Source organism: Phyllobates terribilis, unplaced genomic scaffold (assembly GCF_046119375.1).
Source record: "Phyllobates terribilis strain yellow unplaced genomic scaffold, ASM4611937v1 Scaffold_185__1_contigs__length_3729836, whole genome shotgun sequence".
Classification (NCBI taxonomy): domain Eukaryota; kingdom Metazoa; phylum Chordata; class Amphibia; order Anura; family Dendrobatidae; genus Phyllobates; species Phyllobates terribilis.
Genome location: NW_027362945.1, coordinates 1,451,854 through 1,523,942, shown reverse-complemented (window position 1 = coordinate 1,523,942; position 72,089 = coordinate 1,451,854). Strand labels below are relative to the sequence as shown.

Genomic DNA, 72,089 nt, shown 5'->3' with positions numbered 1-72,089 from the left:
TGATTGGTATATATGTAGCTTACCACGGGCCTAGGTGGTCTGGAGTTGGGACCCGGTCCTATTTGTCTACCCTTTTATATGCATTACTTCAACTTTGATATACAGTAAGGTTTTTAATATAGGCAGTATAGGTACCGTCCCAATTTAGGGTCACCTTGCCGCTGGTGGGACGGCTTGTATACTTTTTTTGATCAAAAATAGTTCACTAAGTACCCTATATTTATTATGCAACTTTGCTTTACATTTATATATAATTATGGTAGGGTATGAGATATATTTTTGTCTTGCTTCTTTTTTTCTTTTTTGCAACTGATGTATGACAACCTGACGAACACTACGTCAGCTGTGCAGTGTTCGTCAGGTTGTCATACTTCAGAAATTAATTCAATAGTCCATCGAAGTATGGTACCTTTTGAAGCAGTCTTTCATACACAGGCCAGGTTTGTCAGGGCAGGTGTCACATTGATAAATGGTGTCCTTGCGTATTCCACTTTTATAACACACTCGGCACCTCTTTTGTGACTTTCCTTTTTTTCCGCTGTGAGGGATCTGCCCTGGGAAATGCTGGCCTGGTACAATTCTTGGTCCTTCAATTCCAGAAGTACTGGGGCCCTCTCTGTCACTGCTGCCAAATATCAGGGCCTTGATAACTGTTTCCTGAAACTGAAGGTACGACGCAGAAGTCTGGCCTGCACATTGTGACAGAAGGAAAGCATTGTGCATTGCCATCTGTACAATGTGCATGGCCAGCTTCTTGTACCACACTCTGGACTTTCTCAAAGCACTGTATGGCTGGAGGACTTGATCAGAGAGATCAACTCCCCCCATGTACTTGTTGTACCCCACTACACAGTCTAGTTTGACGACCTGTGTAGTGGAACCTCGTACAGTGCTGAGTGTGCTGCCATCACCATGTATGGTGGTCAAGAAAAGGACATCCCTTTTGTCCTTGTACTTGACCATCAACAGGTGGTCGCTACATTGGGCTCTGCTCTCACCCCTTTTGAGCAGCTGCCCAATTAGCGTCTTTGGGAGGCCTTTCTGAATTTTGCGGACAGTACCACAGGCTGCGGTACGTCGCGCAGAGAGGGACTGGAAGGATACTTGTATAAAAGTTATCCACGTAGAAGTGATAACCTTTATCAAGCAGTGGGTGCACCAAGTCCCACACAATTTTCCCACTCACTCCCAGAACAGGGGGGCATTCAGGGGGTTCAATCCGGGAGTCCTTCCCTTCATAAACTCTAAACTTGTGAGTGTATCCTGAGGTACTCTCACAAAGTTTATACAGCTTGATCCCATACCTTGCCCTCTTACTGGGCAGGTACTGCCAGAATCCAAGCCGCCCCTTAAAAGAAATTAAGGACTCATCCACACAAATGTCCCTTTGGGGCACGTACACTTCACCAAACTTGTTGTTGAAGTGTTCGATGACCGGCCGAACTTTGAAAAGACGATCAAAGTTCGGGTCATCGCATGCAGGACACCTTGCATTATCTTGGTAATGCAAGAACTTGTAGATGGCCTGAAAACGTGTCTGGGGCATGACCATTCGGAACACTGGAGTGTTATACAAAACGTCAACACTCCAGTATTGCCGAAGCTCGGGCTTCTTCAAGTTCCCCATAAGAAGGATCAGGCCCCAAAACTTCATCATTTCTACTGCGTCTACAGGAGACCAGTTAGAAAATGATGAAGAGGGGTTTTGTTCTAAAAATTGATGAGCGTATAAATTAGTTTGGCCCACCATGAGGTTTATAAAATCCTCAGAGAAAAAGACTTTGAAAAAGTCTATTTCTGTGAGGCCGGTGGTGTCAAACTTGATTCCTGATTCCGCTACGAAATCAGGAATCAGCGGCTCATAATTTTCGGGGGGCGAAGTCCATATAGGTTCAGTAGTGGGGGGCGCTGGAACATCTCTCCTGCGACGACGGCGGGGCGGGCCAGCAGAACCTGAGGAAGAGGAGGAAGAAGAGAAGGAGGAAGACGACGAGGAGTCGGAAAAAGAAAGAAATGTGGGATCCTCACCCTCACTGTCAGTGTCGGAGGCAAGAATAGCGTAAGCCTCCTCCGCTGAATAATGAGTTTGGGATGAGCAGGACATTGTTTGTTATGTATGTGGTGCGTGTGTGTCAATTCTTTGAGAGTGTGTGTGTGTCAGTACTTTATTTAGAGTGTGTGGAAAAAGGAAATACTGTATGTGGTGCAAACAGCGAGCACGAGTGTGGATTGGTGAACTATGCCACCGATCAATACTCGGCGGCTGCTGGATGTGCGCACAAATGTGTGGGGAGTGGGAAGAGGGGAATTGGGTTGGATGAGGGGAGATCAGATTACTTACCAAAGTCCTCTCTGTTCTTTCAGGACCGGGAGCCCGTAGCAGGAGCCCGGCGCTGGTGACCGGGAGCCCGGCGCTGGTGACCGGGAGCCCGGAGCAGGAGACCGGGAGCCCGGAGCAGGAGACCGGGAGCCCGGAGCAGGAGACCGGGGGCCCGGAGCAGGAGACCGGGAGCCCGGAGCAGGAGACCGGGGGCCCGGAGCAGAAGACCGGGGGCCCGGAGCAGGAGACCGGGAGCCCGGAGCAGGAAGACGGGAGCCCGGAGCAGGAAGACGGGAGCCCGGAGCAGGAGACCGGGAGCAGGAGACCGGGGGCCCGGAGCAGGAGACCGGGGGCCCGGAGCAGGAGACCGGGAGCCCGGAGCAGGAAGACGGGAGCCCGGAGCAGGAGACCGGGAGCCCGGAGCAGGAGACCGGGAGCCCGGAGCAGGAAGACGGGAGCCCGGAGCAGGAGACCGGGAGCCCGGAGCAGGAAGACGGGAGCCCGGAGCAGGAGACCAGGAGCACGGAGCAGGAGACTGGTACTGGAGCTGGAGATCAGAAGCAAAAGAATTAAAGAATTAACAGGGACACTGGGGTGAGGCGGATTGGGATGGGAAGGGGGGTAAAAAGACAGGGGAGTGGGAAGAGGGGTAAAAAGACAGGAGAGTGGGAAGAGGGGGATTGGGGTGGATGAGGGGAGATCAGAGATGGACTTACCAAAGGGTCAGCAGGACTGGAACAGAAGACCCAGAGCAGGAGCCCGGGAGCCCGGAGCAGGAGACCAGGAACCCGGAGCAGGAGACCAGGAGCCCGGTGCAGGAGACCAGGAGCCCGGTGCAGGAGACCAGGAGCCCGGCGCTGTTGACCGGGAGCCCGAAGCTGGTGACCGGGAGCCCGGCGCAGGAGCCCGGGAGCAGTAGACCAGGAGCCCGGAGCAGGAGACCAGGAGCCCGGAGCAGGAGACCAGTACTGGAGCTGGAGATCAGAAGCAAAAGAATTAACAGGGACACTGGGGTGAGGCGGATTGGGGTGGGAAGGGGGGTAAAAAGACAGGGGAGTGGGAAGAGGGGTAAGAAAACAGGGGAGTGGGAAGAGGGGGATTGGGGTGGATGAGGGGAGATCAGAGATGGACTTACCAAAGGGTCAGCAGGACTGGAACAGAAGACCCAGAGCAGGAGACCAGGAGCCCGGTGCAGGAGACCAGGAGCCCGGTGCAGGAGACCAGGAGCCTGGTGTAGGAGACCGGTACTGGAGCTGGAGATCAGAAGCAAAAGAATTAACAGGGACACTGGGGTGAGGCGGATTGGGATGGGAAGGGGGGTAAAAAGACAGGGGAGTGGGAAGAGGGGTAAAAAGACAGGAGAGTGGGAAGAGGGGGATCGGGGTGGATGAGGGGAGATCAGAGATGGACTTACCAAAGGGTCAGCAGGACTGGAACAGAAGACCCAGAGCAGGAGACCAGGAGCCCGGTGCAGGAGACCAGGAGCCCGATGCAGGAGACCGGTACTGGAGCTGGAGATCAGAAGCAAAAGAATTAACAGGGACACTGGGGTGGGAAGGGGGGTTAAAAGACAGGGGAGTGGGAAGAGGGGTAAAAAGACAGGGGAGTGGGAAGAGGGGGAAGAGGGGGATTGGGGTGGATGAGGGGAGATCAGAGATGGACTTACCAAAGGGTCAGCAGGACTGGAACAGAAGACCCAGAGCAGGAGACCGGGAGCCCGGCGCTGGTGACCAGGAGCCCGGCGCTGGTGACCGGGAGTGGAGCTGGAGACTCGGACCAGAGCTGGAGACCGCTGCAGGACGCAGAAAAAAAAGGTAAGGGGGGGGGGTAAAAAGAGGGGGGAGGGGGGATTGGGGTGGATGAGGGGAGAACAGACTTACCAAAGTCTTCTCTGCAGGATCAGCAGCAGGCTCTGGAGCAGGAACCACAGCAGGTCAGGAGCAGAAGATCCAGGAGCTGGAGCAGAAGATCCAGGACGCTGGAACAGAAGATCCAGGAGCAGCGGCAGCAGCAGCGACTGGAACAGTGAGAAGATGGTCTTGTGGTGTCACAGAATATTCTGTGGCACTACAAGGCCCAGCACAGACACATCAGATGTGATCGCTCTGTAGAAATCCTCACCAAATGTGAGGGTCTGCAGGGCGGTCACAGGGTGATGATGGGGTGGTGACAGGTGGAGGTAATCTGATTGGAGCAATCATTGATGACATTGATCGCTCCAATCAGAGTACCTGAATACAGGTGACCAGGCGGTCACAGTGAGGTGTCACCCCTCTGTGACCCCCTGTGGTGCATGTTGTGCCCCAGCCATTTGATTGGTGACACTGATTGCACCAATCAGACATGGCTGGAGCAGAGCACGCACCACAGGGGGTCACAGAGGGGTGACACCTCCCTGTGACCGCCTGGTCACCTGTATTCAGGTACTCTGATTGGAGCGATCGATGTCATCATCGATCGCTCCAATCACAGCAGTCTGGGGGATTGAATCACATTACAGGGGGTCATGGGGCGGTGACAGGCAGGTCACAAGCCGGTCACCGCACCATGACCGCCCTGTCACCGCGCATTCGCGCTACGATCGGTGCGATCGATGTGATCGGCGATCGCACCGATCATAGCAGTCCGGGGCCAGGGCTGGGGTGTCCTAGCAACAGTCTAGGATCGGTGCTCATAGGAGCACCGATCCTAGGCTGCAGATCACTGTTTCCGGCAATCACATTGCCGGAAACAGTGAGAAATGCTGTGATTGGCTGTTCAGATTTGAACAGCCAATCACAGCGATCGCTGGTGCGGTTGGGCGGCGACAGCCCCCGGGATGATGACGCCATCTACCAGGAGGTAAGATGGCACCGTAACTTTAATGCTGTCACCGCGACTTAAGTCGCGGTGCCGCATTAAAGATATGACGTACTAATACGGGTCTGGCTCTTAAGTCCCAGGGCACAGACGCGTATTAGTACGTCAGATGTTATTAAGGGGTTAAAGTGGCCACTTGCAAGTTGTTCTCCTGTTTGAATCTCCTCTGAAGAGTGGCATAATGGGCTCCTCAAAACAACTGTCAAATGATCTGAAAACAAAGATTATTCAACATAGTTGTTCAGGGTAAGGATACAAAAAGGTGTCTCAGAGATTTAACCTGTCAGTTTCCACTGTGAGGAACATAGGAAGGAAATGGAAGAACACAGGGACAGTTCTTGTTAAGGCCAGAAGTGGCAGGCCAAGAAAAACATCAGAAAGGCAGAGAAGAAGAATGGTGAGATCAGTCAAGGACAATCCTCAGACCACCTCCAGAGAGCTGCAGCATCAACTTGCTGGAGAGGGTGTCACTGTGCATCGGTCAACTATACAACACACTTTGCACAAGGAGAAGCTGTATGGGAGAGTGATGCGAAAGAAGCCGTTTCTGCAAGCACGCTACAAACAGAGTCGGCTGAGGTATGCAAAAGCACATTTGGAGAAGCCAATTTCTTTTTGGAAGAAGGTCCTGTGGACTGGTGAACCCAAGATTGAGTTGTTTGGTCATACAAAAAGGCGTTATGCATGGCGGCAAAAAACACAGCATTCCAAGAAAAACACTTGCTACCCACATTAAAGTTTGGTGGAGGCTCCATCATGCTTTGTGGCTGAGTGGCCAATGCCGGCACCGGGAATCTTGTTAAAGTTGAGGGACGCATGGATTCCACTCAGTATCAGCAGATTCTTGACAATAATGTTCAAGAATCAGTGATAAAGTTGAAGTTACGCAGGGGATGGATCTTTCAGCAAGACAATGATCCAAAACACCGCTTCAAATCTACTCAGGCATTCATGCAGAGGAACAATTACAATGTTCGGGAATGGCCATCCCAGTCCCCAGACCTGAATATCATTGAACATCTGTGGGATCATTTGAAGAGGGCTGTCCATGCTCGGCGACCATCAAACTTAACTGAACTGGAATTGTTTTGTAAAGAGGAATGGTCAAAAATACCTTCATCCAGGATCCAGGAACTCATTAAAAGCTACAGGAAGCGACTAGAGGCTGTTATTTTTGCAAAAGGAGGATCTACTAAATATTAATATCACTTTTCTGGTGAGGTGCCCATGCTTATGCACCTGTCAAATTTTGTTTGAATGCAGATTGCACATTTTCTGTTAGTACAATAAACCTCATTTCAAGGCAGAAACATTACTGTGTCCAACAGTTATTACATATATCAAACTGAAATAGCTGTTGCAAAAACACCAATTTTTCGAAAACATTAAGCTTAAGATTAATAGGGGTGCCCAAACTTTTTCATATAACTATGTACGAGCTCAAAAAAAAAAACAATATGAGAACTCAACATAACAACGGCCCGAAACGGGCAACAGGGTGGGAGCTGTGTCCCCCAATTAGAGGCTAAGAGAAAGAGATTTTAGGGTGAGCACACAAAAATCTCCTTTACTCTGTCGCCTCATTGGGGGACACAGGACCATGGGACGTCCCAAAGCATTCCCTGGGTGGAAAGCAATGGACAAATATTGTGTAGACAGGCCCCTATAATTGGGGCACCGCCGCCTGCAGGATACACCTACCCAGGCTCGCATCTGCCGAGGATTGGGTATGAACCCTGTAGTGTTTGGTAAACGTGTGTAGGCTAGTCCAGGTGGCTGCCTTACACAATTGTTGTGCCGAAGCCTGGTGCCGAATGGCCCAGGAGGTCCAACCGCACGTGTAGAGTGTGCCGTAATACCTGCTGGAAGAGGAGAATTTGAGGCGGAAGGCCTCTTGTATGGTGGATTTGATCCACCTGGCAAGGGTAGCGTTGGAAGCTGGCAGACCCTTGCGACCGTCTTCCAGAAGAAGGAAAAAAGAATAAGATTTCAGTAAGGGCGCAGTCCTAAACACATAGATACGCAATGCCCTGACAAGGTCAAGCGTATGCAGAGCATTCTCCACTCTATCAACCGGGACCGGACAGTGGGATGGCAGTGAAATTTCCTCATTGAGGTGGAGGTTGGACACAACCTTCGGAAGGAAGGATGGGACCGTATGGAGAACTACCTTGTCCTGGTAAAAAGCCAGGAAGGGCCATCTGTAGGTGAGTGCTGTTAGTTCAGACACCCTGCGTAGCGAGGTGATTGCCACCAGGAAAACCACTTTCTGGGATAGAAGTGACGCGCCCCTGGGCCTGTGTCGCGCTGCGTTGCGCACGCGGGAGCTTACCCGGAGCCGGATCTGTTGAGGGTTGTAGTCTCGTGGCGGTGATCCGGTCCGTGCCCAGGGGGTCAAACTAAGTGGCGATGTTTTAGCAGTAGATGTTAGATGACTACGCCACCCGTTGAGTGCAGCCAGGGAGCTGCTGCTGCAGGGCAGACCGCTGAGGCCGGTGGTAGGATTGTGCAGCGTGATAGTATAACCCCCAACGGGAGGGGTATGGCCTCAGGGCAGCCGACGTGGATGATGGGGGTAGCAGGAACCACTCGGAGACGGTACTGTGTAGTTCAGGGTCTTTACTGGTGACAAAGATAGACCCTCCCGGAGTACTGGCTAGCGATTGGGGCCTGGTCAGTCCTTGAGCAGATGGGATCTCCCCTGGCCAGGCGGAGTTGTAGGCCTCCCAAACTAACTGTACTCTTCTGGCTACCTTGCTAGAGGCGGGTAAAAGTAGCCCACGTCCCTGAGTGTGCCGTGTGGTGCTCACCCGTATGGCCGGTGACTCGGGGCCTTCTAGTAGCTTCCGCTCCACGATGGCGGTGCTGGTCCCATGCGTGTGACCGTGCCTTCAGGTTTCTTGGCCAGAGGACCTGGAATCCCCTGCCTGACGGATTCTGCTGCTGGGTAGGAGTTAGTCCCCACAGCCTCGGACTCCGGGTCCGGTAAGAAATCTTCTCAGTCAGGGCGAGCTCTGCAGCTGCCAGCCCCTGACTCCTTGTAACACTGCTCCCACAGAGCTCCTGTTGTTTCTTCCTATATTTGCTTCTTTTCTCTGCTTCTTCTCTACTCACTAACCCTGCCTCAGCCCCAGGTTTATATAGGGGAAGTTCTTCCCCTCCCAGGACTGGGCAGGAGGTGTGGCATGCATCGGATCCCTGACCAAGAGACCTCCCACCTGCTCTCAGACGTAATATCTCTATCACTGTGGCAACCAGACCCCTGGGGTGTCACATTCCCCCCTAGTGAAATTTAGTACTCCGGGACTAAACATATTTTTTAGAAAAACATAACAAGGTATAAACAATAATAATACAATAAGAAAAACACATAAAGATGGTTACGGCGTGTCCGCAACCGGGTGCAGTTTTGAAGAAAACAAAGGTGTCCATTTCACCAAAACAGGGAGACGTAACCAGGTAGGGGTCTGTCCTGCCCCGAGTCCTTAACAGTCTTTAGTCCGTCCTGGGTTACGCTCCAACTATGTGCAAAGGATTCCCGGTAAATCCACCAAGGACTCCTAAAAATAACTAGAAACACATAATTATACACAAGCAACAATAAACAGGTAACCACAAATAAAACAATTTATACACTTCAAATCCTCCAACGTGCGGGTAACTGGCCCCTAGTGGCCCTAGTGGACCTACGGAGCTGACTGTCTAGCCCTGAACTACAGGGTGTAGGAGCTGTCAAGGGTAAACTGGGCAGCTGTCTACCGGCTCTTTGGCTCACTAGGGGTACGGCAGGCTCACTATAAGCAGAGGGTTGATCCTCCTGTTCTGCTTGTGTGGAGTCTTCTGCCTCCTGGACCGGCTGTTCTTCCAGCTCTACCTGTTGTTCCGTAGGTACTTGGGATGCTGGTTGGAGGAAGGTGAGTACGGGTACCACAACTGCGCCATTGACTTGAGTCCAAGACCGAGGGAAGTCTCCGAGCACAGTACTAACCATGTCTTCCCTTTCCTCTACGGGTCGAGGGTCTTCTTGTTCCTCTTCAGGGTTCCGTAGCTGTTCGGGACACTTCTTCAGGTGATCCCGGGATACAATGGTTGTGGTTTCCCCCCCGTCTTTACTGATGGTACAGACCTTTGGGTTGTCGTGGCTTGAGGGCAGTACGGTGTACGGGTCCTTCTCCCACTGGTCGTCCAACTTGTGGAGCCGTCTTTTTCTCTTCAAGACCTGCTCTCCGGGTACCAGGGGAACAGCGGGAGCATACTGGTTGTAAGTTTTCTCTTGTCTTTCCCTAGCCTGACAGAGACTTCGCTCCACGCTCTCCTGTACTCTCCGGTACTGCTGCTGCCTCTCTGTGTCCCAGTCTGCTTCTGGTGAAGTGTCCTCGGATGTCAGGACTCCCATTTCCAGGTCAACAGGTAACTTACCAGGTCTCGCCCTCATTAGGTAATCCGGGGTACAGTTGGTGGAACCTACCGGGATGTGGTTGTATAGGTCCACCAGATCGGGCAGCTTCTCAGGCCACAGACCGCGTTCTTCCAGGGGCAACGTTTTCAGAAGATCCATTACCACCTGGTTCATTTTCTCACAAAGTCCATTAGTTTGCGGATGATAGGGTGTCGTCCTTATCTTCCGGCAGCCATACAGAGTGCAGAATTCTTGGAAGACCTCCGCTTCAAAGGCAGGTCCCTGGTCTGTCAACACTTGGTCCGGGTACCCGTGTGGACGGCAGAAATGCTGCTGGAAGGCTCTCGCTGCTGTTCGAGCTGTTAAGTCCTTGACGGGGACGACAACCAAGAACCGGGAGTAGTGATCCACGATGGTTAGTGCGTAGACGTAGCCACTTCTGCTTGGGGTCAGTTTTACATGATCCAAGGCTACCAGTTCCAACGGCTGCCGGGTGACGATGGACTGCAGGGGAGTCTTCTGGCTGGCACGGTCCTTCCTTCTTAGGTTGCACGGGCCACAGTCTCTGCACCACCTCTCGATGGTTCCCCTCATGCCTACCCAGTGGAACCGCTCGCGCAGCAGGAACTCCAGCTTCTTCCATCCGAAGTGTCCAGCCCCGTCGTGGTATGCCTCCATCACCATGGCTGCGTCTCTTCGTGGCACCACTACTTGCCAGATTAGTTCATGCGTCCGGGAGTTAACCATTCTGCGGCACAACTTCCCCTTGTAAAGGAACAGTCGACTCTTCTCAGCCCACAGTTGCTTGGCTTCCTCCGGAGCGTCTGGGTCAAGGCGAGCCTCTGGCCGAGTCAGCATCTCCTTCACCAGCCGGACGGCAGGGTCACTGTCTTGCGTTTCCGCCCAGTTGTAGTGAGGTAAGGGGTTAAGCGTAGCGCCTTGCTTACTCCTTACCCGATGGGAATACTGGATAGTCCCATGACGGTGAAACGCGGGGAGTTCGACTTCTTCCAGTCCCTCTGGATCTTCTCCTACGTCCGGTAGGTTTGGCATCCTGGACAGGGCGTCCGCGTTGGTATTGGAGCGTCCTGCCCGGTATTTGATGGTGAACTCGTAGTTGGACAGGCGGGCCATCCATCTCTGCTCTAGGGCACCGAGTCTTGCCGTGTCCAGGTGTGTCAACGGGTTGTTATCCGTGTACACGACGAACCGGGAAGAAGCGAGGTAGTGCTTAAAGCGTTCGGTGACTGCCCACACCACTGCCTGGAACTCTAGCTTAAATGAGCTGTAATTCTCAGGGTTTCTCTCGGTGGGTCGCAGTTTTCGGCTGGTGTAAGCGATTACTCGTTCTTTCCCCTGCTGGATCTGGGACAGCACGGCTCCTAGCCCGATGTTACTTGCGTCAGTGTAGAGGATAAAGGGCTGGTTGTAATCCGGGTACGCCAGGATTTCATCCCCCGTGAGGGCCATCTTCAGCTGGCGGAAGGACTCTTCTTCCAACTTCTCCCATCTGAAGGGCGGCTTCTGGTTCTTGGCCTTCCGGGACTGGCCTATCAGGAGGTCCTGCATAGGAGCTGCCTTTTTGGTGAAACCGGGGATGAACCTGCGGTAGTAGCCTACCAACCCGAGGAACTGCCGCACTTCCTTTACACTGGAGGGACTTGGCCATTCCTTAATTGCGGTGATCTTATCAGGGTCGGGAGCCACTCCGTCAGCGCTCACCACGTGTCCCAGGTACTGCACCTTTGGTTTCAGGAGGTGACACTTGGAGGGTTTCACCTTTAGGCCGTAGCTTGCCAGAGCTTCGAACACTTCCGCCAGGTGTTTCAGGTGGTCCTCATAAGTCTTGGAATATACGATGACATCGTCCAGGTACAACAGGACCGTCTCGAAGTTTCTGTGGCCCAGACAGCACTCCATTAATCGTTGGAAGGTTCCTGGTGCGTTGCAGAGTCCGAACGGCATGCAGGTAAACTCGCTAAGTCCCATCGGGGTGGTGAATGCGGTCTTCTCCCGGTCCGCCTCTGCTACAGGAACCTGCCAGTACCCACTAGTGAGATCCAAGGTAGAGAAGAAGTTAGCAGATCTTAAAGCAGCCAAAGACTCCTCTATCCTTGGTAAGGGGTACGCATCCTTGTGTGTGATACGGTTGATTTTCCGGTAATCTACACACATCCTCATGGTGTTGTCTTTCTTTTTGACTAAGACTAGTGGAGCTGCCCAGGGGCTACAGCTATCCCTGATCACCCCAGCCTCCTTCATGTCTCTAAGCATCCCTTTGGCGTGTTGGTAGTGTGCAGGGGGTACGGGTCGATACCTCTCTTTTATGGGAGGATGGTCTCCCGTGGGGATGTGGTGTTCTACCCCCTTGACTCGCCCGAAGTCTAACGGGTGTTTACTAAACACTCTCTCGTACTCTTGAACCACCCGATAGACTCCCTGTTTCTGGTGTGAGGGAGTGGAGTCAGTACCCAAATGTAGTTGCTGACACCAGTCCTCCATTGTTTTCTTAGAGCCGTTACCTTCCTCCGGGTGAGATGGAGGCAATGGTTCCACAGATTGTATAGCATTTTGGTTAATGGTATATAATTTGGCTAGCGTGGCATACCGGGGCAGGTACACTTCCCTCTTCCCGATATTGATTATGCGAACGGGCACCCTCCCATGGCGTACATTAACCACCCCCCGTGCTGTCAAGATGGTGGGCCTACTGTCTGAGTAAACTGGTTCTACCATTGCCTGGTAATCTCTACCCCTCAGACCAATAGCTGCCCGGCACCAAATCATCATTTCACTTTTTGGGGGCATGGCAATAGGGAAAGGGTCACACATTCTCACGCTACCAATCTCACCGCCGGAGAGTTCCACCTGTTGCCGTCGCATCAGTGCCCGGATCTCTTTTTGGAGCACTCGCTGCTCGCCGGAGCTGGCGTTCTTGGCAACCTGCTGTAAAAGGAAAATCACCTCTGCAAGACAATTTTCAATTACATTAGTTCCTAGAGTTATCTTTGGGTGACTCTCGTGTTTGTCAATGTCTACAATGATCAGTCCCTGTGCTGCCAGTTCAACTCTACCAATTTTAATGGTCACCTCTTTAAATCCGATCTGAGGCACGGGCTGACCATTGCTGGCGATGATACTCAAGTCGTCGTCAGGGTAGCGGGTAATATCCGAGTCATTCCAGTACTGCTTGAAGAGCACGTACGGGATGGTGGTGACCTGTGACCCGGTGTCCAGTAGGGCACTCATAGGAATGCCATCCAGTACCACTGGTAAGACTGGACGTCCTCCCACATATTTGTCGCGCCAGTTCGATGGGCCTGATGATCTTTTTCCTAGGGGTTGGCCCTCTACCCTAGGTTGTGCCAGTTTAAAGGACAGTACCTTGCCATATGTCCGGGTTGATTGCAGCGGCGGCAGATGGGTTGTCCGTCCTCGTTGTATCGGTCGCTGGGTCTTCCTCTGGCCGGTGGGGTCCTCCTTGGTCGACGCCACGGGATGTCCTCCGGTCCGGATGCCAGCTGGATCTTCCCTGGAGTGGAAACCTGTAAAGACTGCACAGTTCGGGTTAGCGCAGCAACGCTTTTAGCTAGCTCTTGGACCTGATGGTGCAGGCATGGAGCCGAGTCATTGTTCAAAGCCTGCGCATCAGCTCCCACAGGCCCTGCCGACAAGGGCGCCGCCTCCGGGTGGTAGGTGGTAGTGGGGCGTCTGTGGGTCACAACGCCACCTGGTGCCGGTTCTCGGAGCACCCGGATGGCTCTGTCCTTGAACTGTGCAAATCCCAGATGAGGGTCCTGTAAGGCCATTGCCCGCAACTGGGTTCGGTGGGCATTGCAATATAAACCCTCTATAAATTGTTCAGTTAACAGCCTGTCCTCGTCTCCCACGCCGTCAGGGTCGGTCTGCTTAATGGCTCTCAGGGCCTCTTGTAGGTTCAGGGCATAGTCCCTTATACTCTCATGTGCCCGCTGTTTGCACCCGTAGAATCTAAGCTTGATCTCGGCTGAGGTGCGGGTATCAAAGGTGTCCCTCAGCCGGGTTAGTATCCCTGCGACAGTCCTACCCCCAGGTGGCCAGGACTTTACCTCCCTTTGGGCTGCCCCGGTTAATTGGGCCACCAGGATGCTTACTTTTTGCTCTTCTGTGAGGGGGTACACCTGGAAGAGGCTATCCAGTTTTTCTCTAAAGTCCTGCAGGGTATGTGACTCCCCTGAGTACTGGGGTAGCCAGGCTGCCCCCGGGATATAGGGCATGGTGAAAGGCATGACCGCGACAGCGGTGGCGCTGGCGGGGGTTGGAGCGGTGAAGCTCTCCTCCGTATCCGACATCCTTCTCCCCCCTAGTGAACCGTGGCCTACCTTGCGATGATCCTCTTCCGTAGGCCGCGGCTCCGCAGTGGATCGTCAGGGTTGAGGACCTTCCGTCGCGCTCCTGTGACGTCGGCGTCTGCTGGGCTCCTTCCAGGACCTTACGCGACGTCCGGACGTGAGGCGGGGCTTCAGTTCTCGCGCGTTTTCGGAGTCCACGCCCCTCTTCTTCCCGCGCGGCGTCCACAAGATGGCGTCCAACGGCGGGAAAACTCCACGGATGGCGGGAAGAAGGCTGAAGATGGCGCCGGATGGCGGGAAAACTTCACGGATGGCGGGAAGAAGGCTGAAGATGGCGGGAATCTTCACCGATGGCGGGGAGAAGGCTGAAGATGGCGCCGGATGGCGGGAATCTTCACCACAGGTAAGTTTTAAAAGTCTCTTTTTCAGGCACGCAGTACCCGGTGGTTGCGGGCACGAAATCCTGCCGACTACGCCAAAAGTTGACGCGCCCCTGGGCCTGTGTCGCGCTGCGTTGCGCACGCGGGAGCTTACCCGGAGCCGGATCTGTTGAGGGTTGTAGTCTCGTGGCGGTGATCCGGTCCGTGCCCAGGGGGTCAGACTAAGTGGCGATGTTTTAGCAGTAGATGTTAGATGACTACGCCACCCATTGAGTGCAGCCAGGGAGCTGCTGCTGCAGGGCAGACCGCTGAGGCCGGTGGTAGGATTGTGCAGCGTGATAGTATAACCCCCAACGGGAGGGGTATGGCCTCAGGGCAGCCGACGTGGATGATGGGGGTAGCAGGAACCACTCGGAGACGGTACTGTGTAGTTCAGGGTCTTTACTGGTGACAAAGATAGACCCTCCCGGAGTACTGGCTAGCGATTGGGGCCTGGTCAGTCCTTGAGCAGATGGGATCTCCCCTGGCCAGGCGGAGTTGTAGGCCTCCCAAACTAACTGTACTCTTCTGGCTACCTTGCTAGAGGCGGGTAAAAGTAGCCCACGTCCCTGAGTGTGCCGTGTGGTGCTCACCCGTATGGCCGGTGACTCGGGGCCTTCTAGTAGCTTCCGCTCCACGATGGCGGTGCTGGTCCCATGCGTGTGACCGTGCCTTCAGGTTTCTTGGCCAGAGGACCTGGAATCCCCTGCCTGACGGATTCTGCTGCTGGGTAGGAGTTAGTCCCCACAGCCTCGGACTCCGGGTCCGGTAAGAAATCTTCTCAGTCAGGGCGAGCTCTGCAGCTGCCAGCCCCTGACTCCTTGTAACACTGCTCCCACAGAGCTCCTGTTGTTTCTTCCTATATTTGCTTCTTTTCTCTGCTTCTTCTCTACTCACTAACCCTGCCTCAGCCCCAGGTTTATATAGGGGAAGTTCTTCCCCTCCCAGGACTGGGCAGGAGGTGTGGCATGCATCGGATCCCTGACCAAGAGACCTCCCACCTGCTCTCAGACGTAATATCTCTATCACTGTGGCAACCAGACCCCTGGGGTGTCACAGAAGCAGAGTGGGACTTCCCTAAGGGGTTCAAAGGGTTTTTCATGCAATGCTGTCAGCACCAGGTTGAGGTCCCACGCTTCTAGTGGTCGTCTGTAGGGGGGAACCAATCGTGAAACCCCCTGAAGAAATGTCCTTACTTGTGGCTTGTTAGCAATGCACCTTTGAAAAAGCACTGAGAGAGCTGATACCTGGCTCTTAAGGGAGGCCAGGGACAGTCTGGCCTCCAGACCCGATTGTAGAAACCCAAGTACCCTGGGGAGGGAATAAGGGAATGGGGTCTGGCCACGAGATTCACACCAGGTAAAGAAGGCTTTCCAGGTACGGTAATAAATCTTAGCAGAGGTTGGCTTCCGTGCCCTGATCATGGTTCCAATGACGTCCGGCGAGAACCCTGACTGGGTTAGAACCCAGGTCTCAATGGCCACGCCGTCAATTTGAGGGCCCCTAAGTTCTGGTGGTAGAACGGGCCTTATGACAGAAGATCCAGGCGGTCGGGGAGATGCCAGGGGACGTCTGCTGTGAGCTGTACGATGTCGGCATACCATGTACGTCTGGGCCAGTCCGGTGCGATTAGGATGGTTGGAACTCCCTCTTGCTTGATCTTCCTCACGACTCTGGATATCAGGGGGAGAGGTGGAAAAATGTACAGGAGCTGGAACTGGGTCCAGTCCTGAACCAGGGCATCCGCTCCTAGCGCCCACGGGTCGTGTGTTCTGGCCATGAAGTTGGAGACCTTGGCATTGAAGTGGGATGCCATTAGGTCCACGTCCGGAGTCCCCCAGCGATGGCAGATCTGTCGAAAAACTTCGGGATGGAGAGACCACTCTTCCGAGTCCATTCCTTGCCGGCTGAGGAAGTCTGCTTCCCAGTTGTCCACCCCCGGAATGTGGACCGCAGAGAGAATCGAACCTGTGTCTTCCGCCCAGTGGAGAATGTGTGTCACTTCTCGCATCGACTGGGCACTGCGGGTCCCCCTTTGGTGATTCACATATGCCACAGCCGTGGCATTGTCCGACTGTACTCTAATGTGAGAGGCTGCCAGTAAGAAATGGAAGGCTCTCAACGCCAGAAGGATGGCACGAATTTCCAAGATGTTGATGGGCATGGTCGCTTCCGCTGGGGACCACTTGCCCTGTGCTCTGTGGTGTAGGTGCACCGCACCCCAACCCGTCAGGCTCGCGTCGGTGGTCAGAACCTTCCATTGACCCGTGAGAAAGGATTTCCCCTTTGTTAGTGAGGTTGGCTTGAGCCACCAGTGCAGGGACCTCCTGGTTGACGACGTCAGCTGGAACTCCCTGTCGAGAGAAAAAGGGTTCCTGTCCCATGACTTGAGGATGGCTAGTTGGAGAGGCTGGGGAAATGGGACCGCTTCTATTGCCGCCACCATCCTGCCAAGGACTCTCATGGCAAACCGGAGAGATCGAGGGGGTTTGCTGAGGAGAGTGCGAACTTCTAGATGGAGAGGCAGTGCCTTGTCCTTGGGAAGGAGCACTAGACCCCTGAAGGTGTTGAGTAGCATTCCCAGGAAGGTCAGAGACTGACTCGGGGTTGGTGATGACTTTTGTAGGTTGACTAACCAGCCCAGGCGACTCAGAGTGTCGATTGTGATTGAGACGCTGAGCTCGCAGTCCTTGAAGGTGGGAGCCTTGATAAGGAGATCGTCCAGGTATGGAACGACTACTATGCCTCTGGAGTGCAGGACGTCCATGGTGGCTGCCATGACTTTGGTAAACACTCTGGGAGCCGTGGCGAGTCCGAACGGGAGAGCCACGAACTGGTAGTGGTCCTGGTCGATTGCGAACCTGAGAAATCTCTGATGGGGAGGTGCAATTGGTATATGCAGGTATGCGTCTTGTATGTCTATGGAGGCGAGAAATTCTCCCTTTTCCATGGACGCAATGATTGACCGAAGGGACTCCATGCGTTAGTGACGTACCCGTACATATTTGTTGAGCTGTTTTAGGTCCAGTATGGGCCGTATGCCTCCTCCTTTCTTGGGGACTACGAATAAATTGGAGTAGAACCCTCGGCCGCGGGGACCGGTAATATGACTCATGCTTGAAGAAGCGAGAAGACCGCTTGGCGGAAGGCACGAGCCTTGGCTGGCGGTTTTGGGGGAACAGAAAGAAAGAGTCTGTTTGGTGGGTTGGAAGTGAACTCTATTTTGCATCCCGAAGACACTAGTTCCCTGACCCACCTGTCTTCTGTAATAGGCAGCCAGACTTGATGAAAAAGCAAAAGTCGGCCACCTATAGGTGGGGTGTCTTCCGGAGTCCATGAGTCATGATGAGGAGGAAGTCTGAGATTTTCCTCCTTTGGACTTTGACTAGCCTGCTTTTGACTGCCAGGTCTTGTCTGACTTTTGAGTCGACCGTGAGTTGTCCCTGTGTGGGGAGTGGTTGCTATTTTGTGCTGGCCTCGAGACGGACCAGCACGAAGAGTTCCGAAAGGATCGGAATCGAGTTTGGCTACTCTTCTTGTAAGTGCGTTTGGGTTGCAGTTGGGGGAGAGAGGTACTCTTACCCCCGGTGGCGTTGGATATCATCGTGTCCAACTATTCACCAAAAAGTCGACCACTGAGGTACGGGAGGTGCGTGAGGGACCTCTTAGAGGCTGCATCTGCTTTCCATTCCCGCAGCCAGAGGATACACCGAATATTGATGGCGTTTGATGCTATCCCCGCTGCACCCCTTGCAGAATCCAGAGCTGCATGAAGCGTGCAATCTGCTACAACTGCTATTTGAACCGCTTGGTCCAACAGCTCAGGAGCAGATACTTGGAGGCCAGCTTGTAAAGGAGTGACTGTGCTGCTAGCCTAGAGACTGGGGGATCCACTTCGGGTGGATCTGTCCATTCCTTGGTGGCCTCCTGTGAGAAGGGGTACCGCGCCTCCAGATATTTGCGATTAGTAAACTTCTACTCAGGCTGTGAGAACTGCTTTTTAAGGATCGACTTAAACTCTGGGTGGTCAAAGAAGACCTTAGGCGGCTTCAGAACTCCTTCAAAAGGAAATCTTGTGTTGTGGTGCCTCCGGGGGCGGATCAGAAATGTCCAGCACCCGATGGATGGACGAGGTTACGTCCTCAACTAGCGCTGTATTGCTAGGGGGAATTGGGATCAGGGACCCTTCAGTTTCCTTGTCTGAGTCGGAATTACAGATGCCTTCCGAATCCTGTGTATCGCTAAGGCATCTCCTGCTGGGTGAACCGGGGTGGAGGTCTGGTCGGGGATCGCTGTGGAAAACTGCATTGTCTGTCCCTGGTAGGGGACGGTCTAGATGACCTGGAACTACGGTGTCTCTCTCTAGAAGGGGATGACCGTGTGCTATAGGATGACGCAGATGAACGTGACCTGTGGGTCCGCTTGCGTCGTGACCTAGACGTGGATGTGCCCGGGTCGTCATGTCCCTGAGTCGAGCCTTCCCTTTGCTGGGTAGCGTTCATAGCCGAGGCATGACTCTGCAGAGCCTGAAGCAATGTGGAGGTTAGGTTATCTATAGACTGCGTCATAGATTGCGACATCTGAGTGACCCATTTCGGCATGGAATTAGACACCGAAGCATTGACAGGGGTTTCTTGGGGCTCTGGCACAGTAGTCTGGATGCAGTCCTGGCAGCACGGGTACGTGCTGCCACTGGGGAGAGTATTGCTGCAGGCTGTACAGAGTGCATAATAACAGTCCTGCCTGGTTCTCTTGGACCTTGAGCCAGGCATAGTGCACTGGGGTGGCTATGCAGAGGGCCCTACAGGGTTGGCTATGCAGAGGAGCCTATAAGGAATAATGGATTCACAGCCGAGGAAGAACTCAAGCTGTGATCTTATCCCACCAGTGTGTCCGTAGTTCCAGCGCCGAAGATCCACAGTCCTGTGCCCCCCGGAGACTGGCTGGTCTTCCCTTATCCTGCAGCAGATAATGGCCGCCGGAGTAAAGTTAAGAAAGAAGTGGGGTTGAGAGCTGAAAAGGGCGGCAGAACTGTGTGAAATCACGCCCTTTCAGTCTCGATCTGCCCCCTCTATGACACTGTAGAGTGTCATATTTGTCATCCGGGGGGGCGGGCCGGGGAGAGGAGGTGGTGGCTTTGGCTAGGCCGAAGCCGCGGCCTAAATTAGATGCCTGATGCCCAAAGGGACTCCAGGCTGGCGCGGAAGTCCAGGAGGGGGACGGATCTGAACCGGACCCCCCCGGATTTAAAGGCAGGATAGCGGTGGGGTATGAGCGGAAGGGGGGGCCCTGTGAAGAGTCCCCCTGAGGCACCATAGAGCTGGTGCTGCCGCAGAAACAGGGCGCAGGGAGGCATGTGCCTCTGTTGTGTCATGCCTGCCTGCACACCCCCTGGCCCCAACAGGAGCCCGCAGCAGGACTGGGGTCCCTGGATTGAGCCGTAGTGTGCTGGCTGCTGGGAGCTGCTGCCTGTACAGGCCCTACCTGAGGCGTTTCAACCTAATACCCCCAGGGTGGGGATTAGGGAGGTGCTGCTGTCACCGTCAGGGGGCTATATCCTCGCCTCGACCTCAACCCAGAAACCAAAAGGAATTGGGGAAGGAGGGGGGTCTCGACTTCGAACCAGCACCCGAGGGGCTGGGGAAGGAGCGACATGGGGAATAGCCATCTCGACTTCAACCGTGCACCTCGTAATAAGAGGCCGAGGAAGGAGCCATGCCGGGAGTCTCGCAGTAGACCCACTTTTCTTCATCTGTAATCCCGTCGGAGAAAACGGAGTAAAAGTTTTAGGTGTGCCTCCTATGCGACACTAAGCAAAAACTGGAGAAGGCTGATGCCGTCCAGGGGTGTATACTGCAGAGGAGGAGCCACGGTTAATCTTTTTTCAGATTATGCATAGTGTTCCCTTAGTGGACAGCAGCATAACACCCAAGGTCCTGTGTCCCCCAAAGAGGCGACAGAGTAAAAGGCATGCGGATTTACATGCGCTTTTTTAAGTGTTTTTGTACATCAATGAATGCTTTTTGGAGCTAAATAAAGGTGGTGGGACATTGCTTAAGCTCTTGGATTACCATAATGTATTTCAGATAAAGTGTTTACACTGTGTCTATGCTTTTTTAAATTAAAGTTTGGTCATGAAAAGGTCTAATTGACACCTTGACATCACTAAACAAAAGAGCTGGGTGTCAGCTAGTCCCATTCAATCAATCTTCATTAGCATTTCTATTCATGTAATTTATGCGACTTGTGTGAGATGCTAATTTTAGCCTGGGAAGGTGCCATTAGGCAAACATGGTCCCTGGCCATTAAATAACATCTCACAGCTGGTTTGTTAGCCGCTACATCCCCCAATCAGCACTCAGCAGCGCTTTGGACACAACGTATTTATGTTGCATCCAAAACGTGATGTTCTAACGCCGCACTTTTGTTGTCGGTACATGTGAATCCACCACATATAATGACACTTCAGGTCGGTCAAAATCTGCAGCAGAGACTAGCGTGTGAGTTTGGGTTCGTGGCCACGATCAGGAGCCGCTGCAGGTTTGATGCGGCGTGTTTATACAGCGTCAAACCCGCAGCGTCCAGATGTTACAGCATAGTGGATGGGATCTCTAGAAATCCCACGTCCACTATGCGTGCATCAGAGGCTGCGAATCACCCGTGGACACTGACATGCGGTGCGTCTTTCAGGACCGCAGCATGTCAAGTTCTCTTGCGGAGTCGCTAGTCTCTGCAACAGAAAATTGATCACCAGAATGTATTGAATGCGGTAAATCAGCATGGTTCAGTGAACACATGTGGATTTACCTGTGTTCAATAGAATGCAGCATTTTGGACGCAGGAAAACTTTGCTTCCAAAGCGCTGCTACGTCTGAATTATGGGCACAGAGCCTAAGAAAAAAAAAATGGTGTGGGCTCCCGCATCATTTTTATAACCAGCAGAGGGAAAGCCGACCGCTGGGGGCTGATATTAATAATACAGAAAAAAGCCACACAATAGCTACAAAAAGGTGGGCGGATAGCCAGCCAAATGGCGAGCATCCGTCCAAAAGCACGCTGAAAACATCATATCAAAAAAAGGAGGAAAGCTCAGCATATCATTGCAAAAAAGTATCTTTATTTAAACATATATAGAAAAATAGGTATTTAGACCAGACAAATTGTAGGTAAAAGATGACTGAGTAGGAACATACTAATACTCAAATATATGCACTAATAAGACAATGGTTTTAGCCCTTTGATATAGATAGGATTGCACACTAGCCCAAGGCAAAACATGAATCATAAATAGTGGAAGCAATGAATGTGCTATATATAATAAAAGCATTCCACTTGTCACTTGTGTCGGGTAAAGGAGTATTCTTAATGTAACAGAGAAAAGCATTGCCATATGTCAAGGGGGCGCACTAACATCTACCTAATACCAGGGCAAAATATATAATGAGAAGTATGTTACTTGTAGAAAGCTCTCACAGTCAGAGAGGGGAGGAGGGGGAGAGAAGAGAGTGTGGTGGTAGCATGGAGCCTGACGCGCGTTTCGCGGTAAAACCGCTTTATCAAGGGCGGGTGATAGATGTATGGCGCCCCCAAGGCATATATATATATGTCCATATCCCTTTGATACTAGCGAAAATACATGCAGCTGTGATGCGGGGCGCGCACCCGGAAGTAGCCAGCTAAACCGGGGGCGTGTCCCACAAATCACATGACATGAAGTAAAGCTGTAACGGCGCATGCGCGCGGGCGAGAGGGGCGCACCGCGCACGACCCGGCCGTCAAGCCGCTACTGCGCAAGCGCGAACCAAAAAGGTTCGCGCAGGCGCAGAGAGGCATGGAGACAGCCAGGCAAGCGCGCGACGCAATCTCCCCCATCATACACGCACGCGCACATCACGTCAGTGAATGGCACTGCCAATTGTAGATATAAGAAAGGAGAAGAACGGGGACAACGACTAGGAGCAGCCACAAGAGAGTATAACAGTATAACAATACAGGGATGAAACAGTAATAATACAAATGCCACTACAGAGTAATAGAGATTAGCCATATTCAGCAGCATCATCCCGGCATAGGTGTGTATTCTAATTTGTAATGCTCTCATCAGGACATATATCCCATAATGGATGTGATCACAGAATTCGCCAAATCAAATTGGGTTAGGGAAGCAGCCAAATCTATACACTCCTGAAACCAAAAAGAAAACACAAATAGAAAGGCCACAGATAAAAACCAGAATGAAAAATAAAATGAAAAAATAAAATATAAATAATGAACAACCACCCAATATATGCATGTGTAAGGGGATTATATAGCTCCAAATAAGAAATGCATAGATTGTGGCTATAAGAATGGAGAGAAGCACAGAGATTCGTTCAAGCCATAAGGTGTCACAGTGTTTAATCGTACAATCCATTGTGACTCTTTCTGAGCCAATAGCTTTTTGGCATTACCACCCCGTATCCCCATGTGTATTGCATCAATACCACGCACCATGAAAGAGCGGGGATTACAGTTATGTTTCAATTTAAAGTGCCGTGGTATTGTTTTTAGCTGAGCTAGATCGCTCGCCGAGGTAGCTGCTGCAATGTCACAAATATGCTCACGTGTGCGAACCCGTAGTTCCCTTGTGGTTAAACCAACATAGATCATGGGGCAGCTACACGTGGCATAGTAATGATGTTGGATGTACCGCAGGAAATATGGTGTCTGATATCGAATGTTCTGTGGCCATCAGCTGAACAAAAGCTGGTGTACCGCAAAACATTTGGACAGGCCACACAGTGTCCACATTTATAATTGCCTTTAATAGGGCCCCCAGAGCCAAAGGGTCGCGTTACCGGTGCAACGTAGTGACTCTTGGTCAATATGTCGCCAAGATTCCGACATCTCATTGGTGTCATTGATGGAAGAGACCCCGGGTGTCCCCTCAGGGAGGGCTCCACCATCAAGATACTCCAATGTTTTTGAAGGATGGCTCTCATGCTATCCCATTCGTGGTTATAGGTGGAGATGAAACGTATGGTTTCTTCCCTATCCGAAGATCGTATTTTCGGATGCAGGAGGACAGTACGAGGAGTCTTACATGCTCTATCATACCCCCTCCTAATACATCTCCGACTATAACCACGTTGCAGGAAGCGCTGTTTAAGGTCCTGTGCCTGACGCTGAAAGCTCTGTTCAGTAGAGCAGATGCGCCTCATCCTCAGGAACTGTCCGACCGGGACAGCTCCAATTGTGGCTGGACTGTGGGCAGATCCCGCATGAATCAAAGCATTGACCGAGGTGGGCTTTCTGAACACGTCCGTCTGCAGGCCCCCATGGATGTCGACACACAGGGATATGTCCAGAAAGTCCACCCTCTTAGTGTCATGTATATAGGTCAGCTTGATGTTATATTGATTCATGTTAAGACTAGTGTTGAGCCACCCCCGTAGTGTTCGGGTTCGGTTCGGTTCCTCGAACACCGGGATGTTCGAGGAACTGTTCGTCGAACTGTTCGTCGAACACCTTCGAACACCGTTAAAACCAATGGCAGGCAAACAAAAACACATAGAAACACATAGAAAACACCTTCAAAGGTGTCCAAAAGCTGACAAACTGCTCAGAAGACGCTTTCTTTAAAAAAGCCAGCCGGCAATTCAGCAGCGGCATACACCGGTACCCGACAATTTAGACAAGAAGGAATAGAGCCTCACACATAGATTAGATAGATAGAAACATGTCAGTCACATATATATGAAGTACAGTGACAGTGTTGCTTACTGTACTTGTCATTTAGTGTAAAGGATTTATTAAAAAATATAATAGTGTTTTCATGCACTGTCTCTTTAAAAAAGCCGGCCGGCAATTCAGCATCTGTACCCGACAATTTATAACAGACAGAATAGAGCTTCACACATAGATTAGATAGATAGAAACATGTCAGTCACATATATATGAAGTACAGTGACAATGTTGCTTACTGTACTTGTCATTTAGTGTAAAGGATTTATTAAAAAAAATAATAGTGTTTTCATGCACCGTCTCTTTAAAAAAGCCGGCCGGCAATTCAGCATCTGTACCCGACAATTTATAACAGACAGAATAGAGCTTCACACATAGATTAGATAGATAGAAACATGTCAGTCACATATATATGAAGTACAGTGATAGTGTTGGTTACTGTACTTGTCATTTTGTATTAAAATAAAGGATTTATTATTAAAAAAAATTGGCGTGGGGTTCCCCTTAATTTTAGTCTCTAGCGGAGGTTAAGCAGACAGCTGGGGCAGATGTTTGAAGCCTGGGAAGGGGGTAATACCCACGGAGCTTCCCAGGCTACTAATATGAACCCCCAGCTGAATACATAGCCTTTACTAGCTATTAAAATGGGGGACCCCCCCAAAAAAATGACGTGGGGTCCCCCCTAATTTAATAGCTAGCAAAGGCTAGGCAGACAGCTGGGGGCTGATATTAATAGCCCAGGAAGGGAGCCATGAATATTGGCCCCCTCCCAGGCTAGAAACACCAGCCGTCAGCCGCCCCAGAAATGGCGCATTCATAGGATGCGCCAATTCTGGCACTTAGCCTCGCTCTTCCACGCTGCCCTGTAGCGGTGGCAGGGGGTAATAGGGTTGGGGTTGATGTCAGCTTATAATGCCAGCTGACATCAAGCCCAGGTTAGTAATGGAGAGGCGTCTATAAGACACCCCCATTACTAACCCCATAGTCAAAGTTAAAAGAAAACACAAACACCCAGAATAAAGTCCTTTAATTGAAATAAAGACACAATCCTTTATTGTTCTAAATTAAACCATACTTACCATCACGCCCATTCCAGCTGAAGCCAACGATCTCCTGCAATAAAAGAAAAATAATAAAGCAACCTCATCCTTACCTTTCCATGGTTCCCACGACAGCTTCAGCTCTGCTACATCAAGATGACAGGCTGGACCGCAGCAGAACGCTGCCATCCAGCCTGTCATCCCGCAGACACTGAGAAGCGCAGGCATGCTTGCGCTATGCAGTGTCTGGCTGTGACGGCATAAAGATGAGACGAGTTCATGTCCAATGAACTCGGCGCACCTCATGCACGTCACTGACAGCGTGGGAAAATTCTCACGCTGAAGCGCTGAGTGCAGGAGAATTCTCCCACGCTGTCAGTGACGTGCATAAGGTGAGCTCATGTCCAATGAACTCAGCTCACCTCCTGCACGTCACTGACAGCGTGGGAGAATTCTCCTGCACTCAGCGCTTCAGCGTGAGAATTCTCCCACGCTGAAGCGCTGAGTGCAGGAGAATTTTCCCACGCTGTCAGTGACGTGCATAAGGTGAGCTCATGTCCAATGAACTCAGCTCACCTCCTGCACGTCACTGACAGCGTGGGAGAATTCTCCTGCACTCAGCGCTTCAGTGTGAGAATTCTCCCACGCTGAAGCGCTGAGTGCAGGAGAATTTTCCCACGCTGTCAGTGACGTGCATGAGGTGAGCCGAGTTCATTGGACATTAACTCAGCTCATCTGGATGCCCTCACAGAGAGACACTGTGGAGCGCAAGCAAGCCTGCGCTTCTCAGTGTCTGCGGGATGACAGGCTGGATGGCAGCGTTCTGCTGCGGTCCAGCCTGTCATCTCGATGTAGCAGAGCTGAAGCTGTCGTGGGAACCATGGAAAGGTAAGGATGATGTTGCTTTATTATTTTTCTTTTATTGCAGGAGATCGTTGGCTTCAGCTGGAATGGGCGTGATGGTAAGTATGGTTTAATTTAGAACAATAAAGAATTGTGTGTTTATTTCAATTAAAGGACTTTTTTCTGGGTGTTGTGTTTTTTTTAAATACTTTACTAGAAATTCATGGTGGTCATGTCTAATATTGGTGTGACCCCATGAATTTTGGGCTTAGGGCCAGCTGATAATGCCAAGCTGGCCCTAACCCCTTTATTACCCAGTGAGCCACCGCATCAGGGCCCTGGATGAGTTGGGTACAGCGCCAGAAGATGGCGCTTCTATGAACGCGCCATTTTCCGGGGTGGCTGCGGACTGCAATTTGCAGCGGGGGTGGCCCAGAAAGCTTGGGCCTCCCTGCGCTGCAGATTCCAGCCCCCAGCTGCCTAGTTGTACCTGGCTGGACACAAAAACAGGGCGAAGCCCCACGTCAATTTTCTTTAAATTATTTCATGAAATAATTAAGAAAAAAAGGGCTTCCCTATATTGTTGTGTCCGGCCAGGTACAAATAGGCAGCTGGTGGTTGGGGGCAGCCCGTTCCTGCCTGCTGCACCTGACTGGACACAAATATAGTGCGAAGCCCCACGTCAATTTTTTTTTAATTATTTCATGAATTTCATGAAATAATTAAAAAAAAAATACGTTTGGCTTCGCCCTATTTTTGTGTCCAGCCAGGTACAACTAGGCAGCTGGGGGCTGGAATCTGCAGCGCAGGGAGGCCCAAGCTTTCTGGGCCCCCCCCGCTGCAAATTGCAGTCCGCAGCCACCCCGGAAAATGGCGCGTTCATAGAAGCGCCATCTTCTGGCGCTGTACCCAACTCATCCAGGGCCCTGGTGCGGTGGCTCACTGGGTAATAAAGGGGTTAAGGCCAGCTTGGCATTATCAGCTGGCCCTAAGCCCGAAATTCATGGGGTCACGCCAATATTAGACATGACCACCATGAATTTCTAGTAAAGTATTTAAAAAAAACACAACACCCAGAATAAAGTCCTTTAATTGAAATAAACACACAATTCTTTATTGTTCTAAATTAAACCATACTTACCGTCACGCCCATTCCAGCTGAAGCCAACGATCTCCTGTAATAAAAGAAAAATAATAAACCAACCTCATCCTTACCTTTCCATGGTTCCCACGACAGCTTCAGCTCTGCTACATCGAGATGACAGGCTGGACCGCAGCAGAACGCTGCCATCCAGCCTGTCATCCCGCAGACACTGAGAAGAGCAGGCATGCTTGCGCTCTGCAGTGTCTGGCTGTGACGGCATAAAGATGAGACGAGTTCATGTCCAATGAACTCAGCTCACCTCCTGCACGTCACTGACAGCGTGGGAGAATTCTCCTGCACTCAGCGCTTCAGTGTGAGAATTCTCCCACGCTGAAGCGCTGAGTGCAGGAGAATTTTCCCACGCTGTCAGTGACGTGCATGAGGTGCGCCGAGTTCATTGGACATTACAGTGAGTGGCAGACAATCCCTGCATGATTGGTTCTCAAAATAGCACCAGACATGCAGGACACGCTTTTGGTGCACGAACAGTTATCGAACATAACCTCGAACAGCCGAATTTTTCTCAAATCGTTCGAGTTCGTCGAACAACTGAAGGCATCAAAACTATTAATTAACACATGTGGAATTATATACTTAACAAAAAAGTGTGAAACAGCTGAAAATATGTCTTATATTCTAGGTTCTTCAAAGTAGCCACCTTTTCCTTTGATGACTGCTTTGCACACTCTTGGCATTCTCTTGATGAGCTTCAAGAGGTAGTCACCGGAAATGGTTTTCCAACAATCTTGAAAGAGTTCCCAGAGATGCTTAGCACTTGTTGGCCCTTTTGCCTACACTCTGCGGTCCAGCTCACCCCAAACCATCTCGATTGGGTTCAGGTCTGGTGACTGTGGAGGCCAGGTCATCTGGCGTAGCACCCCACCACTCTTCTTCTTGGTCAGATAGCCCTTGCACAGCCTGGAGGTGTGTTTGGGGTCATTGTCCTGTTGAAAAATAAATGATGGTCCAACTAAACATAAACTGGATGGAATAGCATGCCGCTGCAAGATGCTGTGGTAGCCATGCTGGTTCAGTATGCCTTCAATTTTGAATAAATCCCCAACAGTGTCACCAGCAAAGCACCCCCACACCATCACACCTCCTCCTCCATGCTTCACGGTGGGAACCAGGCATGTAGAGTCCATATTTTCACGTTTTCTGCGTCGCACAAAGACACGGTGGTTGGAACCAAAGATCTCAAATTTGGACTGTTCAGACCAAAGCACAGATTTCCACTGGTTTAATGTCCATTCCTTGTGTTCTTTAGCCCAAACAATTCTCTTCTGCTTGTTGCCTGTCCTTAGCAGTGGTTTCCTAGCAGCTATTTTACCATGAAAGCCTGCTGCACAAAGTCTCCTCTTAACAGTTGTTGAAGAGATGAGTCTGCTGCTAGAACTCTGTGTGGCATTGACCTGGTCTCTAATCTGAGCTGCTGTTAACCTGCGATTTCTGAGGCTGGTGACTCGGATAAACTTATCCTCAGAAGCAGAGGTGACTCTTGGTCTTCCTTTCCTGGGGCGATCCTCATGTGAGCCAGTTTCTTTGTAGCGCTTGATGGTTTATGCAACTGCACTTGGGGACTCTTTCAAAGTTTTCCCAATTTTTCGCACTGACTGACCTTCATTTCTTAAAGTAATGATGGTCACTCGTTTTTCTTTACTTAGCTGCTTTTTTCTTGCCATAATACAAATTCTAACAGTCTATCCAGTAGGACTATCAGCTGTGTATCCACCAGACTACTGCACGACACAAATTAAAGTCCCAACCTCATTTATAAGGCAAGAAATCCCACTTATTAAACCTGACAGGGCACACCTGTGAAGTGAAAACAATTTCCGGTGACTCCCTCTTGAACCTCATCAAGAGAATGCCAAGAATGTGCAAAGCAGTCATCAAAGGAAAAGGTGGCTACTTTGAAGAACCTAGAATATAACACATATTTTCAGTTGTTTCACACTTTTTTGTTAAGTATATAATTCCACATGTGTTAATTCATAGTTTTGTTGCCTTCAGTGTGAATGTACAATTTTCATAGTCATGAAAATACAGAAAAATCTTTAAATGAGAAGGTGTGTCCAAACTTTTGGTCTGTACTGTATACTGACAGGGGTGTAAAATCACCCCTAGTCAGAATACAGTACTTCAGGGGGTCACTGTGGTTCATCAGCTGAAGATCAGCTGATGAGCCCCTGTGAGTTTACCACCATGGGAACATTCTTGCAAATGTTCTCAGGTTGAACATCAGCTGATCGGACATGAGACTGATCAGCTGATTACCGGCGTCAGCAATCAGCTAATGGTCACGTGGTCATCAGCTGATTGTTGCCAGCACTGATCAGCTGATGATCACGCGACCATCAGCTGACCGCTGACTTCACTGATCACCTGATGGTCGCGTAACCATCAGGTGATCGCTGACGGCACTGATCACCTGATGGTCACGTGACCATCAGGTGAACGCTGACTTCACCGCAGGTCCTGGCAGCACACTGCGGGGCGCAGGTCCGCGCCCTGCAGTGTACCGCTAGCCACTGAGGACAGAGCATATATATTATATATATATATATATATATATATATATATATATACACACACACACACATACAGTATACATATACAGTACAGACCAAAAGTTTGGACACACCTTCTCATTTAAAGATTTTTCTGTATTTTCATGACTATGAAAATTGTACATTCACACTGAAGGCATCAAAACTATGAATTAACACATGTGGAATTATATACTTAACAAAAAAGTGTGAAACAACTGAAAATATGTCTTATATTCTAGGTTCTTCAAAGTAGCCACCTTTTGCTTTAATGACTGCTTTGCACACTCTTGGCATTCTCTTGATAAGCTTCAAGAGGTAGTCACTGGAAATAGTCTTCCAACAATCTTGAAGGAGTTCCCAGAGATGCTTAGCACTTGTTGGCCCTTTTGCCTTCACTCTGTGGTCCAGCTCACCCCAAACCATCTCGATTGGGTTCAGTTCTGGTGACTGTGGAGGCCAGGTCATCTGGCGTAGCACCCCATCACTCTCCTTCTTGGTCAAATAGCCCTTACAAAGCCTGGAGGTGTGTTTGGGGTCATTGTGATGTTGAAAAATAAATGATGGTCCAACTGTGACGCGAGTCACTACAGAAATAACAGTCTCAGAAGAGGAGAGAAAAGACTAATATTACTGAAAGAAATATAATATTAGAGCTACTTACTAGATAAAAATAGGGAGGTCAAACAATCCAAAGTCAAGTCCAGGAAGATGGCGCAGTACAAAGGGAGCAGACAAAAGAGTAGTCAGATAACAAGCAAATGGTCAAAATCCAGGTAAGGGAAAATAGTCAGGCGGGGTCAGGCACAGAGCACAGAAAGATCAGGTAATACCAAATGTTCAATTGACACTGGGTGAAGGAGCTAGCATGCTTAAGTAGAAGACTAATCAAGGGAAGTGAACACAGATGATTGCAGAAACAACCCAGCAAACCCAAAACAGACTGACAGCCTCCACACAATAGTAACCTAGCAGACAAGGAAAGTGTGGAGACCGTGATACCAACTAAACGCAAACCGGATGGAATACCATGCCGCTGCAAGATGCTGTGGTAGCCATGCTGGTTCAGTATGCCTTCAATTTTGAATAAATCCCCAACAGTGTCACCAGCAAAGCTCCCCCACACCATCACACCTCCTCCTCCATGCTTCACGGTGGGAACCAGGTATGTAGAGTCCATCCGTTCACCTTTTCTGCGTTGCACAAAGACACGATGGTTTGAACCAAAGATCTCAAATTTGGACTCCTCAGACCAAAGCACAGATTTCCACTAGTCTAATGTCCATTCCTTGTGTTCTTTAGCCCAAACAAGTCTCTTCTGCTTGTTGCCTGTCCTTAGCAGTGGTTTCCTAGCAGCTATTTTACCATGAAGGCCTGCTGCACAAAGTCTCCTCTTAACAGTTGTTGAAGAGATGTGTCTGCTGCTAGAACTCTGTGTGGCATTGACCTGGTCTCTAATCTGAGCTGCAGTTAACCTGTGATTTCTGAGGCTGGTGACTCGGATAAACTTATCCTCAGAAGCAGTAGTGACTCTTGGTCTTCCTTTCCTGGGGGGTCCTCATGTGAGCCAGTTTCTTTGTAGCGCTTGATGGTTTTTGCAACTGCACTTGGGGACACTTTCAAAGTTTGCCCAATTTTTCAGACTGACTGACCTTCGTTTCTTAAAGTAATGATGGTCACTCGTTTTTCTTTGCTTAGAATTTGTATTATGGCAAGAAAAAAGCAGCTAACAGTCTATTCAGTAGGATTATCAGCTGTGTAGCCACCTGACTTCTGCACAACACAACTGATGGTCCCAACCCCATTTATAAGGCAAGAAATCCCACTTATTAAACCTGACAGGGCACACCTGTGAAGTGAAAACCATTTCCGGTGACTACCTCTTGAAGCTCATCAAGAGAATGCCAAGAGTGTGCAAAGCAGTCATCAAAGCAAAAGGTGGTTACTTTGAAGAACCTAGAATATAAGACATATTTTCAGTTGTTTCACACTTTTTTGTTAAGTATATAATTCCACATGTGTTGTGTGGCGCCCCTGAGGGTTCGACCGCCACAGGGATGCTGCACTTCTTTAATGGAGTGTAGTGTTCCTCCTCTGAGGTAAGAACAGTGTGATAGTCGTGACCCAATCTTTGCATCCAACACCACACTTCTCCACCAGAGGGGGCTAGTATGTTACAGGGAGACTGGGGAACCAAGAGTGAGGGGAACCAGTTAGTGGGTGTGGGTGGAGGACCTACAAGTTAGTTACACTTTAAATTTCATATTTAATAAAAAGCCATCTTTGGTTTTGGTCTTTGTGCTGTTAAATACTGTGTGTTACTGTGCTCTCCCACTCTGATAGTGGACCCTGTGTGGGCCTGCAGAGGTCGGAGACACGGCCCTCGTACCCTGGTCTTGGGACGAAAGGCAAGTTGCAGACGGGGAATGTCTCAACCCGGTCAATGACCATGACCAAGAAGGCCTGGAGCTTAAGAGTGTGACTCCACAGCAAATGGATCCCAGGCAGGATGCAGACGGAGCGGTGTACGCCACCTGTCCTCGCCAACCTGATATATTCAGAGGGAGTCCGGCTGCAAGAGGGGTACCTACCCCCGACACCCGACCTTGCTACTCCATGTCCTGGTCGGGGAAGCCCGGTAGGCCCTGAGGATCCCACCGGGTACCGGACGGAGCGGAGCTGCCACCCGAGCCCTTGTTCTGAGAGGAGCTCAGAGGGAGACCCGGCCTATTTGCACACACACTGACAGGAAAGGATTAGGCCCGTAGTTCAGGAACACTCTGGTGTAGTGTCCCGACTGAATGCTGGACTTACTCGGAGGTTGTCGGACCCCCGTCTCTGGTGACCGAAGGACTCCGCGGGGAGCAGGGAGTCACCTTCCTCATGCCATCTATGTGAGTAAAGCCTTGGAAGTTCACCCCTACGGCCTCCGGACTGTTCATTCTGCGCCACACCACGAGACGCGGAGCCCGCATTCCTTCACTACTACCCCCTCCATCCTGTCCCTCTGCCCTGAGGCCACGCTCCGCCTGTGGGGAGTAGTAATAACTTTGACCGCCATAACACCATGCCTCAGCGGACTGAAGCGGCGCTGGTGGCCCTTCACCAGGTACCACCGGTGGCGTAGTCGTTAATCAGCCACTCAACCCGGACAAGCATACACCATCTCTTTTTTTACTGTGACGGCCCTGAGCACGGGTCGGGTCCGGGCCACGGCTACACCCCATCTCTCCATCACAGGACCTGACTCCGAGTCCCCCATCTCCCAGGGTAAAGAAAAGGGCTTTTTCGAGTAAGAGGCGTCACAGCTGATTCATAGTTTTGATGCCTTCAGTGTGAATGTACAATTTTCAAAGTAATGAAAATACAGAAAAATCTTTAAATGAGAAGGTGTTTCCAAACTTTTGGTCTGTACTGTATATATACACACATATACAGTATACATATATATACACACACATATACAATATATATATATACCCAAATATTTTGATTATGTGTATATATATATATATATATATATATATATATATATTTCACTTTCTTACACTTTTTTTTACTTTTACACTTTGTCCCACTATGGGACTTTCATTTTTTGCAGGCCGATCGCTTGTACAGCATAGAGATGCAGCAGCAGCATCTCTATGCATGCAGCCTGTCAGCGCTGCACACGCACAAGTTATTTTGATTGTGCACTGCGCATGATCAAAGTAACTTTCTGGTGACCCGGATGTTGTCATGACGACATCGGGTCATCATAGCAACGATCGGGACCCCGTGCTCACAGTGCAGTTTTTGATTCAAGGTAAGAGAGTCGCGCTTACCTCCCCCCTGCTCCCGGAATGCTGCGATCGACTTAGTTCGCAACATTTCGAGGGAGCGGTGCGGCCCCACTCCTGGCACAAAGCATCGGGTGTTGGCTGTGAGAATCAGCTGACACCCGGCAGCGATCGCGCCAGCACAGCCTCTGTATGGGTGCGATCGCCAAGGCATAATAATACGCACCTGGTCCAATAGGCCCAGGTCGCAGGTACATATTATTACGCCTGACATCAGTAAGGAGTTAATATCAGATTTGTGGGGGTCCGGCACGTGGCACCTCCACTACTCAGTTGTTTGAAACTCCGGCAGAGGTCAGATGTAAACATTGTTGAGGAGCTGAACATCACAGCTCTGGTCACTGTGTAGTGGCTGCTACCTGGTGCTGCAGATCAGCTCCTATTACATGAATATTAGCTGACTTGCAGGACCCACAGTACAGTGAATGGAGCAGTGATGTTCAGATCTTCAAACTATTTACATCTGAGCGTTGCAAACAACTGATGGGTAGAGCCAGTGCCACGTGTGGGAGCCCACCTATCTGATATTGATAACCCATCCCCAGGATGGCATCTCAGTAGATACCATACCAGGATGGGGGACATTATGCCAGAATGGGTACATTATACCAGAATTAGGTCATTATGCCAGAATGTGAGACACTGTAACAGAATGGAGTGCATTGTACCAGGATGGGGGGCATTAAACCAGTATGATGGTCATTAAACCAGGATGGGGGGTCATTATACCAGGATGGGGGGTCATTATACCAGGATGGGGACATTATATCAGAATGAGGACATTATATCAGAATTGGGGACATTATACCAGAATTGGGGACATTATACCAGAATAAGGGACACTATACCAGAATGGGGTACACCATACCTGGATGGGTGACACTATATCAGAATGGGGACATTACATCACAATGATGATATTATACCAGTATGAGGGATATTATAGCAGCATGGGGGACATTATGCCAGAACTGGAGATACCATACTAGGATGTGGGGCATTATACCAGCTTTGGGGACATTATAGCAGAATTGGGAGCATTACACCAGCATGGGGGATATTATACCAGGTTAGAGACATTATACCAAAATGGGGACATTATATCAGAATGGGGACACTATACCAGGATGGGGACATTAAACCAGAATGAAGTAAATGATGCCAGAATGGGGACATTACCAGACAGGGGCACAGGTGGGGGAAAATGTCATAGCATAAGGCCCAGCATGTGGGAGATTATTACAAGAAGGAGCCAGGATGGGGGACATTACTACATAGGGAGAGAACACATATTTCTTTATAGGATCCAGAACGCTACAAGGGCCCATACATCTGACCAACATGCCGGTGGGGGCCTATCAGACTCTAGTTACTCCACTAGGTGGGACCAGATCATTTCCAGGACTCCTTGTTCTTTACATTGAAGATAATTCTTAATGACATTGGCTGTATGTTTGGGGTTGTTGTTCTGCTGAAGAAAACATTTGGATCCAATCGGACACCTCCCTGATGATATTGCAGGATGGATAAGTATCTGCCTCTATATCTCAGCATTGAGGGAACCAATAATTCTGACCCAATTTCCACCTCCATTTGCTGAAATGCAACCCCAAACTTACTGGACCCTCCACCGTGCTTATGCATCACTATTGCCCACAGACGCTCATTATTGTACTGCTCTCCAGCCCTTCAGTGAACAAAATCTCTTCTGTAATAACATTTTTCATATTTTGACTCAACCGTCCAGAGCACATCCTGCCAATTTTCTACACCCTGGTTCCTCTGTTTTAATGCATAGTTGAGTCACTTGGCCTTGTTTTGATGTGGAAGATATGGCTTTTTCACCACAATTTTGCTATGAAGACCACTTTTGGCCAGTCTTCTCTGAACAGTAGATGAGTGAAGCTGAGTCCCACTGGTTGCTGCCAGTTCTGAGCTGATGGCACTGCTGGACATCTTCCGCTTTTGAAGGAAAGTAACCATAATGTGTCATACATCTGCTGCACTAAGTTTCCTTGGCCGACCACTGCATCTACTGACCTCGACGTTGCACATTTTCTTGTGCATCTTCACAAGTGCTTGAATGACATATCTTGAACCCTCAATCTGCTTTGAAATTTGTGCCTTAGAGACCTTGCTGATGTAGTATAACTTCCTTGTGTATTCTTGCTCAGTCTTGCCATGGTGTATGACCAGACACCTGACTGTATTATTACAAAATCCCTGACTTTGCGCAGGTGTACCTAGAAGAATTGACGCTGTTTTAAAGTGAAAAGTTGGTCACACTAAATATTGATTGGATCTAGATTTTTTGTTTGTTCATTCACTTGTATTTTGTTAATTGATTAAATAGATCATTAACATTTCTATTTTTGAAGCATTCTTACTTTACAGCATTTTTTGTACACCTTTCTAAAAATTATTTTTATGTGATAGTGTCTTTTATTTGCTCATTAATAATATGATATACCTTTTGGTATTTTGTTTATAGTTGTTTTTTTGCTGTTGGGGTAAATTGTAGGATATTGATTTCAGAGGGGTTTCCTGATCCTTTGATTGTAGGAATGAGTGGTATATATGTGCTAATAAATTAGGACAAAACGTAGGAAATTTAGGAAAAAACTGAACATCTCAGCAGTAATAACATGCTGATTGTGATGTCATGAAGATGACTTGAATTTCCACCAATCAGAGATCAGCATGTATCAGGTCACCCAGATAGAACAGTCCATGAAACATGAGTCACGGCCACTGTGAGGTCATAATGCTGATTAGAATTTCCACCAGTCAGAAAACAGAACCGCCCAGAAGAACCACCCAGGAGGTATGAGTCATCGCCACTGTGAGGTCATAATGCTGACCAATCACAGAGCAGCCACACCCAGATTTTCCACCAATCAGAGAGCAGCCACACCCAGATCTTCCACCAATCAGAGATCAGCAGTGGGTATAAATAGCCGCTGCCGCCTGCCCGGCTTAGCCTTGCACTGGTTGGGTCTCTCTTTTTTTTCCTCTCTCTTGGTCTCTCTCTCTCTCTCTCTCTCTTCTCTCTCTCTTCTCTCTCTCTTCTCTCTCTCTCTCTCTTCTCTCTCTTCTCTCTCTTCTCTCTCTCTTCTCTCTCTCTCTCTCTTCTCTCTCTCTTCTCTCTCTCTTCTCTCTCTCTCTCTCTCTTTCTCTCTCTCTTTCTCTCTCTCTCTCTCTCTTCTCTCTCTCTCTCTCTTTCTCTCTCTTTCTCTCTCTCTCTCTCTCTCTCCGGCCCTCTTAAGGGCTACCCCAAATGTGTAAAAGATAGAAACCAATATTTGTGTTGTTTGTCCGTTTTATGAGCCTTTGATTAACCCCTTCCCACTCTTTGCCATATATATATATATTATATACATAGTATGTGCAGGTGGGCCTTAAAGGGAATTTCCAGGACAAACATATTGATGGCCTATCCCCTGGTTATCTCATTAATATCAGATTTGTGGTGGTCCGGCACGTGTCACCTCCACTAATCAGCTGTTTGCAGCTTCGGTCGAGGTCAGATGTAAACATTGTTGAGGAGCTGAACATCACAGCTCTGGTCACTGTGTAGTGGCCGCTCCCTGGTGCTGCAGATCAGCTCCTATTACATGAATATTAGCTGATCTGCAGGACCCGCAGTACAGTGAATGGAGCAGTGATGTTCAATCTTCACACTATTTACATCTGAGCGCTGCAATCAGCTGATGGGTAGAGCCGGTGCCGTGTGTCGGAGCCCACCGATCTGATATTGATAACCCATCCCCAGGATAAATCATCATTATTATACTACTGGAAACTCCATTAATGGATTGTCTGGGATTAATAACACGAGCCCCTTCTTTAAGAAAAAACAGTCCCTAACTGGTCACAGGATAAATGTGGGATTTCAGGTCACCCATTTACTGCAATGTAGCTGGCAATGCCACCCAGCGGATCTAAGCAAGTCCCGGGGCCTCAACAATATACAGCCAGTGCCCGAGTATAGGATGGAAGATTAAAAAAAATCTTCAAAAATGTATTTTGTATGAGGCATACATCAAAAATACAGGCAATGCTTTTCCTGACAACACTGAGTTTTATAATGTGGAAAAAAACGTTTAAAAAAACACTGTGTGAACATAACCCTAACTGCATTGTGACTGTGTATATACATATATAAGCTGCCCCTCCCCCACCATGTGAGCATTCTCAGCGCGTACTGACCAATGCTGTCCACCAGGTGGCATCAGCAGGAAATTACAGCGATGAGACAAGCACTGCATGACAGCCCCGCCCCAATCTGCCCTATACCAGACACGCCCCCTACCAACGCCCCGCCTCCACTGCCATGACAACCGAATTATTTAATGGCAGAAAGAGAGACCTTATATGAGCAGAGAAGTAGCGGCCGGAGCGCGGGGTCCGCACAGGTGAGCGCCCCCATAACACAGTGTATGTACTGCACGTCAGCTCTATGGCAGACTGTCACCTGTGCTGGATCCAGTATGTGTTACACTTATATCTGTACAGAGACACAGAGGACGCAGCGGGGCCCTGTCGCCAGATATATATATATATGTGTGTGTGTATATACAGTATATATGTGTATGTATATGCTGTATTACTGTATATATGTGTGTGTGTGTGTGTATATACAGTATATATGTGTATGTATATGCTGTATTACTGTATATATGCGTGTGTGTGTGTGTATATACAGTATATATGTGTATGTATATGCTGTATTACTGTATATATGCGTGTATATATGTACTAGCTATTGAACCCGTTCTACGCCCGGGTGGCGAGCATTTTTATTGGTATATGGTCTCCCATCCTGGTATTTGTGCTGCCCCCATCCTATTGTGGTATGCATGGTCCCTCCACCCCCTAATCCTGGTATGCATGGCACCCCTCACCCCCTAATCCTGGTATACATGGCACACCTCATTCCCCAATCATGGTATGTATGGTCCCCTCACCCCCCAACCCTGGTATGCATGGCACACCTCACCCCCCAATCATGGTATGTATGGTCCCCTCACCCCCCAATCCTAGTATGCATGGCACACCTCATTCCCCAATCCTGGTATGCATGGTCCCCTCACCTCCCAATCCTGGTATACATGGCACCCCTCACCCCCCAATCCTGGTATGCATGGCACCCCTCACCCCCAATCCTGGTATACATGGCACCCCTCATTCCCCAATCCTGGTATGCATGGCACCCCTCATTCCCCAATCCTGGTATGCATGGCACCCCTCATTCCCCAATCCTGGTATACATGGCACCCATCACCCCCCAATCCTGGTATGCATGGTCCCCTCACCCCCCAATCCTGGTATGCATGGTCCCCTCACCCCCCAATCCTGGTATGCATGGTCCCCACACCCCCCAATCCTGGTATGCATGGTCCCCTCACCCCCCAATCCTGGTATACATGGCACCCCTCATTCTCCAATCCTGGTATGCATGGCACCCCTCACCCCCAATCCTGGTATACATGGCACCCCTCATCCCCCAATCCTGGTATACATGGTCCCCTCACCCCTCAATTCTGGTATACATGGCATCCCTCATTCCCCAATCCTGGTATACATGGCACCCCTCACCCCCTAATTCTGGTATGCATGGTCCCCTCACCCCCCAATCCTGGTATGTATGGTCCCCTCACCCCCCAATTCTGGTATACATGGCATCCCTCATTCCCCAATCCTGGTATGCATGGTCACCTCACCTCCCAATCCTGGTATACATGGCACCCCTCACCCCCCAATCCTGGTATGCATGGCACCCCTCACCCCCAATCCTGGTATACTTGGCACCCCTCATTCCCCAATCCTGGTATGCATGGCACCCCTCACCCCCAATCCTGGTATGCATGGCACCCCTCATTCCCCAATCCTGGTATGCATGGCACCCCTCATTCCCCAATCCTGGTATGCATGGCACCCCTCATCCCCAATCCTGGTATGCATGGTCCCCCCCCAATTCTGGTATACATGGCACCCCTCAGCCCCAATCCTGGTATGCATGGTCCCCTCACCCCCCAATTCTGGTATACATGGTACCCCTCACCCCCAATCCTGGTATGCATGGTACCCCCTCATCCCTATTCTGGTATCTATGGTACCCCCTCACATCCCCAATCCTGGTATGCATGGTACCCCTCATCCCTATCCTGATATGCATGGCACCCCTCACCCCCAATCCTGTTATGCATGGCACCCCTCACCCCCAATCCTGTTATGCATGGTCCCCTCACCCCCAATCCTGTTATGCATGGTCCCCTTACCCCCCAATCCTGGTAGGCATGGCACCCCTCACCCCCCAATCCTGGTATGGATAATCCCCTCACCCGCCAATCCTGGTATGTATGGTCCTCTCACCCCCCAATCCTGGTATGTATGGCACCCCTCACCCCCCAATCCTGGTATGTATGGCACCCCTCATCCCTATCATGCTACACACACATACAAGAAAATAAACACTTATACTCACCTTTCTTCCCTGTGCTCCAGCGCTGTTTCCCGTTCTGCTGGAGGCCGGGGGAGGAGTGCGGCGCCGAAGTACGCGTGTGCTCATACCACGCTGTCCGGCTCCATTTTGCTGAAGACACATTGCAAATGTGTCTTCAGTAAAATGGCGCCGGATAGCGCTATGCGCATGTGCCGATTTCAATGCCTCCCTCTTCCCCCGGACTCCGGACCGAACAGAAGCGCCGCGGTAGCGCTCATCCCGGTCAGGTAAGTATGTAAGTATGGCGCCAGAGATCGCGGTATGTGTTCAGTGTATACGCATACCGTGATCTCCAGCACCATACACTCCTCTTACCTGTAACGGCTCCATGCGTTCTTCAGTCTGGAGCCAGACTGTGCAGGCGTGTCGCACTAGCGCAGACTATAAAGGCTTCAGACAGAGGGACGCTTGTAGCGTTATATTATAGATACTCTATATGTATGTATATATATATATGTATACTGTATATGTGTATATGCATACTGTATGTATATATATATGTATACTGTATATGGGTGTGTATATATGTATACTGTATATGGGTGTGTATATGTATACTGTATATGGGTGTGTATATGTATACTGTATATGGGTGTGTATATATGTATACTGTATATGAGTGTGTATATGTATACTGTATATGGGTGTGTATATATGTATACTGTATGTGTGTGTATATATATGTATACTGTATATGTGTGTGTATATCTATACTGTGTATATATGTATACTGTATATGGGTGTGTATATATGTATACTGTATATAGGTGTATATATATGTATACTGTAGATGTGTGTATATGTATACTGTATATGGGTGTATATATGTATGCTGTATGTGTGTGTATATATATATGTACAATGCTGGCCAAAAGTATTGGCACCCCTGCAATTCTGTCAGATAATACTCAGTTTCTTCCTGAAAATGATTGCAATCACAAATTCTTTGGTATTATTATCTTCATTTAATTTGCTTGCAAGGAAAAACACAAAAGAGAATGAAGCAAAAATAAAATCATTGATCATTTCACACAAAACTCCAAAAATGGGCCGGACAAAAGTATTGGCACCCTCAGCCTAATACTTGGTTGCACAACCTTTAGCCAAAATAACTGCGAACAACCGCTTCCGGTAACCATCAATGAGTTTCTTACAATGCTCTGCTGGAATTGCAGACCATTCTTCTTTGGCAAACTTGTAGTGAGCTGGCCTTCTCTGGCTGTTCTGTGATAATTGATATAGAGCCTGTTACAGAAGTGATTACACAGGATGATGTTGCCACCTTGTGGCCAGAGGTTGCACCTGCGCAGGGTGTGATGACAGAGAAAAAGACTGAGCCTCCTGTGTCCCGCCCTAGAGAGTCACGTGACCAAAGTGGGAAGCAGGAAAAAGCGCGCGCAGAGTCTGCTGTGGTCTGTGAAAAGAGCCAGGACGGTGTGCAGGCCCTCGTGTGTGGCGCAGGAGAGACTCTCAACGTGATTTCTTCTATCTGACACCATATCCTCGGAGCCTTCCCCAGCTCCTGCACTGCTGAAGGATTCAGCTGTTACACTCCCTGCTACTGGAGTGTGGACTACATAAGGGGACCCACCAGAGCTTCTATCCGGATCAGAGAGACTGTAAGCGGGACCTCTGGCGAGAGGCCGAAGTATCCCTTCCTTCGTTTCCGCGAATTCTGCTGTTCCTGTTTTTTTTCCGGCTGGGACGCCTTCCTGCAAAGACAGACAGGCCTGCGACGGGGGACACATCCTTCTGGAGTAAAGGACTGGTAACGTGTGAGTAGGGACAGTGAGGGTCAGCTTATCAGTACACGTTATTACTGTGCATATTTACGGTTGTCATTTATTGTTTTTTTTTCTTTGCTGTGTTAAAAATGTATGCGAGTAAAGATACGGTTGTCAAGATAGAGTCTGTGTGTGGGGATCTTGCTGGGCCAGATCATAGATACCAATGCGCGGCCTTGCCCGCGGTCACTTCAAACTGCTCCAGGTCCCTGATATTTGAAGGGAGCCTTCTCCAAACTGCCATTTTGCGATCTCTCCACAGGTGTTCTATGGGATTCAGGTCTGGACTCATTGCTGGCCACCTTAGAAGTCTCCAGTGCTTTCTCTAAAACCATTTTATAGTGCTTTTGGAAGTGTGTTTTGGGTCATTGTCCTGCTGGAAGACCCATGACCTCTGAGGGAAACCCAGCTTTCTCACACTGGGCCCTACATTATGCTGCAAAATTTGTTGGTAGTCTTCAGACTTCATAATGCCAAGCAGTACAGTGCCAGAGGCAGCAAAGCAACCCCAAAACATCAGGGAACCTCCGCCATGTTTGACTGTAGGGACCGTGTTCTTTTCTTTGAATGCCTCTTTTTTTTTCCTGTACACTCTATGTTGATGCTTTTTCCCAAAAAGCTCTACTTTTGTCTCATCTGACCAGAGAACATTCTTCCAAAACGTTTTAGGCTTTCTCAGGTAAGTTTTGGCAAACTCCAGCCTGGCTTTTTTATGTCTCGGGGTAAGAAGTGGGGTCTTCCTGGGTATCCTACCATACAGTCCCTTTTCATTCAGACGCCAACGGATAGTATGGGTTGACACTGCTGTACCCTCGGACTGCAGGGCAGCTTGAACTTGTTTCGATGTTAGTCGAGGTTCTTTATCCACCATCCGCACAATCTTGCGTTGAAATCTCTCGTCAATTTTTTTTTCCGTCCACATCTAGGGAGGTTAGCCACAGTGCCATGGGCTTTACACTTCTTGATGACACTGCGCACGGAAGACACAGGAACATTCAGGTCTTTGGAGATGGACTTGTAGCCTTGAGATTGCTCATGCTTCCTCACAATTTGGTTTCTCAAGTCCTCAGACAGTTCTTTGGTCTTCTTTCTTTTCTCCATGCTCAATGTGGTACACACAAGGACACAGGACAGAGGTTGAGTCAACTTTAATCCATGTTAACTGGCTGCAAGTGTGATTTAGCTATTGCCAACACCTGTTAGGTGCCACAGGTAAGTTACATGTGCTGTTAATTACACGAATTAGAGAAGCATCACATGATTTTTCAAAGGGTGCCAATACTTTTGTCCACCCCCTTTTTTAGGTTTGGTGTGGAATTATATCCAATCTGGCTTTAGGACAATTCTTTTTGTGTTTTTTTCATTGAAGACAAATTAAATGAAGAGAATAATACCAAAGAATTTATGATTGCAATCATTTTCAGGAAGAAATTGAGCATTATCTGACAGAATTGCAGGGGTGCCAATACTTTTGGCCACCACTGTATACTGTATATGGGCGTGTGTATATATATATGTATACTGGTATGTGTGTGTATATGTGTGTATATATGTGTATATATGTATACTATATATGTGTGTATATATGTATACTGTATATGGGTGTGTATATATATATATATATATATACTGTATATGGGTGTGTATATATATATACTGTATACTGGGTGTGTATATATGTATACTGTATAAGTGTGTATATATATGTATACTGTATATGGGTGTATATATATGTATACTGGTATATGTGTGTATATATGAATACTGTATATGGGTGTATATATGCATACTGTATATGTGTGTATATATGTATACTGTATATGTGTGTATATATATGTATACTGTATATGGGTGTGTATATATGTATACTGTATATGTGTGTATATGTATACTGTATATGGGTGGATATATACAGTACAGACCAAAAGTTTGGACACACCTTCTCATTTAAGGATTTTTCTGTATTTTCATGACTATGAAAATTGTACATTCACACTGAAGGCATCAAAAGTATGAATTAACACATGTGGAATTATATACTTAACAAAAAAGTGTGAAACAACTGAAAATATGTCTTATATTCTAGGTTCTTCAGAGTAGCCCCCTTTTGCTTTGATGACTGCTTTGCACACTCTTGGCGTTCTCTTGATGAGCTTCTAGAGGTAGTCACCGGAAATGGTCTTCACCTCACAGGTGTGCCCTGTCAGGTTTAATATGATAAAGTGCTTTATTCTTTGTCGGGTCCAGGGGTCCTGTAGAATGTGAATCCCTGAGGAACAGCGTATCCTTGGCTTGTGCCAAGACAGAAGAAAAGTTGCTGAACACTTGGTACCCCAAAGTGATCAATCTATTTGCCAATCAAGATGCCCTGCAGTTGATTAATGCGGACAAATTGGATTCCTTTTATAACTGCGTCTCGACTAGCGGGGTGCCTCAAGGGTCTGTCTTGGGCCCTATATTATTTAATATACTTATTAATGATCTAGTGGAAGGGTTGCATAGTAAAATAGCAATATTTGCAGATGATACTAAACTTTGTAACGTAGTTAATACAGATGAGGATAGGGCACAGCTACAGGAGGATTTAGATAAATTGGGGAGTTGGGCCAAAAAATGGCAAATGGGGTTCAATGCCGATAAATGTAAGGTCATGCACATGGGAAAGAAAAACAGCAGTCACCCATACATATTAAATGGGAAACCGTTGGGGAAATCTGACATGGAGAAGGACCTGGGCATCTTGGTTAACAGCAAATTAAATTGGAGTGCCCAGTGTCAGGCAGCAGCTGCGAAGGCAAATAGAGTCATGGCATGCATCAGAAGAGGAATAGGGGCATATGATGAGAACATTGTTCTTCCTCTGTATAAAGCGCTGGTAAGGCCGCACTTAGAATATTGTGCACAGTTCTGGGCTCCGGTACTCAGGAAAGACATATTGGAGCTAGAGAGGGTATAAAGGAGGGCGACTAAGGTAATAAAGGGAATGGAGGGACTAGAATACCCAGAGAGGTTGTCCAAATTAGGCCTATTTACGTTGGAAAAGAGAAGGCTTAGGGGAGACCTCATAAACATGTATAAATACATCAGGGGGCTGTACAGAGATCTCTCCCATGACCTGTTTATACCAAGGATGGTGACAAAGACGAGGGGGCACACTATGCGTCTGGAGGAAAGGAGGTTCCTGCACCAGCATGGAAGGGGATTCTTTACGGTCAGAGCTGTGAGACTCTGGAATTCTCTGGGAGAGGAAGTGGTGATGTCCAACTCACTTAATGAGTTCAAGAGAGGACTGGACGCCTTTCTTGAGAACAATAAAATTACATCTTATGCTTAGTGATAGTTAATTAATCCAGGGATTTAATCTGTCTGCCAGATTGGAGTCGGGAAGTGAATTTTTCCTCAATGATGTAAATTGGCCTATACCGCATGGTTTTTTTTTGCCTTCCCCTGGACCAACGCTGCGGAATAGCTGCAGTGCACAAGAAATAGGCTGAACTGGATGGACGCTTGTCTTTTTTCGGCCTTTTAAACTATGTAACTATGTAACTATGTAACACTTATGTCCAAGCAGGTAAAGGCGGCTGCAAGATCCGTGATATATAAGGATTCATGTTCATTATTGTATCTCTGGATCAGACATAGACTCAGAGTGATACAACTAAATAGACCCTATAGGGGTAAAGTTGGCATATCCGGGGGGAAATATATCCCAGATTTGCCAAACTGAGCCAACTCATGAAACACATGGGTACATAGGAGAAGAAAGAGTTAATTGGCGTAAAAAATATAAATTTTTATTCCATCAAGTTAAAAAACGTACATAGTAAAAAGAGAAATGACATAATACGGATAGTATAAAGACACTAATTAGATTACCAATGTAGCAAGATATGTTACAAAGTATACATATATGGTCACGCATATGGTCACAGTGGGACATGAGCAATATAGATAATATAGCATAAGGTTAGTATATCAAGACAATCCAATGAGTGTAATAATATATCAAAAAGTAATCCATAAGTATTCCATAGTCATTGGATTTACACTTGCCATATGCATCAGGTATCCATCTAAATAATGCTCCTGCCCACAAATAATCAGATACATGTCACATAAAACATTTTTTAAGGTAGTCTCTTACCACAAAGAGTGCCAAAAAGAGTGCATAAAGGAACGCACAGTGGCAGAGTGGTATTCCCATCTCATATATTTATGGCACTTCCACAGTCTGAGGACGCACATTCGGCTGAAGTATATTGCTGCGCAGGGACATGCCGGGTCCCTGAGCTGCAATGCATGCCGCCAGCCAATCAAAGGCCAGTAGCTGATGTCGGCGTGCCAGTGACGAGCGACGCATGGAAGTGACGTCATGCGCTGCCCTTGCCGGCACACTGAAATCAGCTACAGAAGAAGACGCCGCATGTCGTGGGAGCGCAGGAAGGTAAGAAGAATCATTTATTTTTGTTTATTTAATGTATTAGAAAAGAACGACAGAACATTATACCAGGAAAGGGCCAAGGATGGGGAGCATTAGACAAGGAAGGGGCTCAGGGTGGGGAGAATTAGACAAGGAAGGGGCCCAGGATGGGGAGCATTATATAAAGAAGGGGCCCAGGATGGGGAACATTATACAAGGAAAGGGCCCAGGATAGGGAGCATTATACCAGAATGGGGGTCATTATACCATGACATGGGCCAGGATGAAGGACATTACACCAGGAAGGGCACAAGGATGGAGGTCATTATACCAGAATGGGGCATAGGATGGGGGACAGGATACCAGGATGGAGGACATTGTTATAGGATGGGGGACATTGTACCAGGATTGGGGACATTGTTACAGGAAGGGGCCAGGATGGGGGACATTATTACAGTAAGAGGCCCAGGACCAAGGACATTATACCAGGAAGGAGCCCAGGATTGGGACGTTATTGCTGAAAGGGGCTCAGGATGGGGGGTATTATACACAGAAGGTGGATATTATAACAGGAAGAGGCCCAGGATCAGGGATATTATAACAGGAAGGGGCGCAGGATGGGGAACATTATACCAGGAAGGGGCCTAGAATGAGAGACATTATTATAGGATGGGGCTACAATGGGAAACATCCAAGGCAGGGACGAACACGCGCATCATTATCGGATCTAGAATGCTACAAGGGCCCATACATCTGACCAACATGCTGGTGGGGGCCCAGGTCCAAATTTTGCACATCTGCAGGAACATGGCATATGGCTTAACAGTATGTCATATGTTGGGAAGGGGTTAAGCTACAGCACATTACATAGCCTCTTGCAGCTATATCAATGGAAAAATTAAAAAATGTATGGGTTTTTGAAGAAGGGAAGGAAAAAATGCAAAACAAAAAATTATCCGGTCCTGAAGGGATTAAGGAGTTCCCACCCACAGTAAATGTTGTCACTCAGCTTAAAATCTTCACTTGCTTATTAGCAGAAGCTAAGGTTTCATTAGGATCTCCGAGGCTAAAGTTACATGCGGCTCCAGCTTACATGTAAAGGGGATGGTATCAAGGAGTCTCACCAAACTTTCCCTACAAATGTCCAACAATTCAGAATTCATATCCATTGATAATTTATCTTCTAAAATGATAGCATTTTTTTTCTATCCTTTTCATTTTATGTGTAATTAACTTTTTGCTCTCCTCCTTTAAGCAATGGGAGGAACGACTGATAAGGATCCAGGAAACCATTGATGAATGGCTGAAGGTGCCGACCCAGTGGCTTTAATCTTCTCTTCTGAGGACATCATGCAGCAAATGCCTGAAGAAGGACGCTTATTCCAGACTGTGGACAGAAACTGGAGAGAGATCATGAAACATTGCGTTAAAGACCCGAAGGTAAATGGATGCTTCATGGTGGACTGATACAAGAAAGCACGGTCATCTTGCATCCAGGATTGATGTTTTCCAAGAGTCCGTGTCCTGATGCTTCCATCACAAGGATCCCGGGTTATGGGGCTCCGCACTGCCTGGACTCCAGCCTCCCGCATCTTCTATTTTCTATCCAAATAGGTTCTAATTTTTCTTTTAATATAAACTATTGGCACAATAGTCAATGAATGTGACCTTTTTTCAGTCTCTATAACTATATAATGGAATCTTACTTATGGGCTATCTACTTTGTTTTAGGTTTTAAGCGCCACTTCTCTGACCGGACTTCTGGAGAAACTTCAGGACAGCAATGTGCTTCTGGATAAAATCATGAAAGGGCTGAATGCCTATCTGGAGAAGAAGAGGCTTTTTTCCCACGGTATAGTCCTTTCACTTGTTGCAATGATTGTATATATTCCTTAAATATTTTTTTTTCTTATTTAAACGCATTGAAATCATTTTTGTAATTGGATTTCATTAATAATTTTGCACTGTTTGCCTTCTATTGGCTCTGTGTTGCGCTGGCTATTGGACTTATTTTTAATCTGTCTTTTTTCAGCTCCTCTTAGCCGATTTATGACCACAGATCACATCAAAGCTGAATGTGCAGGAAACAAAAAGCCTAACGGTGCAACATTTTTAATGAAACTGAATTGTCGCAAATACTCGCAATTAAATGGGTATTCCCATCTCCAAGATCCTATCCCAATATGTAGTAGGCGTAGTAATAATAATAATATTAGCAAATACCTCCAATTAGAAGTGTAGTATAGTTCTTCTGATTCACTATGTCGCTTTCCCCATGTGCAAGGCATTGCAGTAGCTTCGGTATCCATGGTTACGACCACTCATATAGTGACAGTTATTTGCTAGTGGTCGTAACCTAAGCTACTGCAATGCCCTGCACATGGGGTAAGCGACAAAACAAATCAGAAGAACTATACTAAACTTCTAATTGGAGGTATTTGCTAATATTATTATTATTACGCATACTACATATTGGGGTAGAATCCTGGAGATGGGAATACACATTTCAGTTAAATAAAAAAAAGTTCCCAAAGCTGGATAGCCCCTTTAAGCTAACCATACGCATGACATATGAGATACCCGTGGTCTGAATGGTTATTTGGCTATTTCTCCTGACTCCCACCTATTCTGCTGAACAGTCATGTGGTTTTAATGGGGAGAGAGGAGAAAGTCGGTACTGGACACCTCCGGCAGCGGGTTATCTCCCCTGAGAACCAAAAGACCGGGTATTGAAATCCCATCTGCCCGATCCTTCTGGCCCTGACATCCTCTATCGGGGGAGAGTCAGGAGACCCCCATACACATCAGTGGGTAGGCCGGTCCTGCTGCAATCGTCAGGTTTAAACTATTTTAATCCAATGTGTATGGGGACTGAATCTTTACTTTAAAGCTTTGCTTTTCTATTTTCTCACATAGACACTAATACAAATGGCGCCTGACCCAATACTTTAATGACATCTTTATCATATTGTGCATTTTCGCTTTAGCTTTTTCTTCCTGTCCAACGACGAAATGCTAGAAATTCTCTCTGAGACTAAAGATCCTCTGCGGGTCCAACCACATCTAAAGAAGGGCTTTGAAGGCATCGCAAAGCTGGAGTTCCTTCCTAACCTGGACATCAAAGCCATGTACAGCACCGAGGGGGAACGCGTAGAGCTCATCCAGACCATCTCCACCTCCGAGGCTCGGGGGGCCGTGGAGAAGTGGCTCATCCAAGGGGAAGATGTCATGTTAAGGAGCGTGCATGATGTTATTGCTCGGTCACGAATGGTACGGATCTACCTACAGACCAAAAGCATTAATTGGAACTAATCTAGTCTATATATATAATCGTCTTATCCCGTCTGTCTGTCTGTCTGTGTGTCTGTCTGTCCAGGAAATCCCGCGTCGCTCATTGGTCCGGCAGCGGCCAATCAGCGCCGGGGGATTTCTAAAAAAAGATGGCGGCCGTTAGCGGCTCATCTGCGGGACGGAGCTGAGCGGCGATGCAGCCGGGAGATGACCGGCGCAAGGCGCTCATCTCCCGGCCGGCAACAGCAGAAGGAACCCGACCGACGGACCCGTCTGCGGGATGGAGATGCAGCCGGAAGATGAGCGCCGCGAGGCGCTCATCTCCCGGCCGGTAGCAGCGGAAGGACCGCCGGCATCGCTGACCTCCATGCGGAAGGGAGGACCGGGGAGCGGCGCTGCGGGTCGGGATACTTCTGCTGTGAGCGCCCGCTATGTCCCGGGTTCTCGCAGCGGAAGTAGCCGCACAGACAGCGCCGCTCCCCGGTCCTCACCAAGACGATTCGATGATTGATCGCGGTCTTCGGACCCGACCAATCACTGATCTTAGCGCAAAACTTAAACACCGCTGTGCTGATTGGTCGCCGACGCTGCCCGCGACCAATCACCGATCTTGGCTCCACATTTAAACACCGCTGTGGTGATTGGTCGCGGCGATATTTAAATTTGGCGCCAAAATCGGTGATTGGTCGCGGCCGATATTTCAATTTGGCGCCCAAATCGGTGATTGGTCGCGGTCAGCGTCCGCGACCAATCAGCACAATAGTGTTTAACTTTGGCGCCAAGATCAGTCATTGGTCGCGGGCCAAGACAGCGACCAATCACCGATTTGTGCGGCACTTTTAAATAGCGTCTGTGACCAATTGGATGTCAGCGCCACTCCCCGGTCCTCCCTTCACACCCTAGCCGCATGGATGTCAGCGCCGCTCCCCGGTCCTCCCTTCACACCCTAGCCGCATGGATGTCAGCTGCCTGTGCGGATACTTCCGCTCCGAGAACCCGGGACATGAGCGGGCGCTCGCAGCAGAAGTATCTGGACTCGCAGCGCCGCTCCCCGGTCCTCCCTTCACACCCTAGCCGCTGATGTCCCCACTGTATCCGCATGGTCTTACAAAGGTCCGGACATTTGTGTTAAAAATCGCTGATTGGTCGCTGGCGCTGCCCGCGACCAATCACCGATTTGGGCGCCAAATTTAAATATCAGCCGCGACCAATCAGCACAGCGGTGTTTAAATGTGGAGCCAAGATCGGTGATTGGTCGCGGCCGATATTTAAATTTGGCGCCCAAATCGGTGATTGGTCGCGGGCAGCGCCAGCGACCAATCAGCGATTTTTAACACAAATGTCCGGACCTTTGTAACACCATGCGGATACTGTGGGGACATCAGCGGCTAGGGTGTGAAGGGAGGACCGGGGAGCGGCGCTGCGGGTCGGGATACTTCTGCTCCGAGCGCCCGCTCATGTCCCGGGTTCTCGGAGCGGAAGTATCCGCACAGGCAGCGCCGCTGACATCCATGCGGCTAGGGTGTGAAGGGAGGAACGGGGAGCGGCGCTGACATCCAATTGGTCGCGGACGCTATTTAAAAGTGCCGCACAAATCGGTGATTGGTCGCGGTCTTGGCCCACAACCAATCACGGATCTTGCCACAAAAGTTAAACACTACGGTGCTGATTGGTCGCGGACGCTGACAGCGACCAATCACCGATTTTGGCGCCACATTCAAATATCGGCCGCGACCAATCACCGATCTTGGCTCCACATTTAAACACCGCTGTGCGGATTGGTCGCGGACGCTATTTAAATGTGGCACCAAAATCGGTGATTGGTCGCACCCAGCGTCGGCGACCAATCAGCACAGCGGTGTTTAAATGTGGAGCCAAGATCGGTGATTGGTCGCGGCCGATATTTGAATGTGGCGCCCAAATCGGTGATTGGTCGCTGTCAGCGTCCGCGACCAATTAGCACCGTAGTGTTTAACTTTGGCCGCAAGATCAGTGATTGGTTGCGGGCCAAGTCGGCGACCAATCACCGATTTGTGCGGCACATTTAAATAGCGGCCGCGACCAATTGGATGTCAGCGCCGCTCCCCGGTGCTCCCTTCACGCCCTAGCCGCATGGATGTCAGCGGCGCTGCCTGTGCGGATACTTCCGCTCCGAGAACCCGGGACATGAGTGGGCGCTCGCAGCAGAAGTATCCCCACCCGCAGCGCCGCTCCCCGGTCCTCCCTTCACACCCTAGCCGCTGATGTCCCCACAGTATCCGCATGGTGTTACAAAGGTCCGGACATTTGTGTTAAAAATCGCTGATTGGTCGCTGACGCTGCCGCCGACCAATCACCGATTTAGGCGCCAAATTTAAATATCGGCCGCGACCAATCACCGATCTTGGCTCAACATTTAAACACCGCTGTACTGATTGGTCGCGGACGCTATTTAAATGTGCCGCCAAAATTGGTGATTGGTCGCGCACAGCGTCGGCGACCAATCAGCACAGCGGTGTTTGAATTTGCCGCCAAGATCGGTGATTGGTCGCGGCCAGCGCCAGCGACCAATCAGCGATTTTTAACACAGATGTCCTGACCTTTGTAACACCATGCGGATACTGTGGGGACATCAGTGGCTAGGGTGTGAAGGGAGGACCGGGGAGCGGCGCTGCGAGTCCGGATACTTCTGCTGCGAGCGCCCGCTCATGTCCCAGGTTCTTGCAGCGGAACTATCCGCACAGGCAGCGGCGCTGACATCCATGCGGCTAGGGTGTGAAGGGAGGACCGGGGAGCGGCGCTGACATCCAATTGGTCGCGGCCGCTATTTAAATTTAAATGTGGCGCCAAAATCGGTGATTGGTCGCGCCCAGCGTCGGCGACCAATCAGCACAGCGGTGTTTAAATGTGGAGCCAAGATCGGTGATTGGTCACGGCCGATATTTAAAATTGGCGCCCAAATCGGTGATTGGTCGCGGGCAGCGCCAGCGACCAATCAGCGATTTTGAACACAAATGTCCGGACCTTTGTAACACCCTGCGGATACTGTGGGGACATCAGCGGCTAGGGTGTGAAGGGAGGACCGGGGAGCGGCGCTGCGGGTCGGGATACTTCTGCTCCGAGCGCCCGCTCATGTCCCGGGTTCTCGCAGCGGAAGTAGCCGCACAGGCAGGGGCGCTCCCCTGTCCTCTCTAATACGATTCCGCTCCCCGCTCCTCACCAATACGATTCGCTGATTGGTCGCGCTCTCCACACCCGACCAATCAGTGATCTTGGCGCTAAAGTTAAACACCGCTCTGCTGATTGGTCGCGTCCGCTGCCCGCAACCAATCACCGATTTGGGCGCCACATTTAAATAGCGGCCGCGACCATTCACCGATCTTGCCGCCACATTTAAACACTGCTGTGCTGATTGGACGCGGACGCCGGACGCGTCCAATCAACGAGATTGGCGCCAAATTTAAGCAACGCTCTGCTGATTGATCGCGTTCGCTGGCCGAGATCAATCAGCAGTATTGGCGCAAAATTTAAACAACGCTCTGCTGATTGGTCGCGGTTGTCGGCCGTGACCAGTCAGCAGTATTGGCGCCAAATTTAAACCTCACTCTGCTGATTGGTCGCAACCACCGGCCGCGACCAATCTGCGTTTTTGGTGCCAAATTTAAACAACGCTCTGCTGACTGGTCACGGTCGCCGGCCGAGACCAATCAGCAGCATTGGGGCCAAATGTAAACCCCGCTGTGCTGATTGGTCGCGGTCGCCGGCAAAGACCCATCAGCATTATTGGTGCCAAATTTAAACCCTGCTCTGCTGATTGGTCGCAGCCGCCAGCCGCGACTAATCAGCGAGATTGGCGCCAAATTTAAACAACGCTCTGCTGATTGTTCGCTGTCGCCGGCCTCGACCAATCAGCGATTTTGGCGCCAAATTTAAAGAATGCTCTGCTGTTTGGTCACGGCCGGCGACCAATCTGTGATTTTGGCGCCGAATTTAAACCCCGCTCTGCATCGCTCTGCTGATTGGTCGCGGTCGGCGGCCATGACCAGTCAGCAGTATTGGCGCCAAATTTAAACACCGCTCGGCTGATTGGTCGCGACTAATCAGCGATTTTGGTGCCAAATTTAAACACGCTCTCCAGTCCTCACTAACACGGTTCGCTAATTGGTCGCGGCCGCCGCCCGCGACCAATCATCGATATTGCCGCCAAATTTAAACACCGCTTTGCTGATTGGTCGCGGTTGCCGAACGCGACCAATCAGCGATTTTGGCGCCAAATTTAAACACAGCTCTGCTGATTGCACCCGGTCGGCCGCATACCTATTCTAGAATACCCGATGCATTAGAATCGGGCCACCATCTAGTTCTTTTATATTTGTATAAGATTATTTGGCGGCAGTGAATGATTTGTGGATGATGTATCTCTTGCAATAGAGCCAGGTAGCAGATCTTCTACCTGCAATCGGTAGAAATGAATTTGCTAGATAATACTAGTAAGGTTGTCCCTCTCTTAAATGCTTCTGTCAACGTAATTTAACTTTCTTTTTTAAAAGGCATACCCTGCGACTGCAAGAAAAGACTGGGTGAGGGAATGGCCGGGACAGGTCGTGCTCTGTGTGTCTCATGTTCTGGACAAGTGAAGTGCATGAAGCTATCGGCAGTGGCCCGGAGGTACGGCATAAGCTCCTTTACTGATCAAGGTTGCTTCACTATAAACAGTCATGGCCGGAAGTGTTGGCACCCTTGAAGTTGTTCCAGAAAATGAAGTATTTTTCCATAAAAAATTGCATGTGTATTTTCTGTTATACACATGTTTATTTCCTTTGTATGTATTGGAACAACACAAAAAAAGGCAAATTGGATATAATTTCACACAAAACCCCATAAATGGGTCGGACAAAATTGTTGGCATCTTTCCAAAATTGTGGGTAAACAATTTTGTTTCAAGCATGTGATGCTCGTTCAAAGTCACCTGTGGCAAGTAAAAGGTGCGGGCAATATGAAAATCACACCTGAAACCTGATACAAAGGGGAAAAGTTGACTCAGTCTTTGCGTTGTTACGTGCCACACTAAGCAGGGAGAACAGAAAGAGGAGAAGAGAACTGTCTGAGGACTTGAGAACCAAAATTGTTGACTAATATCTTCTTTTTGTGTTGTTCCAATATACACAAATGAAATAAACATGTGAACAACAAAACGTGTAATTGTAATAATTTTCTGGGAGAAATACATATATATACACATTCATAGACAGACTTCATGAGTTCTCCTGCTAATAGACTGTCATACCCAGAGACGCAGCTTATAGGAGTTTCCAGGGGGGGATATACCATTGGTGCAACAGAGGTAAGGGGACCCACATTCACATCCAAAGATGCAAGCAGCTTATTTCACAGTACGTTATTAGACTGCAAAGAGCCCATGTAGTGTTCTTGCCCAGGGGTCTTCTCCTGGGGGTTGCAGTTGTACAGCGGCTCAATATCTTGAAGGTACCCAAAAGGCTCCATAGTATTGTTGGGATTTTGCATTGATTCATGCATCTTGTCTAGAGATGCGCAACTAAATTTGCAGGACCTTGGTCTAAGAGAGCAGGTTAGTAGTCTGTGGCTGTTGGATGGGAGCCTTGCTAACCGCCTCTTACATGCCGGCATCCCTGGCTCCTCTTTTGATTAGCCGGCCAGGCGTGATGTCATTTGTGCCTCACACCACAACTATGACATCGACATCAAAAGAGGAGCCGGAGATGCCGGTTCACGGGGCTCCGGTCCTGCGGCCGTGGAATACTGACCGGACTGTTGGACCAGAGTCCTGCAAATCCATTCGCTCATCTCTACTCTCGTCATATCTACCAATAAGGGAAGACATTGTATGGGATTTCCCATAATACCAGCATAAAATTAATCCATCTGCATTGAGTTTTCCCTGCTGTTTGTAGCAGCGTTTTATAGAGGTACATCTGGGTATTTGGAGCAATTTGCGAGGAGGCAAATTGTCCCAGCAGACTCGCAGCACATTGGGGGCTCTCGTCACCATAGAGGGGCACGCTCGTGACGTGGTCAGGGAAATGATCGAAACAGGTTTGTGCAAACATCATGGCTGGCAGCAAACTTTCCAATACCATGTTCTATTTATTATACACTACATGGAGAAAGGTATTGTGCCCCCTCCACATTACACCTACAGGGGCTTTTATGGCCTCCTATTCTAATCCATATCCAGGATGTTAATATGGAGTCCGTCCCTCTACAGATATCACAGCTCAGTATGCCGAGCACCTTCATACATTTCACCATATTCCTATGTTCTTTCCATATCTATGTTATGTTCCCCCCTCTTTTCTTTGAGTTTTCATAGGACACAATTGATCTTGTCACAGTAAAGCAATCTTGGGGTGTACTTACAATGACGTCTATGGGGCAGTAGTCATTTCTGCATATTGAGATGGTGGTCACTATATAGGAATGTTTTGGCATCTGTAGGTGTCGGCATCCCCTGTATATGACTCATTGCCACAATTGATCTTCTTTATAGTCAGTGGTTTGGATGGCCTAGGTGCGGTTTGTAATATTTTCTATCAATGGTGTGTGCGCCCTCCTCTGTGCAGTGTCGTTCTATAACCATGGATGGACTAATAAAGGGGTTTTATGTCAATTCCTTTAATGACCTTTTGTTCGGTTTCTTTGTAGGTATTATGTCATTCTCCGAGTGGTCAGCCATTCTAAGCCTGAGCAGACATATGGCAATGTAATTGATGTGTGCCTGACATTGTTCTTCCCTATGTGGCGGTGACATATTTATGCTGCCATTCTCCAGTATTTGTTCTAATTAATCATCCTAAAGGTGTTTAGTGGGGTTGAGGTTGAGAACGTGTGGGAAACAGTTCTGCTCTTCTATTCCCTTAGGGTTGGAAGCTACAATTGTTTAAAATGTCTTGTGCTGAAGCATTAAGATATCTTTTCACTGGAACTAAGGGGCCTAGACCACCCCCTAAAAACAAGGCCATACCTCCACCACCAAACTGCCCAGCGGGCACAATGCAGTTAATAGGGTAACGTTCTCCTGGCATTCACCAAATCCAGACTCGTCCATCAGATGCCAGATAGAGAAGTGTGATCCGTCACTGCACAGAACAGGTCTCCTCCAGAGTCCTGTGGTGGCGGCTTCACACCACTCCATCCGACGCTCGGCATTGTGCTTGGTGATGTAAGGCTGCATGCAGCTGCTCGGCCATAAAGCTCCAGGCGGGGGCGCAGTGTTTGTGGTGATGTTGTTACCAAAGTAGATCTGGACTCTGCAGTTATGGAGTCAGGAGAGCGTTCTGCCCTCTGCTCCTCAGCACTCAGTGACCCCGCTCTGTAATGTTCCGGGGTCTCCTGAGGTGCTGCAGTTCCTTCCACTCCTTAATAATATCACTCACATGTGATGGGGGAAGATTTAGGAGGGAAGAAATGTAATATCCAGACTTGTTACCCTGGTGGCTCCTATTACAGGACCGCGCTGGTATCAGAGAGCTCTGCACCACCAGCCGTTCTGTCATATGTTAGTAACAGCACACCGCATGGGAGGGCGGATGTTATACACCGGGGGGCGTGGGGATTGATGTTATACACTGGTGGGGGGCGAGAGTCTTAATGTTATACAAGGCCGAGGGGCCAGATGTTATACCCTAGGGGTACGAGGGGCTAGATGTTATACTGTCCGAGGGCTGGATGTTATACACTGAGGAGCAAGGGGACGGATATTATATACCGGGGTGAGGGAACGGATATTATACACCGGGGGGCGTGGGGACGGATATTATACACCAGGGGCGAGGGGACGGATATTATACACCAGGTGCGAGGGGACGGATATTATACACCAGGGGTGAGGGGACAGATATTATACACCAGGTGCGAGGGGACGGATATTATTCACCAGGTGCGAGGGGACGGATATTATTCACCAGGGGCGAGGGGACGGATATTATACACCAGGGGCGAGGGGACGGATATTATACACCAGGTGCGAGGGGACGGATATTATACACCGGGGGGCGTGGGGACGGATATTATACACCAGGTGCGAGGGGACGGATATTATTCACCAGGGGCGAGGGGACGGATATTATACACCAGGGGCGAGGGGACGGATATTATACACCAGGGGCGGGGGGACGGATATTATACACCGGGGCGAGGGGACGGATATTATACACCGGGGGGGCGAGAGGCCAGATGTTATACACAAGGGGGAGGGAGCGAGGGGACAGATGTTATACACCGGGGCTGGGGGCCGGATATTATGCAAAGAAGGGCTTGGGGTTGGATGTTATACAGTGGGGTTGAGGGGATGGATTTTATACACTGGCGGGGGGGGGCGAGGGGACGGATATTATACACCGGGGGGGCAAGAGGCCGGATGTTATACACCAGGGGGAGGGAGCGAGGGGACAGATGTTATACACCGGGGCTGGGGGCCGGATGTTATACCCTGGGGGCCAGATGTTATGCAATGGAGCGCTTGGGGTTGGATGTTATACAGTGGGGTTGAGGGGATGGATTTTATACACTGGCGGGGGGGGCGAGGGGAGAGATGTTATACTAAACTAGGGGCGAGGGGTGGATGTTATACACCGGGGGAGGCGAGAGGCCGGATTTTATAAACTGGGGGCTGAGAGTCCGGATGTTATACACCGTGGGCAATGGGACTAAATGAAAAAAGCAGAATTCGGTGACTAGGAGTTTTGTCCTATAATGTATGTGCATTTGCCTTCCCTTTAGAAACTCTCCCTTGTGATTCTGCAGTGTCTTAGAGGTTGACTATCTTTTCCTACATTCCTCAGGAGTTTCTCATGAACAGACTTCCGGTGGCTTGCCCAACTCCGCTATTACTGGGAGAATGAGAATGCGAGAGTGCGAATCATCAACTGCAATGTGAAGTCCGCCTATGAGTACCTGGGCAGCTCCCCACGCCTGGTCATCACTCCGCTCACTGACAGATGCTAGCGGACTCTGCTATGATGTGATGGGTTATGCTCAGAAATGTTTTTGACTTTTGTATGATGCATGAAACTTATTAGCAATTATTATTGATATTTCATACCAGTTCTTTCATGTTTCATTGGTAGATCGGTGCTTTTTATCTAAATCTTGGTGGAGCTCCAGAAGGTCCGGCCGGCACAGGAAAAACTGAGACCACCAAAGATTTGGCCAAGGCGCTGGCCGTGCAGTGTGTGGTCTTTAACTGCTCTGATGGTTTGGACTACATAGCAATGTCAAAGGTACATACAATGTTAAGCTGCTCCATTGCAGATAATAAACTGACTCCATCCGATGTTCTGCTGACATCTTTTGATTATATAGTACAGACCAAAAGTTTGGACACACCTTCTCATTTAAAGATTTTTCTGTATTTTCATGACTATGAAAATTGTACATTCACACTGAAAGCATCAAAACTATGAATTAACACATGTGGAATTATATACTTAACAAAAAAGTGTGAAACAACTGAAAATATGTCTTATAGTCTAGGTTCTTCAAAGTAGCCACCTTTTGCTTTGATGACTGCTTTGCACACTCTTGGCATTCTCTTGATGAGCTTCAAGAGGTAGTCACCGGAAATGGTTTTCACTTCACAGGTGTGCCCTGTCAGGTTTAATAAGTGGGATTTCTTCCCTTATAAATGGGGTTGGGACCATCAGTTGTGTTGTGCAGAAGTCAGGTGAATACACAGCTGATAGTCCTACTGAATAGACTGTTAGAATTTGTATTATGGCAAGAAAAAAGCAGCTAAGTAAAGAAAAACGAGTGGCCATCATTACTTTAAGAAATGAAGGTCAGTCAGTCCGAAAAATTGGGAAAACTTTGAAAGTGTCCCCAAGTACAGTTGCAAAAACCATGAAGCGCTACAAAGTAACTGGGTCACATGAGGACCGCCCCAGGAAAGGAAGACCAAGAGTCACCTCTGCTTCTGAGGATAAGTTTATCCGAGTCACCAGCCTCAGAAATCGCAGGTTAACAGCAGCTCAGATTAGAGACCAGGTCAATGCCACACAGAGTTCTAGCAGCAGACACATCTCTACAACAACAGTTAAGAGGAGACTTTGTGCAGCAGGCCTTCATGGTAAAATAGCTGCTAGGAAACCACTGCTAAGGACAGGCAACAAGAAGAAGAGACTTGTTTGGGCTAAAGAACACAAGGAATGGACACTAGACCAGTGGAAATCTGTGCTTTGGTCTCATGAGTCCAAATTTTAGATCTTTGGTTCCAACCACCGTGTCTTTGTGCGACGCAGAAAAGGTGAACGGATGGACTCTACATGCCTGGTTCCCACCGTGAAGCATGGAGGAGGAGGTGTGATGGTGTGGGGGTGCTTTGCTGCTGACACTGTTGTGGATTTATTCAAAATGGAAGGCATACTGAACCAGCATGGCTACCACAGCATCTTGCAGCGGCATGCTATTCCATCTGGTTTGCGTTTAGTTGGACCATCATTTATTTTTCAACAGGACAATGACCCCAAACACACCTCCAGGCTTTGTAAGGGCTATTTGACCAAGAAAGAGAGTGATGGGGTGCTACACCAGTTGACCTGGCCTCCACAGTCACCAGACCTGAACTCAATCGAGATGGTTTGGCGTGAGCTGGACCACAGGTGAAGTCAAAAGGGCCAACAAGTGCTAAGCATCTCTGGGAACTCCTTCAAGATTGTTGGAAGACCATTTCCGGTGACTACCTCTTGAAGCTCATCAAGAGAATGCCAAGAGTGTGCAAAGCAGTCATCAAACCAAAAGGTGGCTACTCTGAAGAACCTAGAATATAAGACATATTTTCAGTTGTTTCACACTTTTTTGTTAAGTATATAATTCCACATGTGTTAATTCATAGTTTTGATGCTTTCAGTGTGAATGTACAATTTTCAAAGTCATGAAAATCCAGAAAAATCTTTAAATGAGAAGGTGTGTCCAAACTTTTTTCTGTACTGTATATACACACACATATATATACTGTATATATACACACACATATATATATATATATATATATATATACACACACACACACACATATATATATATATATATTGTATATATACACAACACATATATATATTGTGTATATATACACACACATATATATATATACTGTATATAGACACACACAAATATATACTGTATATAGACACACACATATATATATACTGTATATACACACACACATATACAGTATATACTGTATATAGACACACACATATATATATTGTATATAGACACACACATATATATATATATATATATATACTGTATATACACACACATATATATATATACTGTATATATACACACACACAAATATATAGCAACAGGGCCCCGCTGCGTCCTCTGTGTCTCTGTACAGATATAAGTGTAACACGTACTGGATCCAGCACAGGTGACAGTCTGCCATAGAGCTGACGTGCAGTACATACACTGTGTTATGGGGGCGCTCACCTGTGCGGACCCCGCTCTCCGGCCGCTACTTCTTTGCTCATATAAGGTCTCATTCTGCCATTAAACAATTCGGTTGTCATGGCAGCGGGGGTGGGGCGTTGGTAGGGGGCGTGTCTGGTATAGGGCAGATTGGGGCGGGGCTGTCATGCAGTGCTTGTCTCATCCCTGTAATTTCCTGCTGATGCCACCTGGTGGACAGCATTGGTCAGTACACGCTGAGAATGCTACATTTGCATTGTACTGTGGGAGCTGCTGGTACTACTGGTGCTTCCTGACTGCTGTCCCTATGAGGTATGCAGTATGTCACATGGTGGGGGAGGAACATTTTATATATGTATATGCACTGCTCAAAAAATAAAGGGAACTGTGCGGCCCTCCAAACAAATGCCACCCCACACCATTACTGACCCACTACCAAACCGGTCATGCTGAGGGATGTTGCAGGCAGCAGATCGCTCTCCACGGCGTCTCCAGACTCTGTCACGTCTGTTACATGTGCTCAGTGTGAACCTGCTTTCATCTGTGAAGTGCACAGGGCGCCAGTGGCGACTTTGCCAATCCTGGTGTTCTGTGGCATTTCTTTGGATGGCCGCACAGCCCTCCTTGTGCTCGGCAGAGGTAGCCTGACTGCCATTAGGTACCGAGATGAGATCCTCAGACCCCTTGTGAGACCATATGCTGGTGCGGTTGGCCCTGGGTTCCTCCTAATGCCGGACAATGCCAGACCTCATGTGGCTGGAGTGTGTCAGCAGTTCCTGCAAGATGAAGGCATTGACGCTATGGACTGGCCCGCCCGTTCCCCAGACCTGAATCCGGGACACATCTGGGACATCATGTCTCGCTCCATCCATAAAACGGACAAACAACACAAATATTGGTTCTATCTTTTACACATTTGGGGTAGCCCTTAAGAGGGCCATTGGGTCAAAGAGAGAGAGAGAAGAGAGAGGGGAGGGAGAGAAGAGAGAGGGAAGGGAGAGATACCGGGAGATACCAAGAGAGGGAAAAAAGAGAGACCCAACCAGTGCAAGGCTAAGCCGGGCAGGCGGCAGCGGCTATTTATACCCACTGCTGATCTCTGATTGGTGGAAAATCTGGGTGTGGCTGCTATTTATACCCACTGCTTATCTCTGATTGGTGGAAAATCTGGGGGTGCCTGCTCTGTGATTGGTGGAAAATATGGGCATGGCTGCTCTGTGATTGGTCAGCATTATGACCTCACAGTGGCGATGACTCATACCTCCTGGGTGGTTCTTCTGGGCAATTCTGTTTTCTGATTGGTGGAAATTCTAATCAGCATTATGACCTCACAGTGGCCGTGACTCATGTTTCATGGACTGTTCTATCTGGGTGACCTGAAACATGCTGATCTCTGATTGGTTGAAATTCAAGTCATCTTCATGACATCACAATCGAGAAGAATGAATATCCAATTTACTTAATATAAATGACCAGCAATGCTGTTCTCTTAATGGTGGAAATTCAAGTCATCTTCATGACATCACAATCAGCATGTTATTACTGCCGATATGTCCAATTTTTTTCCTAAATTTCCTACGTTTGTCCTTATTTATTAGCACATATATACCACTCATTCCTACAATCAAAGGATCAGGAAACCCCTCTGAAATCAATATCCTACAATTTACCCCAACAGCAAAAAAACAACTATACACAAAATACCAAAAGGTATATCAGATTATTAATGAGCAAATAAAAGACACATAAAAATAATTTTTAGAAATGTGTAGAAAAAATGCTGTAAAGTAAGAATGCTTCAAAAATAGAAATGTTAATGATCTATTTGATCAATTAACAAAATACAAGTGAATGAACAAACGAAAAATCTAGATCCAATCAATATTTGGTGTGACCAACTTTTCACTTTAAAACAGCGTCAATTCTTCTAGGTACACCTGCGCAAAGTCAGGGATTTTGTAATAATGCAGTCAGGTGTCTGGTCATACACCATGGCAAGACTGAGCAAGAATACACAAGGAAGTTATACTACATCAGCAAGGTCTCTAAGGCACAAATTTCAAAGCAGATTGAGGGTTCAAGATGTGTCATTCAAGCACTAGTGAAGAAGCACAAGAAAATGTGCAAGGTTGAGGTCAATAGATGCAGTGGTCGGCCAAGGAAACTTAGTGCAGCAGATGTATGACACATTATGGTTACTTTCCTTCAAAAGCGGAAGATGTCCAGCAGTGCCATCAGCTCAGAACTGGCAGCAACCAGTGGGACTCAGCTTCACTCATCTACTGTTCAGAGAAGACTGGCCAGAAGTGGTCTTCATAGCAGAATTATGGTGAAAAAGCCATATCTTCCACATCAAAACAAGGCCAAGTGACGCTGAGTCACTGCATTAAAACAGAGAAAACGGGGAAGGAGGGGGGGGGATTGGCAAGATGTGCGCGGTTGAGCCAAAATATGAAAAATGTGGTTGTTACTGTAGGGAGTTTGTTCACTGAAGGGCTGGAGAGCAGAACAATAATGAGTGTCTGTGGTCAATAGTGATGCATAACCACGGTGAAGGGTCCTGTAAGTTTGGGGATGCATTTCAGCAAATGGAGTTGGGAATTGGGTCAGACCTCATGCTATAACATTTTCCCCCATCATGGGCCCCTCTCTGGCATATTGTCCCCATTCTGGCATAATTTCCCTCATTCTGGTTTAAGACATCGCTGTTTGCTCCGCTGCACCTCCTGCATTCTTCAATATCCAGATCCATATTCCAGTTTGTCTTCTCTTCTGCACTACGTGAGTCCACAATCAACTGAGGAATGCCTACGTCTGCTTACTATCCTTATTTCTGTTTGCATATTACTGTACCTAAGTAAACTTGGACTATCGTTAACGTTTACATACCCTAATAGTAATGAAGGCCGTGCCTTACAGATTAGGTTCTAAGAAGTATTGTTTGGAATGAACTTACCTTCATAAACTGTTTGCTGTGATCTTTTGCACTTGAGTTTAAAATAGACTTTCACACTACTCTTGTCTCAGTCTCTGCTTTTGGCCCACGCCATTGGACTTCAGGGTATCTACTAACATCGTAACAGGCAGTTCCTTTGAGCTCATGATTCTCATTTGGTCTGACATGCACTGTGAGCTGTGAGGTCTTATATAGACAGGTGTGTGCCTTTCCAAATCAAGTCCTATCAGTTTAATTAAACACAGCTGGACTCCAATGAAAGAGTAGAACCATCTCAAGGAGGATCACAAGGAAATGGACAGCATGTGACTTAAATATGAGCAAAGGGTCTGAATACTTATGACCATGTGATATTTCAGTTTTCCTTTTTTAATAAATTTGCAAAAATTTCTACATTTCTGTTTTTTTTCAGTCAAGATGGGGTGCAGAGTGTACTTTAATGAGAAAAAAAAAAGAACTTTTTAGAATTTACCAAATGGCTGCAATGAAACAAGGAGTGAAAAATGTAAAGGGGTCTGAATGCTTTCCGTACCCACTGTATATAGTACTCAATGGGTGTGGCCTGCCTCTGATTGAGAAGTGCCTCTTCCGGCAGTCTGAATAAGGGTCTATCGTTAGGGGTGTGACTAATTTGTTTTCACTTAGGGTGATATATGTCCCGCTTTTAATGAGATTTAATAACATTTGTATTTTAGGGTTTCTATTATAATTCTGGGATTTCCTAATTTGTTTATAGAATTTTTGAATTGCATAACACATAGGATAAGGATAATAGGTTTAGTATATGAGATAGGAAATAGTTATTGATAGAACTAGTGCAGTGGATGGGCACTAGTGTTAATAAAAAGAGGGGCACTTCCTGATAGTGTGCGCCATGTCCCATGATTTGGGAATCTTACAGACCATATTGCACTATCATTAAGTTGCTGTTTTGTTGCTATGCAGTTAGGTTTTCCTTTCTTATAAGTTTGTCCTTTGTCTCTCCCTGTCTCTCTCAGATGTAGCTGTGATGTCAGTAACCCCTCCCTTCTTCTCCATTCTTCTTCCTCATTCACCATCTTCAGCCATGTTAGAAGCTTATGTGCTTCCAGCCCGTTTCTAAAAAAGTCTTTTTACCTGCTGTACATTTGCACATCATCGAGTATTCTGCTAGAAAATAAATCTTCTTCTGAATCTTCAACAATGTGCTTCTTGCAGTCGAGTTAAACTATCTGAAGACATCACTATGTGTGAGTACGGTAAAGAGACAGCCTAGAAATGGTGTCTCACAGCGCCCTATGCTTGCAGCTTAGTCATGGAGTCAGAATAGTGTGAGTTCAGTGAGAGTTAGTGAAGTGCATAGTGAAGGTGAAGTTCAGGTGCGGTGGGCTGCTAGGGGCAGCATGTGTCACTTGTTCCAGGCAGTGGGAGGCATTACTGGGATCCAGAGCAGTCGCTCCAGTCACGTCCAGAGCCTAAGGTCTGGCATAGGACACTTTGTGTACTCTGAAGTACAAAGGAAGATGGACAGGGACCTGCATAGATGGAAGTTGAAGGCCAGTCCCGGGTGCACTGCAGAGGTGGACGAGAAATACAGGATGAGCTAGCAACAGGGCTGAAGAGGAGTTATGCTAAGAAGGAGGATAATGTGAATTGCTGTGCCTTATCCTGTCTGTACCCACCTGATGAACTAGAACTGTCAAGTATATGTTTGACTGTTACAAAGAACTTTGTGTCCCCTAAATTGTGTGCGGCGGCTTCTGAGGAAAGAAGCCTGAAGGCAGTGGAGGCCTGCGGCCTACAAGAGAATGTGCTGCACCCCACACCCTAGAGCACACTGGGACTGGGACACCCATTGTCTGTAAAGTGCCAGAGCGAAATCAGACAAACGTTCAGTCACGACTACCGCTCTGTGCCACTTTACAAGATGAGTGATAAGGGAACTTCTCGATCAGAAGAGAAGAGGAAATAATGGTCGCTGCCCAAACTGTGACAAGAACAGGACCACAATGTGTGTCACCCTGGCCTGGATGCCACAAATGTATAATAAAGCTGTGTCTGAGAGCAAAGGGGAGGTCCTCTAGTCAAGGGCCATTAGCATGCAATACCTCCTGTCACAGGCCAGTAGGGGGAGCAGGCTGCCCCTATAAAAGCTGGAACTGGGGGCAGGGTTAGAGAGAACTGGACAACCTGTCTCTGGATTGAGAGGTGTCCCAGAGCCGGGACAGACAGTTGTGTTGCAGCCTAAGAGGACGTGTGGCAGTAGGAGAGCCACGAGCCAGGGACAAAAGGCGAAGTGAGTCTGTCCTGGCAGATAAAGAAACTAATCTTCCAGACTTTGGTGTCTGAGGCTGTGAGGATTCCACATCCTACAGCAGATAACCAGTCCGCAGGGGACTGTATGTTCCTTGGCCTAAGAAGCCCGGAGGCTCCGCCACAGCAGAAGGGACCAACAGAGCCGTACCAGGCCGGGAGTAGCAAGGGACCCAAGTTGCAAGCCATACGGGCGAGAGGACACGGTGAGCTCAGGAACGTGGGCTGTTACATTACCAGAAGGGAAATAGCCAGAAGGAGCACAGAGAGCACGGTAGGCCGACACCCTCATCTTGACCAGGGCCAGCTTCCCACTTGCTCTCAGACATCCAGGCCCCCTCCTAGCCGGGCCTGTTTCTGGGTCGTTTTACCTGTTCTAATAAAGACCCTGAACTGTTTAAGAGGCCTCTGTTTCCTGGCTAACGCGGTTGGAATCATCCCCTCCATCATCCATCATACACTGCCCTGGGGCCCTACTCTTCCCGTGGGGAGTTGTACTATTCGGAGCTGCACATTTACATCTGCCCCAGAGGTCTGCACTGCAGCGGCGGTTAGCACTGACCGCAATCCACGGGTGGCGTAGTCGGACATTACTTAAAACTTATAAAGGACTGCCACTGGCCTGACCACCCTAAGCCACGGACCGGGTTGCCACCACTACCCCCATCGTCTCCCTATTGCCCGGCTCCGAGTGCCCCACGGCCCAGGGGGCGAGTCAGCTTTGGCGTAGTCGGCAGGATTGTAACCAACCCGCCACAAACGGGTATTGCGTGCCTGAAAAAGACTGTACACGTACCTGAAGAAGAGTTTTTCCACCACCCGGAGCTGTTTCCCGCCATTTTCAACCGTCTCCCGCCATCTTCCGTCGGTTCCCGCCATCTTCAGCCGTTTTCCCGCCAACGGATGCCATCTTCAGGACGCTGCGCGGGAAGAGGAGGGGCGTGGACGTCCAAACCGCGCGAGACCCGAATCTCCGCCCCACGCACCGACGCTGCGCAAGGTCCTGGAAGGGAGAGAGAGCGACGCTGACGTCATCAGGACGCGACGCAGGTCCTCGTCCGGAGCAGCACCAGTGGAGTCGCGGCCTACAGAAGAGGATCGTCAGAAGGTAGGCCACGCTTAACTAGGGGGGAGGAAGATGTCGGACACTGAGGCGCCCACTACCACCAGCACAGCTGCAGCAGCGGTGATGCCATTTTCCCTGCCCTACGTCAATGGAGCGGCCTGGTTGCCTAAGTATTCAGGGGAGCCCCATGCCCTAACTGACTTTAAGGAAAGGCTGTACAGTTTGTTCCAAGTTTACCCCCTGACAGAGGAACAGAAGATTAGCATACTGACAGGGCAGTTAACTGGCACAGCCCAGCGGGAGGTAAAGTAATGGCCCGCTGAGGAGAAAAGGACCGTAAAGGACATTCTGGCCCAGCTGCGGGGTACCTTTGATACACGTACCACCGCTGAAATTAAAATGCGGTTCTACGGATGTAAGCAGCGGGCACAGGACAGCATCAGAGACTATGCCCTAAATTTGCAGGAAGCCTTGAGAGCCATCAAACAAGCTGACCCTGGCAGCGTGCAGGATACGGATAAGCTACTAACAGAACAGTTCATAGAAGGTCTGCTGTCTAGCGCCCACAGGACCCAGCTGCGCCTCATGTTCTTTCAGAACCCTGATCTGACCTTTGCCCAATTCAAGGACAGGGCCATAAGGGTGCTCCGTGAACCCGCAACAAGTGGCGCTATAAACCCCCGGCACCCTGCTCTCACCTACCACCAGAAGGCGGCGCCCTCCTCTGTGGACTCTGTGGGGGACGATGCACAGGCCCTGAACCAAGCCCCGTCGAAAGATCTGCATCACCAAGTCCAGGAGCTGACCAGGAGCGTTGCGGCATTGACCAGGACCGTCCAGGCGTTACAAGTGGACCCGTCAAGACCCATCGAGTTGGCTTCAAGTCCGGAGGATGTCCCATGGCGTCGACAGAGGAGGACCCCGTCGTTCCGAGGAAGGCCCACAGATCGCTACGCAGAGGATGGACAGCCCATTTGCCGTCGATGCAACCAGCCCGGACACATTTCCAGGTACTGTAATTTAAACGGGTCCAACCTGGGGCAGAGAGCCAACCCCCAGGCATAAGATCACCAGGCCCTTATAATTGGCGTGATAAGTACGTTGGGGGGGGCGCCCGGTTTTACCCGTGGTGCTGAACGGTATCCCCATGAGCGCCTTGCTGGATACCGGGTCGCAAGTAACTACTATCCCTTATGTACTTTTTAAGCAGTATTGGACTGATGCTGATATAACACGGTACCCAGACAGTGACTTGAGCATCATCGCCAGTAACGGCTTGCCCGTGCCGCAGATGGGGTTCAAGGAAATGACCATTAAAATTGGTAAAGTTGAACTACCGGCACAGGGAGTGATTATTGTGGACATTGACCGTCGTGAAAGTCACCCTAAAATAACTGTGGGTACTAACGTGATTGAAAATTGTCTTTCAGAGGTAATTGTAATTCTACAACAGGTGGCAGTGAATGCTAGTTCCAGCCAACAGAGAGTCCTCAACAAGGAGATAAAAGCCCTGATGAGACGGCAGCAGGTAGAACTGTCTGGTGGTGAGATCGGTAGCGTAAGACTGAGTGACCCATTCCCCATTTCCATGCCTCCCAAAAGTGAAATGATGATCTGGTGTCGGACTGCAATCGGGTTGAGAGGTAGAGACTACCAAGCCATGGTAGAACCCGTGTACTCAGACAGCAGGCCCACCATTTTGACAGCCTGGGGGGTGGTTGATGTCCGTCATGGGAGGGTGCCCGTTCACATTCTCAACATTGGGGAGAGGGAGGTACACTTACCCAGGTACGCTACACTTGCCAAGCTGTTTGTGGTCGAACACAAAGCTATCAGGGCCGTGGAACCTTTGCCTCCATCTCCACAGGCGGAGAGTAATGGCTCCCAGAAACAAAAGGAGGACTGGTGCCAGAAACTCCACGTGGGTGCTGACTCCACTCCCCTGCACCAAAAACAAGGAGTCTACTGGGTGGTACAGGAGTACGAGAGAGTCTTTAGTAAGCACCCGCTAGACTTCGGCAGAGTAAAGGGGATAGAACACCACATCCCCACAGGGAGCCACCCACCGATAAAAGAGAGGCACAGACCTGTACCCCCTGCACATTATCAGAACGCAAGGGGCATGCTAAGAGAGATGAAAGAAGCTGGGGTTATTAGAGACAGCTGTAGCCCCTGGGCAGCCCCCTTGGTTCTGGTCAAAAAGAAAGACGGCACCATGAGAATGTGCGTCGACTATAGACAAATCAACCGTATCACTCACAAAGACGCATATCCGCTGCCTAGAATAGAGGAGTCTTTAGCCGCGCTAAAATCAGCTAACTTCTTTTCTACTTTGGACCTTACTAGCGGGTACTGGCAGGTTCCTGTGGCAGAGGCTGACAAGGAGAAGACCGCCTTCACCACCCCGATGGGACTGAGCAAATTCAACTGCATGCCTTTCGGGCTCTGCAACGCACCAGGGACCTTCCAGCGGCTGATGGAATGCTGTCTAGGGCACCGAAACTTCGAGACGGTCCTCCTTTACCTGGACGACGTGATCGTCTATTCGAAGACCTACGAGGACCATCTGAAGCACCTGGCCGAGGTGTTCGAAGCCCTGGCAGGCTATGGCCTGAAGGTGAAACCATCGAAGTGTCACCTGCTGAAACCAAAGGTCCAGTACCTAGGGCACGTGGTAAGCGCGGAAGGAGTGGCCCCCGACCCTGACAAGGTCACGGCAATCAAGAGCTGGCCAAGCCCCTCGAACATCAAAGAGGTGAGACAGTTTCTCGGGTTGGTAGGTTACTACCGAAGATTCATCCCCGGGTTCACCAAGATGGCAGCTCCTATGCAGGACCTCCTGATCGGACAGTCTAAGTCCAGGAGCCAAAAGCCGCCCTTCAAGTGGGATAAACCGGAAGAGGAGTCCTTCCGCCAGCTAAAGATGGCCCTCACAGGGGATGAGATCCTGGCCTACCCTGATTATGGCCAGCCTTTCATTCTCCACACAGATGCCAGTAATGTGGGACTGGGAGCCGTATTGTCCCAAAACCAACAGGGCAGATAACAGGTGATCGCATACGCCAGCCGGAAGCTGAGGCCCACCGAAAGGAACCCGGAGAATTACAGCTCCTTCAAGCTAGAATTCTTGGCGGTGGTGTGGGCCGTGACGGAACGCTTCAAGCATTACCTGGCCTCCGCAAAGTTCACCGTGTACACGGACAACAACCCGTTGACACACCTGGACAATGCAAGACTGGGTGCCCTGGAACAGCGGTGGATGGCCCGTCTCTCCAACTATGACTTCGTGATCAAGTACCGGGCAGGCAAAACCAACGCCAACGCGGACGCCCTATCAAGGATGCCTCACTTACCTGAAGGTGACGAAGACCCAGAAGAGCTGGAGGAGGTAGAACTCCCCGCGTTTCACCGGTATGGAGCCGCTCAACACTCTCACCGCGTGAAGGAGGAGGATCTAACAACTGTGATGATGAATCCCCTACCTCACCACAGCTGGGCCGAGACCCAAGATAGTGACCCTGCAGTCCGCCTGGTGAAAGATCTGCTGACCCGGGAAGACGCCCGCTTAGATCCAGATGCCCCAGAGGAAGCCAAGCAGCTATGGAAGGAGAAGAGCAAGCTGTTCCTCTACGAAGGCAAGTTGTGCAGAAGGATTGTCAACCACCGGACGCACGAGCTGACCTGGCAAGTCGTGGTCCCAAAGAGGGATGCAGCTATGGTCCTGGGGGCTTACCATGACAGAGCGGGACACTTCGGTTGGAAGAAACTGGAGTTCCTACTAAGAGGAAGATTCTTTTGGGTCGGCATGAGAGGAGCTGTAGAAAAATGGTGCAGAGACTGTGGCCCTTGTCACCTAAGGAGGAAGGACCGTGCCAGCCAGAAGACACCCTTGAGGCCCATCGTCACCACGCAGCCTCTTGAGCTGGTAGCTCTGGACCACGTCAAATTGGCTCCCAGCCGGTCAGGATACATCTATGCCCTGACAATCGTGGACCACTATTCCCGTTTTCTAGTGGTGGTCCCGGTAAAGGACTTGACAGCCCAAACAGCGGCCAGAGCCTTCCAGCAATATTTCTGCCGTCCACACGGGTATCCGGAACAGGTCCTGACAGACCAGGGTCCAGCGTTCGAGGCTGAAATCTTCCAGGAGTTCTGCAACCTCTATGGCTGTAAGAAGATTCGTACAACGCCTTACCACCCCCAAACCAACGGGATGTGTGAGAAGATGAACAATATAGTCATTGATCTCCTGAAGACGTTGCCCCTGGAGGAACGCAGCCTGTGGCCAGAAAAACTGCCGGACCTGATAGACCTATACAACAATATCCCGGTGAATGCTACAAACTGCACCCCGGCTTACCTGATGCGAGCTAGACCAGGAAAGCTGCCCGTAGACCTGGAGATGGGAGTCCTAATACCTGAGGACACCTCCCCAGATGCGGACTGGGATACGGAAAGGCAACTGCAGTACAAGAAGGTACAGGAGAGTGTGGAGAAGAGCCTGGCCCAGGTGAGAGAGAAGCAAGAAAGACTCTTCAATCAACACGCCCCTGCTAGTCCCCTAGAACCTGGTGAGCAAGTCCTAAAGCGAAAAAGAAGGCTACATAAGTTGGACGACCAGTGGGAAAGGGAACCCTACACCGTACTGCAGTCTGACCACGACAACCCAAAGGTGTGCATAATCACCAAGGACGGAGGAGAAACCACTAGTGTCGTCTCCAGAGACCATCTCAAAAGGTGCCCTGAGCAACTCCGTAGTGCAGAAGAGGATCAGAGTGACCTTGAACCCGCAGAGGACAAAGAAGAAATGATCAGCACCGTTCTCGGAGAGTTCCCTCAGTCCTGGACTCGCATAAATGATGCCATAGTGGTACCTGTC

The 72,089-nt window shown here is 49.0% G+C and overlaps 1 protein-coding gene across 2 annotated transcripts; it reads left to right on the top strand.

The window, feature by feature from the left end:
• The first annotated feature begins 37,789 nt into the window (after positions 1-37,789).
• Positions 37,790-58,804, top strand: LOC141212762 (dynein axonemal heavy chain 12-like). 2 transcript variants are annotated; one of them, XM_073665073.1, is made up of 6 exons: positions 37,790-37,881; positions 47,431-47,615; positions 47,907-48,027; positions 49,163-49,445; positions 53,996-54,113; positions 58,268-58,804. In XM_073665073.1, the coding sequence occupies exons 2-4, from the start codon at positions 47,475-47,477 to the stop codon at positions 49,192-49,194; spliced, it is 294 nt and encodes a 97-aa protein (XP_073521174.1). In that variant the 5' UTR covers positions 37,790-37,881; positions 47,431-47,474; the 3' UTR covers positions 49,195-49,445; positions 53,996-54,113; positions 58,268-58,804. The 2 variants fall into 2 exon arrangements, with proteins under 2 accessions (XP_073521174.1, XP_073521173.1); XM_073665072.1 differs by lacking the exon at positions 58,268-58,804 and having other exon boundaries at positions 53,996-54,661.
• Positions 58,805-72,089: the final 13,285 nt, after the last annotated feature.

Coding starts and splice junctions, on each gene's coding strand:
- LOC141212762 (XM_073665072.1), top strand. CDS start 49,188: ATGCTAGAAATTCTCTCTGAGACTAAAGATCCTCTGCGGGTCCAACCA. Junction 49,446..53,995: donor TTATTGCTCGGTCACGAATG/GTACGGATCTAC, acceptor CTTTTTTAAAAG/GCATACCCTGCGACTGCAAG.